Source organism: Lactuca sativa, chromosome 3 (genome assembly GCF_002870075.4).
Source record: "Lactuca sativa cultivar Salinas chromosome 3, Lsat_Salinas_v11, whole genome shotgun sequence".
In the NCBI taxonomy this organism is placed as follows: domain Eukaryota; kingdom Viridiplantae; phylum Streptophyta; class Magnoliopsida; order Asterales; family Asteraceae; genus Lactuca; species Lactuca sativa.
The window spans coordinates 243,194,140-243,266,228 of NC_056625.2; the positions used below are offsets into that span (position 1 = coordinate 243,194,140).

General features: G+C 37.6%; 2 protein-coding genes across 7 annotated transcripts; one reads left to right on the forward strand and one right to left on the reverse strand.

The window, feature by feature from the left end:
• The first annotated feature begins 24,026 nt into the window (after positions 1-24,026).
• Positions 24,027-29,085, forward strand: LOC111893929 (uncharacterized). 6 transcript variants are annotated; one of them, XR_008231047.1, is made up of 11 exons: positions 24,033-24,222; positions 24,304-24,562; positions 24,766-24,828; positions 24,957-24,996; positions 25,118-25,182; positions 25,355-25,471; positions 26,273-26,401; positions 26,734-26,820; positions 26,987-27,048; positions 28,145-28,216; positions 28,867-29,085. XR_008231047.1 is itself a non-coding variant. In XM_042900367.2 (9 exons), the coding sequence occupies exons 1-8, from the start codon at positions 24,140-24,142 to the stop codon at positions 26,773-26,775; spliced, it is 714 nt and encodes a 237-aa protein (XP_042756301.1). In that variant the 5' UTR covers positions 24,027-24,139; the 3' UTR covers positions 26,776-26,820; positions 26,987-27,245. The 6 variants fall into 6 exon arrangements, 3 of the variants coding, with proteins under 3 accessions (XP_042756301.1, XP_023745773.1, XP_042756300.1); XR_008231048.1 differs by lacking the exon at positions 28,145-28,216; XR_002851042.3 differs by lacking the exons at positions 28,145-28,216; positions 28,867-29,085 and having other exon boundaries at positions 24,027-24,222; positions 26,322-26,401; positions 26,987-27,245.
• Positions 29,086-34,161: 5,076 nt separating this feature from the next.
• Positions 34,162-35,158, reverse strand: LOC111893921 (calmodulin-like protein 3). Its single transcript, XM_023889998.2, has one exon. The coding sequence runs from the start codon at positions 35,090-35,092 to the stop codon at positions 34,433-34,435; it is 660 nt and encodes a 219-aa protein (XP_023745766.1). The 5' UTR covers positions 35,093-35,158; the 3' UTR covers positions 34,162-34,432.
• Positions 35,159-72,089: the final 36,931 nt, after the last annotated feature.

Here is a 72,089-nt window from a genome sequence, read left to right on the forward strand (position 1 = left end):
CCATGTCACGCGATTGTTACTTGTTTTGCAAAAGTTGTGAACGGTGCCAAAGGATGGGAAACATTTCGCAAAAGAACCAAATGCCTCAAAATCCAATCCTCGTTTGTGAAATTTTTGACGTATGGGGGATTGATTTCATGGACCCATTTCCCGTCTCATTTGGTAACGTTTATATTTTGCTCGTGGTTGACTATGTTTCTAAATGGGTTGAGGTCAAAGCCAAAAGATCGGACGATGCCAAAACGGTTATCGAGTTTTTAAAGTCTAATGTTTTTGTGAGATTTGGTGTGCATAGGGATTTGATTAGTGATCGAGGGACGCATTTTTGTAACAAGATGATGGAGGCTTTATTGAAGAAGTACAACGTGACCCACCGTGTTTCAACAACCTATCATCCTCAAACGAACGGTCAAGCGAAGGTTTCGAATCGTGAAGTAAAGAGTATACATGAGAAAACAGTGAATCCCTCAAGAAAAGACTGGAGTTCAAGGCTTGATGATGCCTTGTGGGCCTTTCGAACCACGTACAAGACCCTGATAGGAATGTCCCCGTTTAGGTTGGTCTTTGGAAAACCATGTCATCTTCCCGTGGAATTGGAGCACCATGCATTTTGGGCGGTCAAACAATGCAAATTCAACATCGATGAGGTGGGAAGGCATAGGAAGCTTCAACTCCAAGAGTTGGAGGAGTTGAGAAATGACTCCTATGAAAACTCAAGAATTTACAAGGAAAGGACAAAGCTTTTCCATGAGAAGTCCATTACCCGTAAACATTTCGAGCCGGGACATAGGGTTTTGCTTTATCATTCGTTATTGAAATTATTTTCTGGAAAGTTGAGGTCAAGATGGATAGGTCCGTTTGTTGTGCTAAAAGTCTTTGAGCATGGAGGGGTTGAAATTCAAAGTGAAGAAACGTGGCAAATCTTTAAAGTCAATGGGCATCAATTAAAACCTTTCTATGAAGGTTTTAACGCAAATGTCTTAGATGTCATCCAATTGGATGCCCTGGTGTACGAAAATCAAGAGGGAAGCACGTCTCGCCAAAGACGTTAAAGAGGGGCAATTTTGGAAAACTAAAAGTTTTCGTCTTTTCTAGTTTCGAATAAATGTCTTAGATGATCCGTTTTTTCATTTAACATCTCTTCTTCTTCCTTCTGGTGGTAAAAGAATGTTGGATTTGAGGGCCCGGTGTTCGTATTGGTCAAAGAGCAAAAAAAAATTGGGAAAATGGCAAGCCAATACACGTGGTCCGCGTGTACTCAAGGTCCTGTCCGTGTGTTTATTAACACGGACCGCGTACTATCCCTCTAAGTGTCTGCATCCAATGAAAGCAAACAGAATAAGTTCAGTGTAATTCACGCGGTCCGCGTGTACTCCAAGTCGTGTCCGCGTGTTATCTCCTAAGTTGTCCGCGTCCATTATCGAAGAACAGTAGGGCATCATGTAAATTCACGCGGACCGTGTGTACTCGCAGTCGCGTCCGCATGAGATGTTGACCAACATTGACCCATTTTTTACCAGGTTTGACTGTGAATTAAACCCCCCTTATTCACCAGCAGGCCCTTTCTTCCCTTCTTCTTCTCCATTCTTCTCCCTTAACCTCCATTAGAGCACCTCCTTCTCCCCCACTAAAACCCAGTTTTCCGTCAAACCTCCTGTTGGAATTTCACGAGACCACCGCCATTCTTCACCAAATTCAGAGCTCTACAAACCCCACTAAAAAACCAGTCTGATCTGTTGCTATAGCCCGGGGCGCCACCACCACTCCACCGCCACTTTCCGGCCGTTTTCCGGCCAACTCTGTCCACCTCTCGCGATTCTGACACCATCATTGTACTCCTCGTGGACAAGGTTACAAACCCCACCAAAAATATCTCCCAAAGCTCACCGGAAAATTTCGCCGGAATTTTAAGCCATTGCCAGATTCGCCGGGTTTCCGCGACAAATAGCTTCTCACGGGATATTGAACAAAGCTTAAAACTTGGGGTGGAGAGTTGCAAGATTTTCAAATCCTGAGTTTTCGCATGCAAATTTTGAACTTTCAACAAAAACGGGTACTTTCTTTCCTTTATTTTAAATGATCAAGATGCATGTCTCTAAACAGCCATTCATATGCTATTGCATCAAATGAGTTTAGGAATTATCTCTTGCTTTGATTGTTGAACTACTTTAGAAGTCCATAGGGAGTTAGTTGATGATTTGGATTGACATATCGTTTGTTGAAATTGTGGTTCGTGTAGTGGTTATTTTTCGTGCAGGGAGTCCATGTCCACATCTAGGAAGCGTCTGGCTGCTGGCCGAAGCAAGGCCCCGGCTAGAAATCAAAACGATGCTCCCGATATTCCAAGATTTCGGGATGCGAAGGCAGCCGAAAACTACATGAAGAGCTTGCCTAGAAAGGTTGCATCCACCAAGTTCGTGTGTAGGCCCACACTCATATCGTTAGGGGTTCTTGAAGGGGTCACCCAATTGTTCCATAACATTGGGTGGGAAAACCTTCTCAACCTCATGGCGCACACTTACGAGCTCCCCACTAGAGAGTTTCTTTCCGATTGCGGGTACGATAGCGAAAAAAGAAAAGCCGCATTCCAACTTCTAGGGGACCGAAGGTACATCGATTTTCCAACGATAAACGACATCTTGGGCTTGCCTTCTTCAAACTCATCCATAGTTTTCGACGTCATACCTGTTGAGTTCAATCACGAGACCTTTTTGACGGAAATCATCGGGGGTATCTTTTCGTGTGTCGGTCAGGATAAAGCAACCTCTGTCATTCACCCGTGCCTTCGTATTGCCCATCGTATCTTGGTGTGCACGGTCTTTGCCCACAAGGAAGCCGGTCAGGTCACAAAAAATGAGCTCTTCTTCCTTTGGTGTATGATGCGGCGTGCTAACCTCCTAATCATGTACTTTGCTTCATTCTTTTTCCACATATGCGCACAAATGAGGCAAAAAACGTCCGGTGATATTTGCATTGGGGGATTTGTCACACTTTTGGCTCGCGGTCTTGATATCGAGCTCCCAGACGAATACCAACCTGTTGACAGCAAAAATCTTTTGGACGAGCGTGCTCTCATAAACATGCACCACATCCGTCGCAGGAACAGGAGCCGTTTCACATGGTATTGTCCTCAAGGGGTCGGATATCTCATTCTTCCCGACCCCAATTTCACCTTCCACGATCGCACTCAGTGGAGACTCGCGAGGACCATCACTCAGTCACTCAATGAGGATGTGCTCCAGGATCAAGATGATGACGAGATGCATGTGGATGACGAGCCCGGTGATTAGCCCACCCATGGTCCATAGCACGCCCAGCTACAAGCCCCTCTCGGGTACTACCCACTCCCCCCTAATTTTTCCGAGCGGTTCGAGGCTCTTTGTGTCTCAAACCAAATCATATCCCAGCAAATGCACCATATGTGAGGGTGGAACCAATCCCAAAACCATTTTGAGAAGGTCCCACTTCCGCCTCCCTATCCATACCCTCCACCACCCATCATTATCCCCCTCCACCTTACACTTACCCCTACCCCCAATACCCGTATCCTCCTCCCGATCCCCCGGTTTAGGTACTTTCGCCTCGCCCCAAGCATTGAGGACAGTGCTTATTTCTAAGCTTAGGGTGGGGTATTCCTTTTTCTTTTTAATTTATCATGCATTTTAATTAGGTTGCATAGCATTTTAGTATAAATTGCATTCATTTTTTTTATAAAACCCCAAAAAGATTTTATTTTCTTCTTTTTCATCTTTTATTTTTTCATGGCATTTAGCTTAGGGCATTAGCATTCATGCATTTTTGTTTTGTGTTTATTCTCACATATCTTGGATGCCATGGAACAGGTTCACGGTTATTGTATCATTATTGGTCCAGGATCTTGTTGCTATCTCACCCATCGAACCGGGACCATTAGCTGCAATTTGGGATTTCATACTTGGGATCAGATGCTGGTAGCTTAAAGGGGTAAGTGATCATGGCCAAGTAGTTTTCATGAAGAATTATGCATATAATACTAACGTCTGTAGGATATACTATAGCAATGGATGAAGCACCTGTGTTTGTCCCCAAGTAGAATCCATTTTTGGTCTCTTTACATCACCATATCTTTTTGCGGTTTTCTTAGGATTTTAGAGAGTCTTTTAGTCCACATTTGGACATTTTCATCATCTTTGAAAAATCACAAGTTTGAAAAGGAGCTTACATTACATCTTATGCTCCACACATGATCATTTTCATACTTAGACCATTTGGATTATATTACTACCCTTTCGGTTCCACTTTCACACTTTTGGGAACCAAATTTTGAGTCAAAAGGTTTTCTTATTAAAAATTTCGATTGTTAATACATTACCTTCAAGTTTATGTTAAAAAAACAACATAAAAAACAAAAACAAACAAACAAAAAACAAAAAAAACAAACAAAAAAAGAGAGAAAAAAAAGAATAACATGGAAATTTTTAGCTGCAACTATCTTAGATAGGTGGCCAATTCAATTATTGAACAACTTTTCCAACATTTTGGTCGCCCGGCGTTTGATATTCATTTGTATAGGCTTATTTTATTGTATATAGATCGAGTTGTTTTTCGCAAATTGGTGATTTTAGAGAGATCGTCGAACGGATACTATGGGAGGTTTGGGACAACACTAAGTGAGCCGATTCCTACAACGGTGCCTGAGCGATTAAACCTAATTACACATGAGAGAAACCGGCAGACGTGAGATCAGAGTGTGCATTTAAAGAAGAGCTCCACCCGAGCTCATCCAGTTGCTTTCTCCCTACTACAGATGTTCTTCATTGTATGCATATTCCATTGAGGCTGTGACTGACCATCCCTCCTTACTCACCTAGAGGAGTTATCCTGGCTGTGGTTTATGGTCCCATTCTCATTGGATGAAAAATTTGTGAGATAGCAGTGAGATCAATTCTGACCATGTCAACTAACGTTGAACAGGTTCCATGGTTCTATCCATTCTTTTTATTTTTAGGGTAGTTCGTCCCAAGTTCATTTTAGTCTTGTCTTACTTGAGGACAAGTAAGGTTCAAGCTTGGGGTGATTTGATAGCTTCATTTTATTACTTCTTTCTGTAGTTTATTTTTAGTTAAAACCATCTCATTTTAGTTAATCTTCATGCATATTTTCTCTTTTTGTTATTTTTATCCTTTACCGGGTGCTTTCCAGTCCTTTGAGCTTATTTGTAGGATTTATCGAAGACTTTTTGTTATTGGTGGCTTAGAAGGGTGTGGGACTTGTGGAGGCTTGCGGTTTGCTTGTGGATTTGGAGTGGTGTGATTGGGCTTGGTGCTTGCATAAAGAAGAAATCAATTTGGACTTAATTTGTTAGCAAGGATGATGATGAGGCGACGCGGAATCGAGCTACAAGAAAGTTGAAGGAGTATTGGGTCAATCATTAGAAGGCTTTGGAATGGAAAATGGGCTCTAAAGAGTTGTACTTGTGGGCTGAAGTTGAAGAATTGAAGATTGGGCTAGAATGCATGTTAAATGGCCCAAGTCTCACATTTAGCGTGACCCACGCGGTCCGCATGGACCTATAAGCGGTCCATGTGAATTACTTGTTTTGACAATATGCATTCACACAAACTTGAAATAATAATTTAATTTACAAAATCTAGAAAATTAAAATTTATTTCTCTTATCGTGTGGGATGATCCGATGCTATCCCAAATGTTTACCTGAGCCAATATATGCAAACCACAAATCGTAAGTACAAAGTTTAGTGAGTTGCCTAAAATATCATACACAACACAACACAAATAAACAACTATGAGTTATCAACAACCCTAGGGACTATCGGTAATCTTAGTAAGCTAACTGGTGGGTTATCAGCAACCCTGGCGACTATCAGCAGTCCCAGTGGGCTAACAGCACGTCCAGTGGGTTATCAACAACCCTGGAAACTATCGGCAGTCTCTGTTACACATAAACAACATAACACAATAATCACAGCTAGACCCAACTAGTCATCATAGATACATCCTATTCTACCACACAAGCTCATACAAACATGCAAGAGTCACAAAGACAGCTAGCATCCTACATACACAATTTAGTGAGCCGACATTGGTGCCTTCGACTCACGAGCATCAGGAGAAGACTCACCTCTACTGATGATAACTAAAACAACACTTGATCCACTGCGAACATGGTCTAGTCCATTCCTCATCATGATAAGGGCAAAAGACCATTTTGCCTTTTATATACAAGCCCAACTAAACTAAGCCTAAAACCCCTAATGACCCAAGGCCCAAAATCGATCCATTAGGCTTCTGTTGAGAACGCCTGGCGTTCCACCCTATGACGTCCGGCATCTGATTGATGGGTGTTCCCATGCAAACACCTAGTGTTTTCTCACTGATTACCAACTTCTAAACCAATGTCTTAATGGATTAAGATCTCATGTCCAAGATTGCATTTTTATGATTCTAGACTCACTATTATGCTTGAAAGGACAGTCCAAACTTCTGGAGCATTCCAAACTCACAAGGATCAAGTCTTTGGGACCAAAAAGAATATAAACTAGCCCTAAACCAAGATCTAACAAATGAGACATCACGATCGATCTGAACTTTATACCTTAAAATGATGCTCCAAGATGTCAAGAGTCTAGATCCACAAGCTAGAGATCAACCAAAATACTCCAAAGATCTTCCTTCTCTTATCAAGAACACCAAATGATGCCAAAAAGATGAACCAAGGCTTCAAACTCTCATACACACTTACGGTTTTTGAAATGACGATGGAGGCTGGAGTGGTGAAGGGTTTTGAGGCCATGATGTTCTTTAAATATGGTGCAAACCTTAAAAATTAGGGTTTAGTTTCTGTGTGCAAACGTCGGGCGTCCATCATATAACGCTAGGCGTTTGGACCAAAGTGCGAAAATTTAAGACAACAAGGTTAAAAGTGTAAATACCTTGAAACCATGGTGTTACAAATTAATCAATTCTGACTATCCTCAGTTAATTCATAATTAATTATTAACTATTTCTAATTAGTATATTAATCACATAATAAATTAATAAATCATTTATCTCTTTGCTTTGATCAATCCAAGTCATTTCCTGGTTATAAGACTTTCCTTTTATTCATCAAGATTATACCAATTTAGTTAGGACGTTAGACACCTTAATCCAATAAGACAAACATTTGTTTCCTTCAGAAACTCTTTCAAATGTTCTTTAAAGGGCTGTGGTATGCAAGATAAACACCACCAACGATGTCAAGTGTGTTTCAGATATGCTGAAGTGGTGGATGATAGTTCACATGGTTCTTAAGGGAATGATTCCAAAAGTTTTTGATGAGCAGTAGTGAAGACTATATTTTGCAACTTTACGCAAAGGGGGAGATTGTTAGGTTTAATATCTTGTGTAGTTGTGTCAAGTCTATATACGAAAGGTTTTGCAAGTCTATCATGTATAAGTCTTTATTGTTTTGTATGTGATTTGACTATTTGCATTTCATATATTTTTTTATTACTTAGGTTCGTAGTATAGGCTATTAACTTGGGTATCCTGACCTCATTAAGACTCTTCACTCATGCAATTTATATATATATATATATATATATATATATATATATATATATATATATATATACATATATATATATATATATATATATATATATATATATATATATATAGGATGGTTAGTTAGATAGAGAGAGTATCTTTTGGAGTTTAGTTCTTCTATCATTGTTTAGAATTATTCTTTACTCTCTAATGAAATCATTGATCTTATTTACTCTTGTGTGTTCATCTGATTTGATCATATTTTCCATCGCATTGTTTGATTAGAATCTATTTGTTGCTATTATTCTAACAATTACGACATCCCTCATCATAATTTCGGATTGTATTATCGGGACCTACCCTTGAATATTAGTTTGATTTAAAATATTTAAGGACAACCAACTAACTAAAATATTACCTCTTATTTTTTATGTTTGGAAATGGTAATCTTCCTTCTACTTCCTACCTACGCCTTACGCACGCTCTTTCACCTCTTATTCCTACTGAGAAACCCTCTCCATTCTGTTCTTATGAGGATTGAAAGATTTGATATGAACAAAGTCTTACTTGAATGCAAGTACGATGAAGGAACTTCTATATATGTGTGTTGGTCAACAAAGTGAAAATGTACATTGACAGATTGGGCAACATGGGTGGTGAATTTCCTATGGAGTTTGCTATAGGTTTGATTCTAATTTCGTTCCCAAATTCTTACAAACAGTTTGTAAAAAATGTCCACATGAAGAAAGTCAAGGTTACCGTAATTGAACTTTCTAACATGTTGATGGCCGAAGAAGCTGTCATCTCTAAAAAGGAAAACTCTATCTAAAGTTGTTAAAATTGGAAATGGCTATGAGTAAAAGATGATTAATCTTATCAAAGAAAATGAGAAAATCGTGACTAAGGTGTTCAATCAAAGACTCAATAGAAAGTTGAATCAAAAAATTCTCCAAACCATGATTCAATTGAAGCTTATTGTCCTTGCTATCAAGAGAAAGGCTTCTGGAAAAGAAGTTGCCTTGATGAAATCTTGCATCCCACCAAATTTGATTCAGGTATTTACTAAAACATTTCATACTAATAGATTCATTGTTTCTTGATAATGGATGTAATGATCACATATGTTCGGTATTTCAAGAACTAAAGAATAGAATCTCAAGATTGAAGAGATCAAACTATTTATGGAACTAGAGAAAGGTCATATGTTACATTGGTTAGAGAGATCAAGTTGAAGCTTTAGAGTATAGTTATGATTAGTGTTTTTTGTTTCTACACTATTGTTGTTATTCATCATAAATGACAAGAAACATAATTTCATTTAATTTTTTATTTATACAAGGTTATCGTTATGGTTTTGATAATGACAATGGTATAATTTTAGTTTATAAAAATGGTGCATTTATTTTCAAAGCTTTTCCTTGTAATGGTGTGTATGAAATTTTTGTGTGCGTGAATGGACTTGGCAATTGTGTTTATAAAGTTTATTCTTCCAATAGTTTGGATAAGGAATGCCTATGGTGTGACAACCCGAAATTTATAGCTTTCATTCTTCATTGTTATTAAAGATTAGCTTCGTTTTGCTATTTTATAATGAGGTTTTGGGTCTAAAAGAGTGCTTAAAGCTTAGTATAATTGAGATACGTGTCGGAGGATGGATTAGATTGAGTGTAGCATTGGAAAAACGAGCCAAACACACCAAATCAGGTGTGTGCGGCCGCACACATGCCAACCACACACACCTCCAGCCACACTCACCTCCTATATATATACTATCCTTGGTTTTTTGACCATTTCTTACACTTCTTCAAAGCAAGGACCCAAAAATCCTCTCAAGTATCATCCAAAAGGTAACATCTTACACCAAGAACACCAAGAACACCAAGAACACCATGTTTTCTGGCAGCACACCTGGCCGCACACACACATATAGTGTGTATTTTGGCCATACACCTTCTTGTATAGCCTTATAACCCTTCATACAATCATATATGATTGTAACACTTCAATATAAGTGTTTACTAGTCCCTAAGGTGGTCCCAATTCATTAATTAGTTGTTCATAACACTAATTATATTCATATGTGCCAATATATGCTAAATAGGATTCGCGTGTGTACTCAAGTCACCACTTGGCACCTAGCAACTAATCCAACATTGTCATCAGAACCACTCACTACAGGTGAGTTCATACCCCTATTAATCAATCTTTGAAATGTTTTAAATGCTTTTATGGGGGAGAATACAAGTTGAATCATGATAAGTTATTAGATCAATCACATGTGATTAATAACTAGCATATTATTGGAAGTTTAAATACTTCAAACTGTTTTACCAGACAAATGACTTTAAACTGTTTCATCAAGCTATTTTACATGTTTTTAAACTTAAATATAGTTAAAAACCATGACTATTACGTATATAGTTATATAAATAAGGTTTGAAGGACTTAGGAGAAATAACCCACTTTACTTCCTGTTCCTTGTTTGGTTGTGGTCCTAAAGTACCCGGTTGTTTGTCCGAGTGTCGTTGAATCCTTACTTATATATTATGTGTATATGTATAGACATAAGGATATATATCTTAGTTCAGTACATTCAGTCATGCATCAAATTACTAATAAACTATAATAGGTATAGTTTAGGGTTATACTACTTTCTACGTTTAGTTCCACGAAACATACAAGGAGTCAGTTCATTCATGAGTCAATACTTATTACTACTAGAACATATACATGATATTACTATGAGAACATATACCACTATACTAGAAGGAGAACATATACAGCTATACTAGAAGGAGAACATATACAACTATACTAGAAGGAGAACATATACAACGATACTTGAATGAGTAACAATACATTACATATACATGAATACTTTAACATAAATGTGATCCACTGTATCGGAGCATGCCTTCAATGTCATGGCCCGAGTTGTAGCCGGAGCCTCTTGGAGGGAGAGCGTGAGTTTGCGTATAGATCTATACTGGATTGATTATCCTACACCTTGCTGCTAGCTACAGCCGGACCTGCAGGTCTGCGAGTGCCAAACGTCATACCTGTTACGACTTACATTGTCGTGTTTCATAGTCGATAGTATGGTACAATTAATCACATAATACCTTGATATAAATCTGGTTTAAAGTAGATAGTATGGCAGTAGTTCCTATAATACAACACTACAGTACTACATTAATTTACCCTATACATATATTTAGTGATCTTTTCACTTAAACATTAATGTACAAACTATATTTTGATAATGATAGTTACACTTGGGAAAATTACACACTATTACAAGAAACGAACTTACAAAACAGATATGCCTTGGTAGAAGGCTACTTTTAGTAGAAAATATAGGATTTTCTAGGAGTTACAAGCTTTTACAAACCTTACAAACATTTATATACTTCTATTACAAGTGTTTACAAACTCGTACTTCAAAAATCACGTTCAAACATTTTGATACAAACACCGACACTAAATACTTATGAACTCGCCAGCTTTAATGCTGATAAACTCTTTCAAAATAACTTGTATTCTCAGGTCATCAGTAGACAGGTACCGAGACCAGCTTTTGAGAAGATGGAGCGCGTTCAGGACTCATCTCTTTATTTTGATTTACATTTTGGTGTCTATACTGTACATAACACGCTTGTATTAAAATTATATATTTAATGCAATGGATGATGTTGTTTGCTTACTATTACTGTGTTGTGATACTTTACATGACGTCCTCCACCCCAGAACGTTTCCGCCGTTCTCGGTTTTGGGGTGTGACATATGGCATTATTGTCATGGGCATATAAACAATAAACACATTGCCCAACTCCAAAAGGATGGAGTGTTGGAATCGTTTGACCTAAATTCAGACAATCAATGCAAGTCTTGTCTTTTAGGCAAGATGATTAAATCACCTTTCATTGGCACATGTGAAAGAATTGAATGATTGTTAGACCTAATACATATAGATGTATGTGGGTCTTTCAGATCCGCCACAAGAGATGCAAATAGCTACTACATGACGTTTACTGACGATTATAGTAGATATGGGCATATCTATTTAATCAAGCATAAATCGGAAACTTTTGAAAAGTTCAAAGAGGTTAGGAATGAAGTATAGAATTATTTGGTCAAGAAGATAAAGATGCTCCGATGTAATAGAGGTGGAGAATATCTTAGTATTGAGTTTAACGACTATCTTAAGGAATGTGGAATTGTTTCATAAATTGTTGCCTCATAGGACACCACAACTTAACGGTGTAGCTGAGAGATGAAATCGAACCTTGTTGGACATGGTTTGTTCCATGATTTGTCGAGCTTCTCTTCATATACCATTCTTGGAGTATGCCTTAGAGACAACGGCTCATATCCTTAATCTTTTTCCTACCAAGAAGGTTGCCAAAACACCTCATGAGATGCGAATATGAAAACCTCCCTCGCTCGCACATATCAAGGTAAAGGGTTGTGAGGTCATCGTTAGGAACGAAAGTAAAGACAAACCAAAATCTAGAGCCGAAAAGTGTATTTTCATTGGTTACCTAAAAAAGTCATTTGGATATTTGTTCTACAGACCAAGTGAGAACATGGTTTTGTAGCTCAAAGATGAGTCTTTCGAGGGAGAGAGAGAGAGAGAGAGAGAGAGAGAGAGAGAGAGAGAGAGAGAGAGATTATATCCAAGGAGACAGTGGGAGTACAATTGATCTTGAAGAACTTCAATAATCACCTAATTAAGGAACCTTTAATGACACTAGCTCTCAACCTGAGGCTGAACTCGTTGAGCACATTGACAATTCGTTACCTCTTCGTTGATCTAGTAGAGTTAGCACATAACCCGAGTTTTATGGTTTTCATATAATGGAAAATAGCGATATGTTAATCAGTGATGAAACACTGGTAAATTTGGATGATTCGGCTAACTACAAGGAAGCGATGATAGGCCTTGAAGCTGCTAAATGGAAATAGGCAATGTCGAGATCCAATCCATGTATGATAACCAAGTATGGACTTTGGTTGATCAAACACATGGTCGAAAGACGGTAGGGTACAAATGGATCTTCAAGAAGAAGACTGATATGGATGGTAATGTATATACCTTCAAGGCAAGTCTATCTATGGACTAAAACAAACATCTCATAGTTGGAATCGATTCTTCCATGAAAAGGTCAAGGAATTTGGATTTTCTACAAGTGAATATGAGTCATGCATATATGTCAAAGCTGGTGGGAGTGTAGTGACCTTCCTAGTATTATATGTGGATAACACAATCCTTATAAGAAATGACATTCCAAATTTGAAAGGGGTGAAGTATAGGCTTGTAAGGTGTTTCGCTGTGAAGGATCTAGGAGAGGCCACGTACATACTTGGAATAAGGATTTATAGAGACATGCAGGGACGTATTGCTTGCGCTTAGCCAAAGTACATATTTGGATAAAATATTGAAACAGTTCAATATGGAGAATTCCAAGAAATAGGATTTAACCATGCATCATACTGTTAAATTGAGTAAGACTCAATGTCCTACTAGTGATAAGTAAATAGATATGATGAGTCGAGTCCCATATGATTCGGCTATAGGACCGATCATGTATGTTATGACATGTACTCGACCTGATGTGGCTTTTGCTTTGAGCATGGTTAGTAGATATTAGGGAAATCCTGTCATGGCTCATTGGACAACAACAAAGAATATACTTAAGCATTTTCGAATGAAAAAGAATATGCTCTTAGTCTTTGGTGGCAAAGATGAAATTAAAGTGAGTGGTTATAGTGACGCTAGCTTCCAAACGGATAGAGATAACAATTATTTGCAATCCGACTGGGTATTTCTATAGAATGATGGAGCAGTTACTTGGAAGAGTCCCAATAGACAGTGGCTAATTCTACTTATAAATCAGAGTACATCTTAACAAGCGAGGCAACCAAGGAAGCAACATGGTTGACAAACTTTATTGGAGATCTTAGAGTTATTCCTTTGATCCAAGAACCAATATACATTTTCTGTGATAACGAAGGTGCGATTGCTTTGAAAAAACCAAAGGATCATGGTACATCAAAGCACATCAACAAAAAATATCATTACATTCGACATCGAGTAGAAGAAGGAAAAATCATAGTGAACCGAGTATCATCAAAGGATAATCCTGTTGATCCTCTCACGAAGGGATTAAGCGAGATCAAACACTACGAGCATGCTAAAAGCATTGGACTAAGAGATGATGTTAGACTCTAAATTTTAGTGGTTAGTTGATATTTTGAAACAATGTAAATTTAATAAATTGTAATTGAACGTTGATGATTAACGGGAATTTATTTATATTCAAAGTGTGTAATACTATTTGTCAATTAATTTATTCTTGTGTTTCACTTTGCATGTTTTACTTTCTACATATTAATTTATTTGAAATGCTACATTTATTCATACTTTTGGGGAGTTGGTATTGGTTTAAGAGTGTCATGAATCATTTATAGATTGTCCATAGGAATTAGACATGATGGAATTTGTAGGTTACAAAAATTATGTACTTGCGGGAAAAAAAACTCTTAACAATTAGGGGTACATGCAACCTATAAGGATCTATGTCTTTACATATTGAAAGCAACATAAAGGAATTACTAGAACCCTAGATCATAATCAAAGTTCATGAGACTAGGGTTACATACCTTTTAAATTGTTATAGCAAACAATTCTTTGAATCCCTTCCTTTCAGTCTTCAGAAAACATGCACCAAAAGTATGATGCCTCTAATGACTCACAACTAAACCCTAGAACTAAAAGAAAAGAGAGGAGAAAGGAAGATCACAAGAGAAATCAGAATTCTCTCGGTACATAGGTAGGTTGAAAATGCTTAGGGGTATGCCCCTATTTATAGCTGCTTGGAAACCCTAGAAACCGTAAATTTGAACATATAATAATAATAATAATTCAAATTAAGTAATTATCTAGTTTCCTAATTATCATTTAGAGGCTTCCAAAAACCCTAACATGCTCCTCAAAACCGTCCATATAATGGAAGGTTCTGGAATCCTTCTTTGTCCAACTATTGAACAATTGCAGCTCAGCCTTTGCACTCTTAATTAATTCTCATAATTAATTTCCAAATTAATTATGATTAATTCTTAATTAATTATTACAATTTCTAATTAATATATTAGTCACATAATATATTAATAAATTATCGATTACAATTTCCATTTAATTTATTAATCACATAATCAACTACTAAATTATCCTCTCTACAAATGTCATTCTAATCAAATTCTAGTTATGAGGGCTACCTAAAAAGGATTTTGCTTTTAACTAAAAGTATATATCAATTTAGTAGTGAGCTTAGACACCTTAATCTAACAGTCTCCCACTTGAATAAGTCTATAACTACAATTGCAGGTATAACCTCGAACCAAACAACAAAGTATTCTTTCCAAAGCCATTGCCAAACTCTGATTCAAATCAAATGTTGGCCCTACAATAAGTGATCAACTATTTCGTCGTTCTACAAGATATTGTATGAAAAGAGTCATGGATTAAATGATCAACCTCATGTCATATATTTGTTTCTCAATCTCTTATTTATGATCAAATTCAGACTACATAATTTGTTTCTCAGTGTCTGATTTCTAGACCAGGCCTGGCTCTTATAGATCGACTCAAATCATCGACGAGCCCAAAGATATCGTTTTTCCTATTTGGGAAAAAGGGATGAATAAACTATGACTAAATAATCATAACCTTTACTCATCAAATCGCACATGACACTACATCTTATAACATCAAGTTAGTGATGCGTTTATGCAATACCGATGCACAACTGACTTGCAAATTACAACTTATGTATCTTTGTTTGAAGAATAGAATATATTTTCGTCTTAGAATTACTCATGATAGAATCCACGAAGTAATCTCTAATTGTGGGTTTATCTAATACTTAAATTACCATTTCAAAGACGCACGAGTATAACAGCAATCACAATGTTATGTCCGATCACTATGGACAATCTACTAACACTCCATGATAGCCTTACGAATTATTCATTGTAGATTGCTTCATATAATCAACTAAACACTTGAATTAAATTAACATCATTCATGTCATGTTATGGACATACATAATACGCCTCTCTATGGTCCTTCCTTTATGAACAGGCCTACTGAACATTACTCCAATGATGTTCATTTCACAATTACTAATTCTTATTGTTATCTATGATGTAGTGGAATTCATCTTTACATGCATTGAGTTTTTGTGATGTCGAAGTTCTAAAGTCGTAGAGACTGAGCCTTCAACATTACAAAATGTTCCACTAAAACTTGTTACTCGGAACAATTTCATGGTTATGAAGTCTCAAATTCAAGGTACACTCCTTGGACACTTCTCTTGAATTAAAGTTTCTAACTCACATGTAGACTTTATAACCATCTCCCATTATGGAAACATTTCCATATTCTCATATGACCATCAGTTATGACTAAGAATCATCTTAATCCAAAACGTGTCACTATGCTATATCCCAAATGATATCATACTTCTAAATGTCCACAAGCAAACAATCTTCAGTAAAATGTTACAATGTTCTTGACATTTGTTTAACAACTTTAGTCACATAAAATTCTAATCCTTTTCTCACAATGCTGAAGGCATTTGAAAAATCAAAATAAGCGAATATTATTGCCTATATGATCGATCTTATATCTGAAACATATGGAACTCGACTCATTATTACCTTTACAAGGATTTAATATATGTTTAATTTCTTGCTATAATATTTCCATATATAATCTCTTATGTTGAAACATTTTAACATGCTATTCATATATGTTTTTTGACTAAGTTCTATTAAACTATACAATCTAAACTTTTAGATTCAGAATGAAGTATAAGTGCCCTCTCCTGTAAGTCTATCATAGCGGAACAGTTCCTGAATTTTGCAATTTGCAAACTAGAGACATCGTTTCCTATGAAAATATTGTCCTCATGCAATTCTAGCAAAACAATTATGCTCCCAATAGCTTGGGACATGTACTCAGAAATCAACTGGACTTCTAGAAATCAATACTCTTTGACTTTCTTACGGAAGTATAGATTCCTATTTCGTGATGCTTTGGTAAGTATCTAATTAGGCTTCTCAAGCTTATGCACTTTAGCAGGATAGTGTATATGTTCAAACCCTTCAAGACGTGATAAACAAATCTCCTGAAAGTTTAAACAATTCCTTGTCATTCCTCATAATTCATAATATGAAGAGGGATGTCGTAATCATATTATTAATAAGAGAATGCAATTAATATAATTAATATCCATATTGATCTTTATCAAATCTTTAAAATCTATCAGCGAAAGCATTTCTTCATAACCATATTCTTGAATTAGAGTGAAACTTTTGCCAATTAGATTTGAAGGTGCATATGCTCCTCTCCATATGGATCTTACATTTCTAACCTATAGTCATAAGACTAGGTTTAGGACAAACTAACTTCAAACTTAGTTTTCCCTCAAGGACCGAACTTCGCTATTCTTAATTTCTTGCTTTCCGTCAGCTCAAAGGCATACTAGTGCTTCTGTGCCATTAGCAGCTCACTCATATTGATCAGTGTACCTTCACTGACCAACACGCTTTGTTTTGCAGTTAAATGAAAACCAGAGAACTCATAATCATTACTAACTTAACTTGAAGTGCACATAAATAAAGTATGTCAACACAACAAGTTTTCAACCTCAGGTCGCGTGCTAGTTATAACTAAAAGGTTTATGGTCGGTTGACACTCGCAATTCTCAAGATCAACATGATTCCCACATACTTCTTGACATATGAGTTTTTCTATCAAGGAACACTCCTTGATAAGCTAAATCAAATATTCAAGAGTTTGTGCTGATTCTTGACAAGAAACACTCTTCATAGAATTGGACTTAGTTTGTCTTTTGTTTCTCGATCAACAAAAACATCAAAACTCCATCTCCTAAAGTTCTTGAGTGAAGAAAGCACTCCCACTCCACATCTTGTGAGGTGGTATCAACCTTTTTAGTATGGAATGAGTTTTAAAACATGATTTAGAGTTACTAGAGCATTGCTCTAAAACTTGATTGGAACAAATCATAACTCATATATGATCAAACCATTTACAACACTGCTTGATTCCTCTTCTTATTCATAAGTTTTCACTAAGATGTTCTTGGAGGAGTCAATTGTGATATAATTCCATAATTACTAAGATGATCATAAAACATGATACTAAAGTACTATCCTTTGCTTTCATATTGGAGAATTTTTTATCTTTCTGCTTAATAGATTCTTCTATGTCGTTTTGTTACTCTTTGAAACTTTTCAAAAGTATTAGAATTACGCTTAATCTTATAAACACAATCATATTCACTGAAGCATCAGTAAATCATGACGATTAGAGTTATCGTCCCTTGTGGTGGATCTGAAGAATCTATAGCAACATGTACTAGATCCATCGATCCTTCATTTGCCTTACATAAACATGTGAACAATGATTTAGTCATAATTTTCCAATGAACAAGATTCTCATGCATCGTGCAATTCGTATTGTATGACTCCAAGTTTCTGTCCAATTGAAACTTGGTGATGAGATTTCTTTTCATTTGGTCAAATTCTAATAGTATCACAAGCTCGATATCATAAGAATCAAATCCACAATTAATATTGCTATTATTAGAAACATAATCGACATGCTTATCAATGTCATTACAAGGAAATATAAAACAAGACAACTATGTAAACCAAAACTTCACTTTTATTGATATAAAATGAAAATTGAAACATGTCCTTACAATGCATAAAACGAAAAACTATGTTTCTAGATATCTCTGAAGAGTAATAGCAAACTATTAAAACTATCCTAACTCTTTAGTAGTAGCTCCAAATTCTAACAATGGAACCATGCGACTAAAGTCCATTTCCCATGATCAGATTCAACGCACTTTACTTAAGCTTCCTTCTTTCTTTTAGATCCTGCAATACCATCAAAAATGTGATCATCATATTATGTATTAAGAGTCTATGAATAGGAACTTATAAAAATAATGGATTTAGATAATGGATATACTTAAAGTAGGGTCACACGACTTGACTTTACCATCTTTAAGACCCGTTAAGTATTTCGGGCAGCTTCGCTTCCAATGTCCCTTCATTTGTCAGTAGAAACAAATAGAATCATTAGGGTCAAAATAGGGAAGGATCTCAGAACAAGCCTTTCTCTTTACCATACAATCAAATGGTTAGGCTTTGGCCGATCCCTTTCGATTGGGAAGAGAAATCTTTTATTGATGACCAATATTACCATTTTCAATGTCCATGGAACTCTTGGGATTATATTTCTTAAGAATTTCTATGTTAGTTGTACTCTCAAGCATTTCTATTTCAACAGTTACCAACATATAGGTAAGATCAATTAGGGTCACGTTGAGGTCCCTCATATGAAAGTTCTTAATTAACTGACCAAATCATCGGTTTTCTTCTTTGGGAATACGAAACCCATTCTTCCCAACTTGTCAATGTACGATTTCATTTTTAGAACATGCACATACACACATAAAGTATCTATCTTCGTGTTTACATGCTAATAGGACTTGAGTAGTTTCATACCCTTAAACTTGAGGAAACGTGACGATAGGAGAGTCACAGGATGAAAAGGTGGAAGAGTTAAAGGACAATGATGTCCAATTCCACCATTTCCCAAAGAAAGGAAGACATTTTCACCTTGACCTGAATGTGGAAGACCATCTCCAAAAGAACGAGGAAAAATATTTACATGAGAATGAGGAAGATCATTACTATCTTGACCAGACATCTAAAAATGCGGAAAGAGAGAATTCAATTTAGTTGATTTTAATCCTTAATTATTAACCCAAAACTTAAATTAAGACTAGGATCCATATTTTCATTTCGTAATATGAAGAGAGATGACGTAGTCATATCACGAAACTATTTAGGTAGGTAGAAACATCTTACCAATTTCAATCACATGAAACTCCTATAACTCTTGAGATTTCATTGAAACATTAATGACATGTTTAATCTCGGCTTATGCTATTACTAGTTGGACTGGAATGCCGAGGATCACAATTAAGATGTGAATAACCATGCAAACTCATTTAAACACCCTCGATTGATTTATGATCTCCCATTGATGTGCCGGTTAACCACACATGCTCCATCAACAATTATAAACGCGAGTTGTTTCATCATTTCATCTTTGTAGTCCCATATTAGTGTGTCGGTTAACCACATACGCTCCACTAACAACTCATAAAAAAATGATGTGCGTTTTCAAAGATTAGCATAAAATTTTACATTTTTCTAAAGTAACTAGAGTGAGATTTTGAAAGAATGTTCTGGTACTTTAGAAAAATTATACTTTTAATGTAATTATTTATTATCAAATTCCTTCGACTAATAACCCTCGACAACACAAAAAAAGCGGCAGGTGAAAAAGACACCCATTCAAAGGTTATTATATAGGTCGTTTCCTTATACCTTATACTATGACTTCGTGAATGACACGTACTAGAGATTCAATTGATATTCGTTATATATATAGTATTTAAATATTTTATATATGTATAAGGTGTATTTTAAAGCCTTTTTAAAACACAAGGTTTAAATATTAATTATTCGAATTAAACACTTGATTAATTAATCTTTAAACCAATTATAGATTTAATATTGTCTTTTAATCAATCATTTAATTAAATATATTATTAAAATCCATAAAGATAATTCAATTTAGTTATCTTATAATTAAAAATTATACTTTCAAATTTATCTCCTCAAAGTCCAAATTAGGGTTTTAATCATATATTTTGAATAAAAAATCGGATTTAACCATTTCAAAAAAGATAATCACTAAAAATTAAGCCTACATTTGGATTAGGTAGATAAGGATACATAAATCGAAAAAACTAGAAAAGGTGTGTTGCGTCTTTTTTCTTTTTGTTGTTTCGATTCATCTAATGCATAATCAATTGTAAGACCAAAGCTCTGATACCACTGATGAAATTTAGAGATTACGAAAGTTATTTACTTGTGGAAAAAACTCTTAACAATCAAGGTTAAATGCAACCTATAAGGATCTATGTCTTCACATATTGAAAGCAACATACAATGAACTATTAGAACCCTAGATCATAATCAAAATTCATGAGCTTAGGGTTACATACATTTTGAATGTTATAGAAAACTATTCTTTAAATCCTTTCCTTTTAGTATCCATAAAACAAGCACCAAAAGTATGATGCCTATAATGGCTCACAACTAAAGCCTAGAAGTAGAAGACAAGAGAGGAGAGATGAGGATCACAAGTGAAATCAGAATTCTCTAGGTACACAAGCAGGCCAAAAATGCTTATGGGTATGCCCCTATTTATAGCTGTTTAGAAACCCTAAAAACCCAAAATTTGAACATATAATAATAATATTTCAAATCAGGTAATTATCTAGTTTTCTAATTATCATTTGGAGGCTTCCAAAAACCCTATTATGATCCTCAAAATCGTCAATACAATGGAAGTTTCTGGAATCCTTCTTTGTTTAACTATTGAATAATTACAGCCCAGCCCTTGTACTCTCAATTAATTCTAATTAACATAGAATTAATTTGCAAATTATTTCTGATTAATTTTTAATTGATTATTACAATTTCTAATTAATATATTAGTCACATAATATATTAACAAATCATCAATTACAATTTCCAATTAACTTATTAATCACATAATAAACTAATAAATTATTCTCACTCTACAAATGTCATTCTAATCAAATTCTAGTTATGAGGGCAACCCAAAAAGGATTTTGCTTTTAATTACAAGTATATACCAATTTAGTTATGAGCTTAGACACCTTAATCCAACAGGACATTGCATAGGGATTGTTGCAATATTCATGAGTACTTAGAAAATGGGGATACTGAGTATTGGTTAAACTCGCGCTTAGAGATTGCTTCATGGATTTTAATCACGAGTAATTCTAAGACGATAATATATTATATTCTTAAAATAGAGATATATAAGTCATAGTTTGCGAACTTGTTGTGCATTAGTTTACTCCAACACATCCATAACTGGATGTCATAAAGTGTAATTCCATGCATGATATGACAAGTAAAATGAATGATTATATAGTCAAAGTTTATTCACTCCTTTTGCCTATTTAGCTAAAGCGAAATCTTTGGACCCCTCAATGATTTGAGGTTGACATTATAAGTGTTGGGTCCAGCCAAGAATACATTCATGTGTTCAATTGGTGGTCTAATAACGTCATCACAAATCGGGAAATCGAGAAACAGAATATTAGACCATGAGTTTGATTCTAATCCATCTCTCATGTCCATACGATATCAGGAAGAACGAGAGGAATAGCTGATCACTTAGAATTAATTTGAATTAATTAATAGGTCTAAGGTTTAGAGTGCAATTGTTTAATAGTTGAACAAGGAAACTTTCTAGAACCTCCCTAGGAGGGGATGATTCTAGGAGCCCCTTTTAGGGCTTTTAGAAGCTTTCTTGGTTGATAAGAAAAATGAATTTGAATTGCAATATAATATTATTATTTTAATTTCAAATTAGGGTTTCTTACAACTACAAATAGAGACCTCTATAAGACTCATAAATCGGCATAATCATAAGGAATTTCGAAAATCCTCTTCTTCCCTCTCATATTTCAATCTTAGGGTTTGGTGTGATTCATTAGAGGCTTCCACATTATTGGGGCTAGCATTCCAATAAGGGTTCTTCAAAGTACATTGCTATTTACAGTAACAACAACAAGGTATGTGTTTAAACCTGTAATTTTCGATTATATCTAGATTTATTTAGAAGTTTCAAAGTATGTTTCTATTATGAGAAAAGTCATAGAATTTTCTAGGATTGTATGTGCCTATAAGTTAGTTATGTGAATTTCTACAAGTACATTAAAGTAATCTAGAAAATCCATCATTATTATATATATATATATATATATATATATACCATAGTGAGGGGATGAGTCGACTATAACATCATATTCTTACATCTTATTGTGAGCACCTTGTAATTTGGCGGAACCACATTTGATACTATACAGAAGGCAATTACATATATAAAAAGGAGTGTGAATTACAATAGTTGAACAACATCAAGGGCCACCTTTTCTATCCCACTTTCTCATTATTCATAAAGAGAAACGACCATGTCGACGAGATATTCCATCAGGGGTATTTTGAGAAAGAAGTATAAATATATTTTTTAGAAGTAAAAATATACTTTATAGAAAATAGATAAATATTTTGAATTGAAGTATAAATATCTATTTTTATATTTTTGGAAGTAATAATATATTTTTTACATCTTTAGAAGTAAAAGTTATATTTTTTAGAAATATGAATACATATTTAAATGTCTTTAGAAGTATAAGTACTTAGACATATAGGTGGTGGATGTTTAGGGCACATACAAGTTAGAAATATAGGGGTACGCGTTGATACCTGTTCCATTAATAAAATAACAATGAATATATTAAAATTGAGTTTATTTTGAAAATTAAAAATGTTTTATGTCTAAAATAGAAAAGGGTACACAATATAAGGTCTTTATAATTGATCTGTTTTGGTAATCTCTAAATAACAATTAATAGTTAAAAATTTGATTTTCTTGAAAAAGAAAAATGTCTTCGATCTAAAAAAATCAAAATATAAGTTTTTTCTTTTTGAGCGACTAGTTAGTAATTAATTGTTAGAAATCAAATTTCTCAAGTTAGTTAATTCGATTATCATCGGGTTTGAACATGCCCTGGAAAACAATATAATTTCAATGAATAAAAATACTTCAAAAACTAAATAGATTATTTAAGCCAACCTAAAATATTTCCATCACTACCCAACAGGGTCGTTCCAAACATATTTTGGATCCAGAGCGAAAGGAAAAATGGGGCCTTAAAATACACAAATGTCATCAAGTTTTTTATAATCAATATTCTAATAAAAAAATAGTTTTATTCTCCTTTTGATATGTATCATCATATTATGTCTCATAATTAATATATATTTTATTTTTCTTTTGCTATATGTCACTATATTATGTCTCCTAATTAATGCATGCCGATTGTCAACTTATTGATTCTCCATTTTAAATTTAAAATTTTTTACGTAATTACATTAAATTAATAACATTAGAATAAAAATTAAAATAAAATTAACACAAATTAATTATAAAGTGATATAATTTTACATATTTATTTAAATCAATGATTATGATTTTACATACCTAAAAAAAATCTCTTAAGTAATAATTTATTTAAAATAAGTTATTAATAATTTCGAGTTTTACTATTAAAATTTAATTAATTTTATAATCATAATTTTTAGTAACTCAATAATTTAAAAAAAATATTTATACTATCTTCTAAATATAATAATTTAAAAAAATAAATAAATAAAAAATAAAAAATAAAATAATGGAGAGGTTGGACCTTCCCCTACGCCCCCGGCATCAAAATGTAAGTAACCGACAATAAAAATTAAAATCAGATGATCCAAACACGCTATATCATCATAAACCACCTAACTGTATTTTTGTCCAGACATTACAACTTCTGAGAGACAGATTCCGAGCTTGCATGGAGATTGAATCCTCCCCTTCAACGTCATCGTCGGCATTGTATTCCTCCGATCAACATCACGTTCCTCATAAATGGCTCGAGTAAGTACTCATCCGTTCGGTCATTCGCTCATTCGTCTTTCAGCTACGGCTCACATACCCAATTCACCTGAATTCAATTAGGGTTCAGGATTCGCTGAAGAAGAAATTAGTCACCGAAGATGATTACACCTGGAAATTAGCGGAAACAGGAGAGGGTTGTGGAGTAGAATTGTTGAAGTACATCGGCGGAGTTGATATAAGTTTCTCCAAAGATGATCCGTCAGTTGCTTGCGGAACCCTCGTTGTTTTGGATTTCAAAACTCTCGATGTCGTTTATGAGGATTCGTCTATCGTTACCATCGATGTTCCATATGTTCCCGGCTTTCTTGGCTTTAGAGAGGTTTGTTTTTAATTCCACTTCTTTATCGATTTTCAGGTTCCCCAAACTTTTCCTGTAATTCGATCAGAAAATACCTTTTTTAACCAAAATGATGTAATCATTCAATTCGAGAAATATATAATATAGTATTCCATTCATCATGCAATAAGCCTTATAGCTAATATGTAAAGTTGTGTAATAACTTACATTTTTATTATAATCAGGCTCCTATATTTCTAAAACTATTGGAGAAAATGCAAAACGGTTCTCATCCTTTCTACCCTCAGGTAGTTTTTGTCTTCGATTATACTTTTTTTTTTCTGCAACATGGGCTTAATGATAAAGCTTCTTCCCTCATTAGTTCCGTTTGTTATATGTTTTAAATTATTTTTTATTTTTTTTCTTTTATACTCAGTTATTGATGATTGATGGAAATGGCATACTTCATCCTCGAGGCATGTGTTTCTGTTAAGCTTTTCTGTAATCTATTATGGTGAACACTGAACTATGCTTTGGTGAATTTGCTATTAAGTAAGCTGCATTTACTGAACTCTTTTGTGAAATTTTGGTGTGTAGGCTTTGGCTCAGCTTGTCATCTTGGGGTTCTGGCTAATCTTCCTACAATTGGTATAGGGAAGAATGTAAGTATTCAGGAAATAGCAATGTACTTTCATTTATTTGTTTATTATAATTTATAACATCCTACTTCCATTTATTTTATTATAGCATTCTACTTTCAACTCTTTTCAGTTATTTAAAAAAAAAACATGAAAATTGAGCTACAATTTGATCACTTTTTGTGTGTATTTTCAGTTGCATCATGTGGATGGTCTTACTAACTCAAAAGTAAGGGAGCTGTTTGAAGCTGAAGAGAATTACAACATAGACTTCATTTATTTAATTGGGGACTCAGGGAACACTTTAGGAGCTGTGAGAATTTTAAATCTATAATTTAATCCCTTTTAACTCTTTAATGTTTATTCAAAATTAATGTTTATCATCTTCCTTACAATGTGACTCATTTATAAACTATAATCCCAATTAGTAGCCAAGAGTCATCGATTTGATTTACTGTTAGAATAAGACTATCTTGAGAAACACAATTAGGTAATCTTACCTCTTATATTCATATCTCACTACTTATATCAATGAAGAATCTCGATGGACGATTTTACCCCTCTTAACTAACTATATAAAGGGTAGTTATTTCCTACATTTTTCCTAAACATAATCAATTATATTTTCATCATTAAAAAGACAAAATTGAAATTGTTCAATGCAATATCTTTTATTACAAAATTAGGTAATAGATTTCTTCTATTCATCATAAGGTTAAGCACTTAAGCTGTTTTTTTTTTTTTATATACAAAATGCAAAACAAAAAGTCAAAAACAAAAAACTAGAAAACACTAAGTGCTAAATGTAATAAATCGCAACGTCCTTTTATTTATTTGTATATTACACCATTCTTCTTTAACTTTTTTCTATTACTACAACGTACTTTCACTTTTTCTTATTAAGGCGTTATACTTTTAATCTTTTTATTATTATTATTACGACATTATACTTCGAAAAATATTTCCATTTTAATGACACTAGTGTTATAATTGGTTAGATTTTTCAAGGATTTGAAAGTAGGATGTTGTAATAAAAAAATCGATGAAGAAGAAGATGTTAAAATATTGAAGTTTATTTATAATTTATCCTCTTTAATTTTTTTTTGTTATGTAGGCATTACATTCAAGTAAAGGATCATTTAAACCAATATTTGTTTCAATAGGCCACCGTGTATCTTTGGCTTCTGCCGTTGAAGTTGTTAGAAGAACATGCAACTACCGTGTCCCCGAGCCCATTCGCCAGGTAAGCAAGCTAACATATATTATTTTTTTTCCTATTATAGCATTGTACTTTTAAAATAACAATGTACTTTGAAATAACAATGTACTTTCATTGACTTGTTTATTATATAGCATCCTACTTTCATTTCTTCCTATTAAAGAAAAAACAATGAACAAAATTAATATATGAAGGTAATTAAGTTTATTCTATTATATGTAATATGTCATTTTCCTTGTGTCACTCATACCCATATTTAATATTTATAAATCACCAGTAATAAAATTGTAAAATTAAGACTAGATTTTTTTTAAAGAAAAATATGTTACTAATAATTTAACTACTTTTGAGAGTAGGCTGACATAAGATCAAGAGAGTATCTTCGGAAGCATCATTGAATTGTGTTGGGATGTTGTAACTTGTAACTGCACTTTACTTACTTGGTAAGCCATTCATTACTAGATCTCATCAAATATAAATTTTTTCCTTTTTGTTTCTTATTTGTGAATTTTTTTTTATTGTTTTATTTATATTATTGTTTTGTTACGGGAAGATATTGTTGAGTTGTTTATTGATTAGTTGGCAAAAATTTTGTTCGCTTTGTTACAGATGACACAGTGGCATTCAAATACAATGGAGGTTGGTTTAAATTAACTTTTTAACAATAAAAGGTACATATTATATTTTGTTGTAATTCTTTATTCGACTAAATTGTACAAATTCACGTGTTGTAAACAAGTAAATAGAAAATATGGTCGATTTACTATTTAGGGCCTTATCTTTGTAACGATGAGACTTATGTATGTTGTTCAAGCAAAGTTTACATTTAAAATAAAGGGCAAATGACACAAAATACATTATGTTTTTATTTTTTATTCTTTTGATTTTCATATTGTATTATTTTTTGTTTTAAAACGAATATTATGTTTTCTAATTTTTTTAATGTTAACCATTTCAATGGTTGGAAATGATGTTGAAGTGGCATGTAAGTTGCTACATTATAAACTAAATAAATAAATAAATAAATTTTGTTTTTACCCTCCATTGTTTTTTCAAAAGTCACTAGATTATCATTTTTTTTTCGTTTTCAAGCATTTTCATCCCTAATGTGTATACATATGTTTCTCGATACACTTGTTTGATATTTATTGATCAAGATAAAGTTTGGATACTGGTGTGTAAACCCTTTTTTAGGGTATCCACAGTGTATTAAACTAATTAGAGTTTAATGAATTGACACATCATCATTCTAGTTACTATACAATCTATATTAATTTTCTTATTGTAGCACCTGGTTCCTGGTATGTAAATCTTATTTGAGTATTTTCCATTTTTAGCCTTGGACTCGGCGAGTCATGAAGGAACTCGGCGAGTCATTGCCCTGACTCGGCGAGTTCAAGGCAATCTTCTTAGATCAAGAACAGACTCGGCGAGTTGTTCATACAACTCGGCGAGTCTCAGCATAAATGTTCATCGGATGAAGATGAACTCGGCGAGTTGTTCATACAACTCAGCGAGTAGGATGAAGGACTTGAACATCAGTTTGGAAGGAGAACTCGTCGACTTAACGCCTAACTCAACGAGTAGAAACGGGATTCAGGACAATCGTTTGGGTAGGGACTCGGCGAGTTGGAGAGCCAACTCGGCGAGTCGGGTCAACTGAAATTTGACTCTGATTTGGACTTATGACATGATCAGGGGTAAAATGGTCATTTTACCCAAAGGTCAGTTAGCAGTGATTGATTGATTATGTTGTGGGAATTACAGCCGGAGGATTTCAGGAGCAGCAGCAGCAGCAGTAGACAGTCAGTTCCCGATCAGATCAGCAGCTACTTTGAGGTGAGTTACCTTCCAGTAGCGGTGGGTCTACGGCCACAATGCCGACCCACCAGTAGGAGTCGTATGATAGATGATCGTCTTTGTGATATCATCTAGGTTTGCTACTACCTGATATGTTATATGCTACCATGATATGTTATATGTGGTAGAAGTAGAGATCGGTTGTTAGGACCGAAGGGTAGTTCAGACACCCCAGAAATGTTTGACAGTATGTGATGATATGTTTGCATGCTGGCTTGCTATGTTATATGCGACAGAGGTAGTAGGAGGGAACCAGTCGCCGAGTTCGGTTGTTAGGACCGAAGGGTAGTCCAGACACCCCAGATATGTCTGATAATATGTTATGTATGGTATATGTATAAGTAGCAGTAGGGGGTGAAACAGTCCTCGAGGATCGGTTGTCAAGACCGACGGGTAGTCAGCACCCCAGAATAGCTTGACACGGGTAGTCAGCACCCCAGAATGGCTTGTAACGGGTAGGACGGCACCCCAGAATGGCCGCACGGGTAGTCGGCACCCCAGAATGGCCGTACTGGGTAGTTAGACACCCCAGAATAGCCTGACAGTATGTATGATATGTGTGTATGGTATGTGGTACGATGGGGGAACTCACTAAGCTTTGTGCTTACGTTTTTCAGTTGTTGTTTCAGGTATCTCTTCAGCCAAGGGGAAGGAGCAGGCGCGGTAGCGGCTCATCACACACACACACCCTTTGATTCCGCATTTATGAGTTTACCCTGGGATTGATACTCTGACATTTTGGTTGTTTAACTGTTATGGATTTCAAATTCGGTTTTCGATGTGAAATGGTTTAATTAAGCAATGTTTTAATTATTAATGTTTTCTAAAGTAATGTTTTAAAAACGAAATTTTTGGACGTGAAAAGTGGGTCGTTACACTTATAATGCTTGGAACTCAATAGAGTTTAATAAAATATATATATTTAATAGTTAAAAGGTTTTATTTTTCCAATTGAATAGTTCAATGACCATTGAACTTCATATCTATTGATTCTTTAAAAAAAAACTCTATATCTATTGAATGCCAACATGATATCCTACAATGGTAGAGTTTAATCCATTGAATGTCAATTAGGCATGTCAGCTCATTCAACTCTCATCTCAAGCTATTCATTGTGGATGCTTTAAGGATTATTCCGTTGAGAATTTCTACAATACCCATCTGAATTTTGCGATTAATTACATCAAAAAAACAGGCCTGGAATTCTAAAAAATAAAATTCACCCACTGTACAAATAGACGTGTATAAATTCCATTTTTATTAGTATTTTAACGTTTATATGACCAAATAAACTTAAGTTATTCCGTTATATAGCAACTTAAAAAGAAAATTATGGAAATAGTTATTGTACTTTACCTAAAATTCATGCAGAGAGTTTATGTTTGTCGAAGGTGGTCTCATGAATCACCTAATTTTATAAATTATATACAAAAAATTTAGGACCTATGTTAAATTATTTTTGAAGGAATGTGGGACAAAAAAAAAAGTATTTATTAAATAAAATAATGGATTTGTCATTTGATATTTACCATCTAACAAAATAAAGGGTAAATTACATCATTTGTCCATCGTGCACATATCAGAAAACGTGTTTGGCCTTATTTTCAAAAATTAACTCGGACAGTCCCTCGTTTGTTTTAACCTTATACGCTTCATCTCCAAAAGACGATTTTGTTGCGAACTTAGTCCATGCCTAATTTGAAATGACCATAACACCCTTCTATTTTCTATTTTTATTTTTTGATTAATTTAATGTTTTTATTATGAATTTCAATTAAAAAAATAGGAATAAACCCTCTCCCCTTCATTTTTCTCCAACCCATTCCACCCCTTCACTGTTACTGATCGGAAAGAAGCACTCAAACACACATACAAACTGCCGGCCACCACCACCGTCTCCACCCTCCGGCGAACATTCCCCAACCCTTTCTGATGGGTGGTTGTGGTCGTCATTCTAGAGCCTTTTCGTCAGAATCCGGTGCTCGTCTTCTCCGGCGGAAATGACGGGATCTAACGGAGACTCTTGCGATGGTCTTCGACCTCTTTCTCTACCCACTTTCTTAATCTGAATCTGACAGAGGCTCCTTTCGATGCCCACCCTCACTGTCACCTCTAAGCTATCGTCATCACCTCACATGTGCACCACTATCAACGTCGGTTAGGGGGTTTCGACAGATCTTCGTTCAAAACATCCATCTCCATAGTCATAATTGAAGCTCCACAGTTGGATCTACATATGTTCAACTGAAAACCTTCGTCTTTGTCACCACCTGTTTGTCGATGATGGAGCGTTCATCGCCATCTTTTGGGTTTTACATCTGTTTGTGCTAGGGATTTAATAGTTACAGGTCGGATTTGCAAATGCGTGGTCGCCAGTGGAGTTGCAGAAAAGAGGAGAAGGTTTATGAGCGGAACTATGATGGTGATGCTTTGTTGGAAGTCGGCGATCTCCTTCTTCACCTGTGCGCCACCATCGAAAGTCGTCGATGAAGTTTCAGATGGAGGGTTTCAGATCGAGGTGTTGCAGGAGGAATAAGGAGGTGAGAAGAGGGGAGAAGGGAAGTTTTGTAAGGAGAGGGTGGGGATTTTTGGTTTATTTTCTTTTTTTTCTATTTAAAACTAATAAAGAAATAAAAGAAAATCTAAAATAAATAATTAAGGGTAGAACAGTCATTTCATGTCAATAGGGACTAAGCGTGAAAGAAAAATCAAACCTAAGGATGGTCCGAGTTAAGTTTTGAAAATAAGGACTAGACACGCTTTCTGGCCTGTGCACGGGGAACGACTGATGTAATTTACCCCAAAATAAAATTGGGAGTAAATTACATGAATCATCCCTCGTATAGGCGTCCAAAAGCATGTTTAGTTTCTATTTTTAAAAATTAACTCAGATCGTCCTTTTTTTATTTAAAACTTATACACTTCATCACTCGGTACATAAAAAAAATTATTTTACCCTTCATATTTTTTTTTCATTTTTTTATTTACTAATCATTTTTAAACTTGAAGAAAAAAAGGAAAAAATAAATAAAGATGTGCACCCCCCCCCCCCCCCCCCCCTTTCTCTCCCTTCGCCCTTTCCATCTCCCCACTTTCGTTGTTTCCCTCTTTCTCACCAAAAGCCCTAACTTTCTAGTGATATAAAACGTGCAATCCACCACCTTCTTTCTCCGAAGATGGCAGCAAAGACCTCTGACGATAGCTTCGATAATGTCCTTTTCTTCTGCCCCCACTTTCAATCGCATATAGGTCGTCTTCTTCTTCTCCCTCCAATCGATCACCATATATGGGTCCTTCTTCCTATTCTCGCTTCAATCTACAACCACAAACAAGAAAATGAAAGTGCATTCTCTCTTTTTAATTCCTTAATCAAGCAATCACCCAGGTATATTGCTCTCAATCGAACACACCCCTCACCTTCCTGTTTCTTGTTCGTTACAGATCAAGTATAAAGCACCCTCTTTTTATTTGTGTGTTGTTTATCTTAATGAAGCGAAGAATGATTATTGTTAATGGTTAAGATGAAATGGTTCGTTGTTGGCTTAAGGACTGCTAGGAAGAAGAACAAGGGAAAAGGAGTCATATATGGTGTTTTCGAAAGAAAAAAAGTGATGGTCAAAATAGGGAGTAAATTACATGAATCATCCCTCGTGTAGGTGTCCAAAAGCATGTTTAGTCTGTATTTTTAAAAATTAACTCAGACCGTCCCTCGTTTGTTTAAAACTTATACACTTCACCCTTCCGTACATAAAAAAAAAACTATTTTACCCTTCATATTTTTTTTTCATTTATTAATCATTTTTAGACTTGAAGAAAAAAGGAAAAAATAAATAAATATGTCCACCCCCCCCCCCCCCCCCTCTCTCCCTTCGCCCTTTCCATTTCCCCACTTTCGTTGTTTCCCTTTTTCTCACCAAACCCCTAAATTTCTAGTGATATCAAACGTGTCATCCACCACCTTCTTTCTTCGGCGATGGCAGCAAAGACCTCTGACGATAGCTTCGATAATGTCCTCTTCTTCTACCCCCACTTTCAATCGCATATAGGCCGTCTTCTTCTTCTCCCTCCAATCGATCACCATATGTGGGTCCTTCTTCCTATTCTCACTTCAATCTACAACCACAAACAAAAAAATGAAAGCACATTCTCTCTTTTTATTTCCTTAATCAAGCAATCACCCAGGTATATTGCTCTTAATCGAGCACACCCCTCACATTCCCGTTTCTTGTTCGTTACAGATCAAGTATAAAGCACCCTCTTTATTTGTGCATTGTTTATCTCAATGAAGCAAAGAATGGTTATTGTTAATGGTTAAGATGAAATGGTTCGTTGTTGGCTTAAGGACTGCTAGGAAGAAGAACAAGGGAAAAGGAGTCATAGATGGTGTTTTCGAAAGAAAAAAAAGTGATGGTCGATCGTTGGGGGCGGTGGTCCTGTGGTGGTCATCATCTGACAGTGATGATAATTTTCTATCAATGGATTTAGGGGATGGAGGGTTTAAAAAGGAAGGGGCTAGACTTGGCAAAACATGACATGACACGAAAACATGACACAAAATTAGCAGGTTAGGGTCAGAGATTTCGACACGTTCATGTAAACGGGTTGACACGACACGACACGATAATTAAACGGGTAGGATTAGGGTCAAGACTTTCAACTCGAAGATGACTCGAATATGACCCATTTAATTATATATTATTTATTATAAATTTCATATTTTTATAAATATATTATATGTTATAGACTTGTAGTGGGTCAAACTCAATAATTAGAAGTAATATTCAAATTTTCAAAGTTACTTAATGTTAGTCATCCTCATCATCTATCCATTTTGCTCCATAATTTTAACTCTTTTCATTTTTTTTTCTTCTAAACTTACTATAAATTTTGTCATTTTATCTCATAACTTCAGTGTTTCACTTTTTCCTTTTTGTCCCCATAACTTTTACTTTCCAACCTTTAAAATATTTCAACCGGACATGACATAACATATTTACAAGGTCTAAACCTTAACCCGAAACTCGACACGAAAATAAATGGGTTGACACGGTACTACACGATAATTAAACGGGTCGGGTTAGGATCAAGCTCTTTCAACCCGTTTAATGTCTGGACACAACACGAACCCGACACGACACGTTGTCAGGTCTAGGCTAGGATAAGATTGGGGGGGGGGGGTTTAATTTAATTTTGTATATTATAAGTAATTATAAGAAAAATAAAATAAATAAAAAAAGAATAAAAAGGATAGAATAGTCATTTTATCTCTCGTAAGGGATGAATTGTACATATTTAAACTAACGAGGGACGGTCCGAATAAAATTTTGAACATATGAACTGAACATGCTTTTTGACAGAGAGGATTCGTTTAATTTGCTCTAAAATAGGTGATAGATGATACCTTATAAATATCAAGACGATATAAAAAAAAAAAAAAAAAAAAAACCTTTAAAGTACATTTGTTTTTGGTGGCCATGACTATGCTAATAATTTAATAAGCAATTATCCAAACATTTTTTTTTATCATAAATTGGCTTTTGCATTGGTTCCATTTGCTAACAAGTGGTTTTTTGAGATTAAAAAAAAACATAACGTATTTGGTGCCTAACCTTTTGATTTTATAACGTTTGTTATCATAAATTTAAAAAAAAAAAAAAAAAAAAAAAAAAGTTAACCGACTGTTTTACTCAAATTCAATGTCACTACAAACTTTGACATCAATTTAGCTGGTAGAGACCATATACACAACGAATTACAGAATTAAAGACAACAACAAGACAATTTCAAAATTGAGAAGGAACTTGCAATTTGGATAAAACATAGGTACCAAATTTGTAATTTAGTCCAACTTAAATTAAAATAAAATATTTCAATTATAGAACAAGTACAGAAGGAAGATCCTCATCGTTGAGTGACACATATCATAAACAACTTAAAATGTAATTTCTCCAATAAAATTAAAGAATCAATGATGATCGAACTATATACATCCTTCCAGAAATTCATGTTGGGATTGTATCTTGGGTTCGAGGTCAAGAACATAAAACCCCCAAATAAAGATCATTATAAAAAAAAGACTCTTTAAAGTCCTAAAATCATCCCCAGATCATAAAAAACGAAATTAACAAACAAATGAACATAATTGGAATGAATGATTTGATTAATCAGATCATAATCGGTGTGTAATTCAAGCTTTCAATTTTGAGCCATGGCGGAAAACCCACCTGATCTCATCATCTCTTTAAATTCAGTAAAACTAACCATCCCATCACCATCAACATCCACCTTCATGATCATCCGCCTGCAATCATCCGCCTGCCGCCCTTGCTTCAGCCCTAGCGACTCCAACACCGATCTCAATTCTTCCACAGTGATAAACCCATCTCGATTTTGATCGAACACATTGAAGGCTTCCATCACATCCTCCTCGTTTTCCCTGTCGTCCATGATCGATTTGTACAGAGCACCAAACTCGTCGATATCAACACATCCGTCGTTGTTTTCATCGATGTTTTCGATCATTTTAACTAGATCTGAGTCCGGGATGAATATCCCCATGTTCTCTAAGGACTCGTTGAGCTCCTGTTTGGTGATTCGGGAATCTCCGTTTTTGTCGAACATCTGGAAGATGCGGTGGAGCTGGTCGGAATCCATGCGAGAAGAACGCGGTGTTGATGGAGGTGGAAGTAATGGAGTGGTGGTGGTGGTGAGGTCGTGGATCTGTTGTTGTTGTTGTTGTTGGTGTGGATTGTATGAAGAAGGGAGGTAATGTCTGAGTTTTTTTGGAATGAAAGAGAGGAAGATTGTGTAGATGAGATTGTAGAAGAGGAAAATTCTGGAGCAAATTGCAGCCATTTTTAAGCTGGTTTTTGCAGAAGAAGTTGATGAAGGAAAGTGAAGGGAAGAAACATCTTCTTATAATACAAGGCGTCAGTGGACATGGAGTGAGGGTTGGTTTACTAATTTATTTCTTGTTGCATAAAATATTTGAAAATGACATAATTAACATTTATTAGATATTTTTCAAAAAATAAAAAGAAATTACACAGATGACTATAATAATAATAATAATAATAATAATAATAATAATAATGAAAAATAGAATTTAATTCCTTCCAACACCCATTGAATAATTAATGAATTCCAAAACAAACCAAAAGCAATGCAACAAATTTCTATGTAATTTATTAACAATGACAAAAATATAAGTAAAATCATACCAAACAAACCAAAAGCTATAAAACAATTTTTAGACTATCGCAAAAATAATAATAATAATAATAAATAATGAAATCATATTTACTTATTTTATAATTCTTTTAATCAACACTTTGTATAATTGCCTATAACTATAAAATTTATGTACCTTTCTCACTCATATAAATTGTCAAACCACATATACATACATTAGTTCACTCGTAATGAAAGTACATTAAGCACTTTAGGAAGTACGTATAGAAATTCCCAAATAATAATCATTTAGTTAAACATTGCATTGCATGTGTTTGCATAAAAATATAATATTGATCTATCATAAAAAGAATACATTATTGTTTTTTACTTTTGGTCGTTGTAAAAGCTTCAATGTTTCTTTTGCCATGAACATGTTCCCTAGTTTTTCAAGTTACTAACTAACGATCATTACAATATAACTTAATCTAAACATATGGTATAACTTATATAAACAACCAGTTAACTCATATCATTTTAATATTTTATCAAAGGTTACATATTTCATAGCATATATATATATATATATATATATATATATATATATATATATATATATATATATATATATATATATATATATATATATATATATATATATATATATATATATATATATATATATATATATATATATATATAAACAAGTATTTGACATATTGTTGTTCAAAAATCAGTTTTGAATTCGGATTATTTACAAGCAGTCAGTATCTATAAACTTTTTTTTTTTACATATTATGTATATTTTAAACATTTATAACTTATTAAGTAACGTAAAATCAACCAAACTTATATATTTATATTTTTGTTATGAAAAATATGTATTTAATTTAAGAAATAAAGCAAGGAAACATTGTGACCTCATGGAAATCACTATCACGCGCTTGTATGCCTCGACTTTATTTAAACGGTCGCTTGCTTAATGTTGCCGGCCCCTTTTACGCTTTCCGCGTTATTCCAATTTCATAGATCCGTTGAGCCTCTCCAACCACCTAAACACGTCTTTCGTTTATTGTTTTATAATGTAAATTACAATAATAGTCCCTACATTGTAGTGAAAAGTTTATATTTTGTCCTTTAAGTAATTTCTGTTATATATATATATATATATATATATATATATATATATATATATATATATATATATATATATATATATATATATATATATATATATATATATATATATATACTAGACGAATTCATGCGCGTTGTGCGTCGAAGATTAAAAATATATTGTTAAAATATTGAAAAATATATGTTTAAAATGGTTATGTTATTGACATTAACTTTGAGATAATATTTTTACATTAATTTATATATATATATATATATATATATATATATATATATATATATATATATATATATATATATATAGGATATAGATCCGGTAAGAAATTTTTTTTGGTAGGAAGGTAAGAATTTTTTTTTCTACATATTTTTTTGATGAACAAAAGAAATGAATCACTAGATGATTCATTTGTAAGATGATTCACAAGAAAAAATTCCCAAAAAACATCTTTATGATTCATTTTTAAGTAAATTAAGAAAAAAATCACTTTTGTGACAATTTTAGTGAATAACAACAAAATCATTGTATAAATGAATCATCGAGATGTTTTTTTGAGAATTTTTTCTTGTGAATCATCTAATGATTCATTTTGTTTGTTCGCGAAAAAAATATATAGAAAAAAAACTTCTTACCTTCTTACCAAAAATTTCCTTCGTATTTGATCTTGATTATATATATATATATATATATATATATATATATATATATATATATATATATATATATATATATATATATATATAGGGAAGGGTTATATGGAAAATAAACAATTAGGGCAACACATGTTGAAACCAATGAAAGCATGACAACACATCATTTTGGAATAACTACATAAATAACTTCCATAGTAGATTGCTTATGAATAAAGAAATGGACACGTGTCACTTGATCATTGGTTCCAGCATATATTGCCCTAATTGTTCATTTTACATTGAACCTAACCCTATATATATATATATATATATATATATATATATATATATATATATATATATATATATATATAATCTCAATTATTTTGAACAATAATATTCATTGACATCAACCAACATTCCTCATTAATAGAATTAAATATAATTATCTATTTAGTATTAAATTTAACAATTATTATTATTGATTAATTATATTTTTACTTATGCGATCATTTTCTAATTTTAATAATGATGTTCATTTAAAATACAATTTATTTATAGCTAAATGAAATTTATAATTTGATGTTATTATCATTTAAAATTGTTATTCATTAATTTTAAACCACTTATTATTAATAATAAGTTAAAGAAGACTTTTAAGAAATACTTTATATTATTATTAAAATGTTTAACATACACTAAATAATAAAGTGGTAAGATAGACAATTTGAATTTCAAAATAGACTTGCATGGATAATATGACATATCCATGTAATTCGATTCTATTATTTATAATTATTTCTTATTAATTTTAAAACCACTTGTTATTATTAATAAGTGAAAGAAACTTTTAAAAAGCACTTACTATTATAATTAAAATGTTAAACATATACTAAACTATAAAGTGATAAGATAGACAATTTGCATTTTAAAAAGACTTACATGGATAATATGACATATCCCTGATTTTTAAGTAATTATGTTTTGAAGCAACATGAAAATAAAAACATGTATATAATAGTTAATTAAATATTATATATATCACCTTCCATAACATATGATCGATAATATGAATCTAATCTAATTTACATTAAAATTTTAACCACAACATACAATGATATTCTTAAAAGAACACTTAAATCAAGAAAATACAAAAAAGAATTAATATATAACAAACTTACAAATTAAAAACTTCAACATAATAACATGGCTCGAAAAATTGTTCAAAGCCCTAAAACCAATACAAAAAAAAACTTTAAACTTGTTTTCTTTGTGAATTGTGTGTGTGATTTGTATTTGTGTGTCTACTAAAAAAAGATTGCCCTTTAGTGGAGTACCCATTAATTGTATATTAAATATATTATATAAGTTATAAAACCTTTGAATTGTTAATCATTATTAAGAGACTTTTGAGTGGTATTCATTAAAATAGGAGGTTTCAAATGCATGAGGTGTTTGCATATTTTTATGGGGGTTTCAAATGCATGAGGTTAAAGGAAAAATGCTAGCTTTATAAGTATGTATGATATATATATATATATATATATATATATATATATATATATATATATATATATATATATATATGGGGATATGGAATATACATTACAGCCCCACCTAAGCTTAGGTACTAAACCTTTAAAATATGTCGTTTTAACTTAGTAAACATACTCGGTTAGTTTTCACTTAGTAAATATATCATCATCGATAACATTTCTTTCCTCCATTATCGTTTTACCATCCTCGTTTTCTTTCCTCCATTATCGTTTATTACTTCACCATAATGAACATTACTTTTTTCACTGTCACAAAGTTCGAAGATAATCAATATTCTCGCTTCGTTATCAAAACTATTGCGTCGATCTTGAATCTACACATTCAAGTGTTAATCGTGAATCACCTAACCACAATCTTTATATAGTAAAATGACGTATTTTCATGAGGTTTAATACCTAAGCTTATGTGGGGCTGTAATGTATATTCACTTTTCCCTCCCTCTCTCTCTCTCTCTCTCTCTCTCTCTATATATATATATATATATATATATATATATATATATATATATATATATCAAGATTCTAAAAAGCTCGACATAGCTCTAAGTCTTGTGTCTGCCACCAAACTTTACCAAAACGTCACATTAACTCATATATGTCTATAAAATAGAAGAGTAAATTACTGAAATGGTCCCCATGGTTTGGTAAAAATTACACGTTTGGTCCCTAACTTTTTTTTGCACTCAGATTGTCCATGTGGTTTGATTTTTTTGCGTTTTCGTCCCTTACATACATAAAGTTAGGGACTAAACGTGCAATTTTCACCAAACCGTAGGGACAAAAAACGCAACAAAATCAAACCATAGGGACGACCCAAGTGCAAAAAAAAAGTTAGGGGTCAAACGTACAATTTTAACCAAACCATAACGATGATTTTAGTAATTTACTCAAAATTAGAATAATAGTTGAATATATATATATATATATATATATATATATATATATATATATATATGTATATATATATATATATATATATATATATATATATATTAATTATATAAAAGAAATTGTCGCCTTAAGTCACGTTTTACAAACGACGTGGCTTGCCAAGCCTTGCAAAAGCTTGAGACTTGACATTGCCGCCAAGTTATGCATTATGTTATTTAGATCATATATATATATATATATATATATATATATATATATATATATATATATATATATATACACACATGGTCTGGTTCTATGATGACTCATTTTAAAGTGAGGACTCATGAGGACACCTTAAAAAAATTAAAAACAAATCTAAAAAAAATACAAATCATAAAATCGAGCATAGATCTATGTCCGGAAGAAAAAAAATTAGAAAAAAAATCATCATTAAAATTGATCCATGATTCAATTTTAATGATCCATTTTTTCTCCCTGACATAGATCTATGCTCGATTTTATGATATATATATATATATATATATATATATATATATATATATATATATATATATATATATATATATATATATATTTTAAGGTGTTCTCACGAGTCTTCACTTTAAAATGAATAATCACCCGATTCTCTCTCTCTCTCTCGCTCTATATATATATATATATATATATATATATATATATATATATATATATATATATATATATATATATATATACCTTTTGTTACTACTTATTTTTCAACTCATAAAATAATGATATGTGGAATCAAATATATTTTTTTTCCTAATCTTCTATCTAGATTTTGACACTCGCACTAGTCGTCTTGTGGGCTCAAAGCATCAGCCATCACGTTAGTCCGCTGATCAGGCCCCCACCGGAAAGTGATGTTCTTCTTCATCTGTTTCGTCACAGGAACTTGTAACATCTCAAATTCCGAGGCCAAAAATTTCATTTTAAAATTTAACATGTAATAAAGCGTATTACTAAAACATCGTCAAGTTACATTAATTATAAAACATAAGGTCATGTCTCAAAACATTATCATCGGAAACAAAGAAAATCAGAGTACGGTCCCAAAAATTCCAACGCGGAAATCATGTGTGTGATGCGCTGCTACGCCGCCGACACTTTCTTTTTTGACGAAAAGGTACCTGAAACCAAACCAAAACTGTAAGCACAAATCTTAGTGAGTTCCCCCATCATACCACATACCACACAATATCGTCGGTATCTTTCAGCCGGTAAACTGCATCGTTATCTTTCAACCGGTAACCATCATCGATATCTTTCAACCGGTAACCAACATCGGTATCTTTCAACCGGTACCGGTCATCGGTATCTTTCAACCGGTAATTGGGGACTATTTCACCCCTATCACTAGCATAAAATCAACAGATATAGCATACAGTCAAGCATATCCGGGTACTGACCTACCCTTGGGTCCTAAGGACCACTGTTAGGGAAACTAACCCCTACTAAACACATAACACATATTCCAGATAAATCACATAACCAGTCCAAGATAATTATCACAAAGACCATTATTTTATAAATACCTCTTTTGGTGGGCCAACATTGTGGCCTTAGACCCACCCTTACTGGAAGGTAACTCACCTCAATGTCGTGCAGTGTCAGAAATATCTTCGGCGCACAAGTCGACTCCCTACGACTCCTCGATCCCTACACGACAACCTCCAACTCATCAAACATCACATACAACCCTAAACAGGGTTGGTCCAAGTTCAGTCAAAGTCAACGTTGGTCAAAGTCAACATTCAGTTGACCTGACTCGCCGAGTTGGCCTACCAACTCGTCGAGTCCATGCTTATCTAATCCAACCCAAACCCCAACTCCACTCTTCGAGTCTAGCAAGAACTCGACGGGTTCTCCTTCATCCATAACATCGAGACCATCTTCATCCGACTTGTCGAGTTCCTTCTTGAACTCATCGGATTTATCTTCATCATAAGAACTTGTCCAGTCTATGACTCGTCGAGTTGTATGAACAACTCGTCGAGTCTATCTTCAAAGATTGGGAGATTGCCTTGGACTCGTCGAGTCTGTTCATACACTCGCCGAGTCCAGTCTTGACCAACTTCATACAGTCGATTTAAATGAGGTCTAACACATCCAAACCATAGATCTGCCCCCCTAATGACCATTTTTTATGTAAAGTTCCAAACTTGATGCACATGCATGGGGTTTTTAGCTCAAAAATCCATATAAAGTGTCTTACAATGTGCATGGGGCTCTCATGGCCCTAAAGTTGGCACCTTTATGACATGAGACCCCTCTTAAAGCCCAGATCTGAAGGTAAAGTTCACATAACATCCCTTAAATCCGAAAGTGGCCTGAAAAGCCCTAAATGCATCCAAGATCCATATCCAAAAGGTGAACAACCAAATGATAGACCAAAGCATGAGCATTTTACCTTGATTAAGCTGGAAATGGAATGAGATTTCTGGATCTACAAGCCCCAATTCGAATATTCAAGCTCCTCTTCTTTCTTCCAAGCTTCACAAATCAACAAAAGCACCAAAATGGCCTTAATACACACATATACGGCTAGGGTTTCGCTATGCAGCTCTTGGGGAGTGTTAGGGACAAGGAAGACCGAGTTAATGTGTTTATATAAGGTGCAAACCCTCATATTAGGGTTTTTGTCCATACAACGCGGACTCACCGAATCCGACCTCTGACTCGCCGAGTCAACCACTTGACCCCCGGGTCCAATTTGATTCCACTCGACGAGTTGGGCCACCAACTCGCCGAGTCCTAGGCCAAAATGCAAAATGCTTAATTTAAATTACGTACCAGGAACCAAGTGCTACAAATCTCCCCCACTTATTTTAGATTTCGTCCTCGAAGTCTGCTGCTCGATCCTGAAACAGCTCAGGGTAATGCTCCATTATCTCGTCCACCGGCTCCCAAGTCCACTCCGAGCCTTTCAGGTGCAGCCACTAAACCTTTACCAGCTCCACTCTCTTGTTCCTCAGATCCTTTGACTTCCTCTCTAGGATCGCCACTGGCCGCTCGATGTAGTTCAGGCTGCCATCAACCTGTCCTCTAAAGGCACTACTGCCGAATCGTCCACCAAACATTTCTGCAACTGGGAAACATGAAAGGTGTTATGAATCTGACTGAGTTCAGCTGGCAGATCCAGCCTATATGCTACCTTCCTCGCCCGGGCTACAACCCTGAAAGGTCCAATATACCTAGGGCCCAACTTGCCCCGCTTCCTGAATCGTATGACACCCTTCCAAGGTGACACCTTCAGGAGGACCATATCCCCGACCTGGAATTCCAAGTCGGATCGACGCTTATCGACATAAATTTTCTGCCGACTCTGAGGAGTCTGAAGCCTGCTCCGGACCTGCTGAATCCTCTCCGTCATCTTGAGCACCACTTCGGTGCTCCCCATGACCCTCTGGCCAACCTCACCCCAACATATCGGGGTCTTGCACCTTCTCCCATATAACATCTCAAAAGGAGGACGGTCAATACTCGCGTGGTAGCTGTTGTTGTATGAGAACTCAGCCAAAGGAAGATAGGTATCCCAACTGCCACGAAAGTCTAGCACGCATGCCCGCAACATATCCTCCAGGTTTTGGATGGTCTGCTCACTCTGACCATCTGTCTGCGGGTGAAAAGCAGTGCTAAAATGCAGACAAGTACCCAGCTCGTCATGGAACTTCTTCCAGAACCTGGAAGTAAACCGTACATCTCTGTCTGAAATCACGGAGACCGGCACTCCGTGTCGCGCCACCACCTCTCGGATGTAAATATCGGCCAATTTCTCAACCGAGATACTCTCCTGGATCGGTATGAAGTGGGCGCTCTTGGTCAACCGATCCACGATGACCCATATAGAATCCACTCCCCTTGCGGTCCTGGGAATCTTGGTGATAAAATCCATCGTGATGTCTTCCCATTTCCATAACGGGATCTCCAACGGCTGCATCTTGCCATGTGGCCTCTGATGCTCGGCCTTGACCTTCCTGCAGGTCAAGCACCGCTCCACGTACCAAGCTATATCCCGCTTCATGCAGGGCCACCAATAGTCTAGACGAAGATCCCTATACATCTTCATCGCCCCGAATGAATGGAGAATCGAGATTTGTGCGCCTCCTCCATCAGAACCTGGCGCACACCCCCGTGATATTGCACCCACACCCTATGGTGTAGTGTCTGCAATCCTCTACTGTCATAGTCGAAGGAGGAAACCTGTCCTACAACCCGCTCGCTTTTCCAATGTTCCTCCTTCATGGCCTCCTGCTGGGCCTCCCGAATCTGCTCCAATAGCGGAGTCACCATTGTCATCCCTAGACAGATATCTCAGATCGGTGCTGCCTTGCGGCTAAGCGCGTCAGCCACCACATTGGCCTTCCTCGGATGGTAAAAGATCTCACAATCATTATCCTTTACCACGTCAAGCCACCGACGCTACCTCAAGTTCAGATTCGGCTGATCCATAAGATACCTCAGGCTCTTGTGGTCCGTGTAGATGGTACAACGAACCCCATAGAGGTAATGTCGCCAAATCTTGAGGGCGAACACAACGGCCCCCAACTCCAAATCATACGTCGGGTAGTTCGCCTCGTGAGGCTTCAACTGCCTCGAAGCGTAAGCAATAACGTGCCCTCTATGCATCAACACTACGCCCAAACCCGAGATGGACGCGTCGCAGTACACAACAAAATCCTCCATGCCCTCAGGCAGGCCTAAGATTGGCGCCTCGCACAACCTCTGTCTCAATGTCTCGAATGCGGCCTACTGCTCAGGCCCCCAACGAAAAACCACGACTTTCCTCGTCATCATGGTCAGGGGTACGACTATCTTGGAGAAGTCCTTAATGAATCTCCGATAGTAGCCTGCCAATCCTAGGAAGCTCCGAATCTCGGATGGAGACCTCGGGACCTCCCATCCCATCACGGCCTCTACCTTGTCTAGATCCACTGATATCCCATCCTGGTTGACAAGGTGCCATAGAAACTGCACCTCTCACAACCAAAACTCACACTTGGAGAACTTAGCATATAAGTTCTCCCTCCTCAAAGTACTCAGAACCTCACGCAAGTGCTCCTCATGCTGCTCTCGCGTCTTGGAATAAACCAAGATATCGTCAAAGAAAACAATCACAGACCGATCCAACATCGGCCGGCACACGCGATTCACGAGATCCATGAATGCGGCAGGAGCATTGGTGAGCCCGAAAGGCATCACCACAAACTCATAATGACCATAACGTGTCCGAAAAGCAGTCTTCTGCACATCCTCCTCTCTGACCCTCATCTGATGATACCCTGAACGCAAATCAATCTTGGAGAACCAAGATGCTCCCTGTAGCTGGTCAAAGAGGTCGTCGATCCTCGGGAGTGGGCAACGGTTCTTCATCATTACCTTGTTCAGCTCCCGATAATCTATACACATCCGATGCGACCCGTCCTTCTTCTTCACAAACAGAATCAGGGTTCCCCGGGGTGAACTGCTTGGTCTAATGAATCCGTTGTCTAACAGCTCCTGCAGCTGTGTAGACAACTCCTTCATCTCAGGAGGAGCCAACCGATACGGTGCCTTGGCTATCGGAGCCGCACCAGGGACTAGGTCGATCCTGAACTCTACCTGTCGCTCCGGAGGTATCCCAGGAAGCTCCTCTGGGAACACATCTCCGTAGTCCCGCACCATCGGAACCTCGCTCATCGTCGCCTTACCCGCCACCCGTGTATCCATGACATACGCGACATATCTCGCGCATCCCTGCTAAAGGTAGCGCCTAGCTCTTGCTGCTGAGCATACTGTGGGTCCACGCTGTGGCCTCTCGCCGTGGATCATTAACTCTCCCCCACTTGGGGTCTTGATCCGCACCAACTGCTATGCGCAATCTATAACCCCCCATTAGGGCTCAACCGGTCCATGCCTATAATCACTTTGTTCCCATGCAACGGAATGGGAACCAAGTCTACCAAATAGTGCTCCTCAAATAACCTCAGAACGCAGTCTTTGAACACTGCAGACGCTCGCACCAATCGATCATCGGCAATCTCTACCTCTAAAGGGCAATCCAATGCTCGAAGACTCAGTGAACTTCTTGCTAAGCACAAGAGAAACAAATGATCCGGTGGCACCCGAGTCAAACAACACCTACATTGGGATACTGTTCACACGGAACAATCCTAAACGCATATACACAGAGCACATATCAATATCATAACATCATATAAATAAATAAGAGGGAAAGAATCATACCCGTCACCACATCGGGTGCAATGCGTGCCTCCTCAGCTGTCAGCTGAAATGCCCGGCTCCAAACCACTGAAGCCTCCGACTTGAACTTTCGGCCATCCATAGCCCGTGCTGTCGCTGACGCTGGCGCCACTGCCAGCGCTGATACTGTTGCTGCTGTCAACCTGGGACAATTGGCCTTTTTATGGCCCCTTTGATTGCAATGGAAGCAAATCAGGTGTTATGTCTGAATCGCAGAAGTAGGGGCAGTACAATCTCTACCAAAGTGCCCAACCTTACCGCACTTATAGCAGCCTGAACTCAGCCCAGTGCGGCAAGCTCCCTCATGTGACCGACCGCATTTCCCACAGCGGTCCCGCCCTGACTGGCCTTTCGGCCTACCATCGGGTCCCTTGGGCTTCTTCCCCGAATCCCCCATCGTATGCCCCTCAGTGGCCTTCCTCTTCCGTATGTGTTCCAAATCGATGTCCCTTTCCCTAGCCCTGGCAATCATGGAATCCAGGGTAGGGCAAGCAGAAAACCTAACATGCTCTCGAATATCAGCCTGTAGCATGTCATGGTATCGGGTCCTCGTCATATCCTCATCCCCTGCATACTGGGTCACCAACAAGGCCCTCTCCCGGAACTTAGCAGTGATCTCCGCCACAGTCTCCGTAGTTTGTCTCATATCCAAGAACTCTATGGCCAGCTGTTGAAGCTCCACAGCTAGTGCAAACTCAGCCCTGAATCGGGTCACAAAATCTGATCATGTCATAGCCTCTATGGTTGGGGCTCCCAACGTATCGCTAATCAACTCCCACTAATCTATGGCTCTATCCCTCAAACAACCTGCAACAAAATGGACCTTCGACCCTTCCGGGCAAAAGCTTATCAGTTGCACAGACTTGATGTTTGCGATCCATCTCCTAGCAGCAATAGGGTCCTTCACCCCATGAAAATCCGGCACACCACTCCCATGGAAGTCCTTAAAGGACAGTGTGCGTGTACCCACCTGGCTAGATGCCAGATCACTCCTGAATGTCCGGAGGCGATCCTCTATCAGCTCGATAATCCCCTCCTTGATCGACCCGAAAATGACCGGGGTCGTCTCAAGAATACCTCTCGTAATCTCAGACGCGATGAACTCGCGTAACCCATCATCGACATGCTCGGATTCCGCTCCCGAACCCGATCATGGTCCCCCTGCTCCATGACATGTGAACACCATTCTGAAAATAAAAACACAATTTTCAGGATCACATATACTCTCAAAAGGTCTCACCCATTCTCCAAGTTTCCAGGTTCCATCTCGTCCCTCCTTGAATCGAGTACGGATCCTCTGCTTTCAGTAGTACGGACCCATACTACCTTCCACATCTATCCGTACTTTCCTCAAGGATTTCCTTGACTTCACCAAGTCCCTTTCACCAATACTCTTCTCACTAATCACATCCTAGGCTTCCTTAGGGCACTTTCCAACCTACTTACCGCCATCAGTTGCATTAGGAGTCCTTACCGCGTCCCCCTAACTAGCTTGCAGATACTGCTACACATCTGTTCACTAGTTAGTCGAAGTTGGCCAGAACCCCCATAGCACAAAGCAAGCAGCATTCGTGCGTTGAGTAACCAAACCAGGCATAACCTAAACATGGCATCCTACTGCTGACTAAACAGTCCTAACATACAGCTCATACAACCGGCAAATAAGGCATCCTTCCTAGATCCTTAGCCTTAACTAGCATGCAATTCTCAGAATCATATATCAGGCACAAAAAGCATCCTCCTAGATCCTTAGTCCTATTCTAGCATGCAGTACTCTGAATCAAAACCATATAACAAAATATAACAAGTATGGGTATCTTGGGGAAAACTTACTTGAGCCCGGTTGGTCGCACGCATCACACACTTCGTCTTTCTTAAAACTTCCCATTTTAGATTTTAGAAAACCATTTTCCTTGTAAACAATCTTCTAGTTCCTTGGTTTGAGTCCAGACACCCCCGAGGGTGTGTCCGAATCCCTCAAACCAGGGCTCTGATACCAACTTGTAACATCCTAAATTTCGAGGCCATAAATTTCATTTTAAAATTTAACATGTAATAAAGCGTATTACTAAAACATCGTCAAGTTACATTAATTATAAAACATAAGGTCATGTCTCAAAACATTATCATCGGAAACAAAGAAAATCAGAGTGCGAGCTCGGAAAATCCAGCGCAGAAATCATGTGTGTGATGCGCTGCTACGCCGCCGACTCTTTCCATTTTGACGAAGAGGTACCTGAAACCAAACCAAAACTGTAAGCACAAAGCTTAGTGAGTTCCCCCATCATACCACATACCACACAATATCGTCGATATCTTTCAACCGGTAACCAACATCGGTATCTTTCAACCGGTACCGGTCATCGGTATCTTTCAACCGGTAATTGGGGACTATTTCACCCCTATCACTAGCATACAATCAACAGATATAACATATAGTCAAGCATATCCGGGTACTGACCTACCCTTGTGTCTTAAGGACCACTGTTAGGGAAACTAACCCCTACTAAACACATAACATATATTCCAGATAAATCATATAACCAGTCCAAGATAATTATCACAAAGACCATTATCTTATAAATACCCCTTTTGGTGGGCCGGCATTGTGGCCTTAGACCCACCCCTACTGGAAGGTAACTCACCTCAATGTCGTGTAGTGTCAGAAATATCTTCGGCACACAAGTCGACTCCCTACGACTCCTTGATCCCTACACGATAACCTCCAAGTCAACACACATCGCATACAACCCTAAACAGGGTCGGTCCAAGTTCAGTCAAAGTCAACGCCGGTCAAAGTCAACATTCAGTTGACCTGACTCGCCGAGTTGGCCTACCAACTCGTCGAGTCCATGCTTCTCTAATCCGACCCAAACCCCGACTCCACTCTTCGAGTCTAGCAAGAACTCGACAGGTTCTCCTTCATCCATAACATCGGGACCATATTCATCCGATTCACCGAGTTCCTTCTTGAACTCGTCGAGTTCATCTTCATCATAATGCCCATAACGAGTCATGAAGGTCGTCTTCCAGATATCCTCATCTCTAAATCTTATTTTATTATAACTCGATCTCAAGTCAACCTTAGAGAACCAAGATGTACCCTGAAGTTGGTGAAACAAATCATTGATCCTCGAAAGTGGATAACGTTTCTTCACTATTAACTAGTTTAGACCCCTATAATTGATACATATACGATGAGATGTTGTCACACCCCAAAACCTAGAACGGTGGAATACGTTCTAGGGTGGAGGACGTCGTGTACAGTATCATAACAATGCATAATAGTAAAGACAAGCAACAACATCCATTGCATTAATATAGTAATTGTAATACAAGCATGTTCTTTACAGTTTGTAAGACACCAAAAGTATAATCAAAATAAAAAGATGAGTCTTGTATGTGCTCCATCTTCTCAAAAGCTGCATCTATACCTGTCTACTGATGACCTGAGAATACAAGTTATTTTGAAAACGAGTATCAGCATAAAGCTGGTGAGTTTATAAGTATTTAGTGGCATTGCTTGTATAAAAGTGTTTACAATCATGTAATATAATAGCTGTTATCAATGTTTGAAAATAGTATGATCCCTATAAATCCCATATTTTCCAGCAAAAGTAGTCTTCTACTAAGACTTGGTTATTTGTATGTTTGATCCTTTGAAAATTTAAAAGTTTTCCCAGTGAAACTATCAGTATGAAAATATAGTTTTAGACTTCATTCATGTAAAGTAATTGGGAAAAATAATGGTTTACCCCAGCAGCGTCACTGCCGGCTAAATGTAATAAAAATGCACACTCCAGGTAGTATTAAATGTACAATACACGTCAGGGAGTTTGTTGTGCCTTTAATTCTTAATGAGTTAATTAAAGGTCTGAATGTGAACTCGTATGTAACCATGCTGATTGACAATCGAATAACTGATGACCCTCCATGTCACACGTAGTATGGTGACATTTTGTCACCCCTGGGCCTAGTCGGCTCGGACTGTAGCTAGCAGTCGGGATGTGGGAGTGTCTGTCCCATATAGATCTATACACAATATGCCCGCTCTCCCTCCAGTAGACTCTGGTTACATGGTGATAGCATAGTGAAGTTTCGTATCGAGAAGTAGTATGTCACATTCTGTTTTAGTATATTCTCTTGTATTATAGTATGATGTACTTCTTGGTATAACTTATTGAGTGTTCTCTTGTATAGTATATAGTATTCTCTTGCATAGTATTTAGCATGTATTGACTCATAACTGTACTAACTATAGTAAGGGTCATGATAATAGTAGTAATGAGCGGTAATCCTTAACTATACCTATTATAGTTAAATAGAAGTGTTAGATGCATGCCTTTGCTACACAAAGGTATTGAACTGAAGTGAAGACTTTTATATCCAACACAAATATATATAATATATAACTACGAATTCAATGACAGTCGGACAGATAACAATATACCCTAAGCCCACAATCAAACAAGAACAAGAAGTAAGGTGAGCTATCAGTCCTAAGTCCTTCAAGTCTTACTTATATAAATATATTGATGTAGATATAGTTTGGGAACAAAAGAATTTTAAAAGAGTTTGGAAATAGTTTTATAACGATTTAACATGAAAAATGAGTTTGATAAACATTTAAAGCAGTTTTGTTGGCAAAGCAGTTAAAAGTATAGAAAATCCTTTTTGGTTGCAAGTTATAAATCACATGTGATTGATACTATAACTTGTTGGATTCAACTTGTATTCCCCCCCCCCCCCCCCATAAAAGCATTTAAAAACATTTAAAAGGTCAATTAAGGGGTATGAACTCACTCGCAGTGAGTGGAGTGGACGGAAGTGGCGGGTAGGATGCTAGGTGTCAAATGAGGACTTGAACACACACGCGGATCCTATGTAACATGTAGTGATACATAATTGTATCTAATTAGTTATTTAATTACTAATTAAGTAAGTAAGACAATCTAATGCATGAAAACATTTTGTTTCAAGTGCTAGGAGTGCTACGGGTTGCATTTAAGGAGTGTATGGCCTCACTTTGGAGTTTACTCCTCAAATGGTGGCCCTTAGGGGTGTTTATGGTTCTTGGACCATTTCCCCCATGAGTTTACGGCCATAAACTCATGGGAATGGCGTATTTGAGTGTTTTAAGGTCTCATGCTTCTCAAAGAAGTGCTCTAGGGTTGAATCAAAGGCTTAGGAAGTGGTTAGGGCTTGAAATGGCACACTTTTGGAGTTTACGGTCCTTGGACCACCTTTGAGAGTTTACTATCGTAAACCAATGAGTTTACGGTCGTAAACTCATGGTTACTCCAACCGAGCCCCTGATTGGAGGCATCACAGTATACAACAAAATCTTCTATCCCTTCGGGGAGGGATAGTATCAGTGCAGTACATAAGGCCCGTTTTAGGGTTTGGAATGCCTTCTCTTGTTTCTCTCCCCAGTCAAAGGCCATGCCTTTCTGGGTCAATGGTTTAAGGGGTTTCGCGATACGAGAGAAGTTTTGTATGAACCTGCGGTAGTAGCCAGCGAGGCCTAGAAATTGACGAATTTATGTAGGCGTCTTCGGTGCTGACCAGTTCTCAATAGCTTTAATCTTGGATGGGTCCATGTGGATTCCTTCTTCGCTAACCACGTGTCCTAAGAATTCAACTCTTCGGATCCAAAATTCGCACTTAGAGAACTTCACGTAAAACTTCTCCGATCGTAGGGTTTCTAGGACTTGTCGTAGATGATCGCTATGCTCCTCCTTACTTCGAGAGTAGATGAGTACGTCATCAATAAAGACGATGACGAATAGATCCATGTAAGGACAACACACCCTATTCATTAAGTCCATGAATACCGCAGGCGCATTGGTCAGTCCGAACGGCATCACTACGAAGTCGTAGTGTCCGTAACGAGTTCGGAAGGCTATTTTCGGGACATCCTTCTCAAGAAATCGTTACTGGTGATACCAGGACCTCATATCAATCTTGGAAAAGTAACTCGCCCCTTGCAGTTGGTCAAATAAATCGTCTATACGAGGAAGAGGGTAGCGATTTTTGACCGTCAGCTTGTTGAGTTCTCTGTAATCGATGCACATACGGAACGATCCGTCTTTCTTCTTTACGAACAAGACCGGTGCTCCCCAGGGTGAGAAGCTTGGTCTTATAAAGCCCTTGTTGAGCAACTTGTTAAGTTGACCGGACAGTTCTTGCATCTCAGCAGGCGCTAGACGATAGGGCGATTTGGCTAAACCTGGTAGCTCCTGGAATTAAGTCGATCCTGAACTCGACCTGCCGTTGGGGAGGTAAACCTTGTAGCTCTTCTGGAAAGACTTCGGGGAAGTCGCATACTACGGGGAAGTCTTTTAGGTCTTTTGTCTTCTGGCTCGTGTCGACAACGTGTGCAAGGAATGCACGATATTCCTTAGGCAAGTACTTTTGGGTTTGAATACTGGAGATGATACGAAGACTCGTATTGGGTTTGTCTCCGTAGATTAACAAATTTTCGTTATTCGGTAGATTTAGACGGATTGCTTTGTCGAAGCACAGGATATCGGCACGATGGAGACTCAACCAGTCCATGCCCACAATGACATTAAAACTCTTGATTGCCACTGGTATGAGGTCGATTGGGAACGAATGATTATCTAGCATGAGGGTACAACCTATGTAGATCTCTTTAGAACTCTTTGTCTTTCCGTTAGCCATTTCTACGACGAATGTTTCTTCTAATGCTTGCGGGGATTGTTTAAGTAAGTGTTTAAATTTTTGGTTTACGAAGCTTCTTTCTGCTCCACTATCGAATAGGATACAAGCATAAGAGTTATTGAGAAGGAACGTACCCGTGACTACTGTGGGATCTGCTACTGCTTCATTGTGGCCAATAGCAAGTAGTCTTCCTGTTCCTCCCGTATTCCCATCTTTCAGACAGTTTCTTTTGAAGTGCGCTGTCTCGCCGCAGCCATAGTAGGCCTGACTCACTCCGGTACTGGGAATTTGATTGATGGGTTTGGGTTGAGATCTGCAAAACCGGGTGGTATGGCCCTTCCGATCGCAGTTAATGCAGTGCATTTCATGGAAGGGGCCGTGATGATCGAATGAGCACTTGGTGCACTTGGGTAGGTTTCCTGCATATGTTTTGGCTGGTACAGGGGTAGCAGGAGTAGTGGCAGCATGGATCGCCACAGTCGGTTGGTTTTTGGAAGAGGATTGAGTTGACTTGCCCTTCTTTTGGTCCTACCGCTTCCTCTTGTTATCGGATGTCTTGGTCGGTGCAGTGGCAACTGTTGTGGTTGTTGATGGAGTGTTAGGAACTTCATGATCAATCAACCTTTCGGCCAATTCCTTGGCACTGTCAAAGGTCGTAGGGTGTGATGCTAGAACGTTCCCTCGATACGGGGACACTAAACCCCAGATGTATCGTTCAATTTTCTTGCTCTTATTAGGGACCATGTTAGGACATAGAGTTACCAGGTCGTAGAACCTGGCTGTATAAGCCACTATGTCGGTCCCCTTCATCTTGAGGTTCCAGAGTTCCTCCTCGAGTTTCTGAATTTCACCCCTAGGACAGTACTCCCTTGTCAGAAGGTCTTTGAGTGTGTCCCAGCCCATGGCGTTGGCTGTTACCAAGGAGAATGATTTGACATGGCCATTCCACCATGTCAAGGCCCTTTCGGTGAAGGTGTAAGTAGCGAACTTTATCTTGCTTCCTCGGGGCACGAGCACATCTCGAAGATGGCTTCAGTTCTTTCGATCCATTGAGACAATGCAATGATCCCTCCAGTCCCGTTGAAGAATGTTGGTTTGCAGTTCATGAAATCCTTATAGGTACACCCCTATGTACGTGGGTGGATTTCACCATGTCTAGAGTTGACGCCCATTCCACCTCCACTTGCATCACTGGAATTTATTTGGGCCACAGCTGCGGTTACGGCTGCTTGAAACATCACTGCATTGAACTGTGGAGGAGGAGGAGGTGGTGGAGGTGGAATTTGATTCACAGGCGTGCTTCTGATCGGACGCTTGCGGGGATGCATCTTTTACTGCAAATTTACAAAGATGATGACAATAGTGAGAAACAATTGTAAGCATGATGGGGGGGGGGGGGGTTTCATGGACTAAATCGCCATAGTCCAACTATGAGTTAGAAACATACTAATAGATTCGTGAAACACAAGAGTGCAAACTTTCCCATAGACTAGATAGCTACCAATATTACTGGTATTACTGATGTAACATGAGTTCAGAAAAGTTGACCTAATAGTAGGTCTTACATCAAACCATAAGGAAAATGTTGACAGCTTAGAAGTCTAGTTATAGTACTTTCAAGATTAGGAATGTTTATACACCAGTGCTCTATCGAGCATAGAAAAGAAAAGGTTATTCCTTAGACAAAAGAGAAAGATGAATTGACATCTTCTACTGGCGACGGGTATCCATTAGGCGAACCCTAAGATCAGCCAGTTGGCGTACAAGTTCCTGAAGATGTCGTTCATGAGCCCTCTGACGCGCTCGGAGTTCCCTGACTTCGGCTCGGGATGCAGCTAGTTGTTGCTGCAGAGCCTCATTGGTCCTCCTAGTCCTATCCATGGCTTCTTCCAGTTGGCAGATACAGACAGTGTTAAGGTTAGAGTTGGCGTTAATTTCCACAACTCTGCTAATGGCTGCATGACCTTGTTCGACGTTCCTAGCAATCCTACGGACTATGATGGGAAAGATTCTGTCAGCTGAACCTCCCTCGCTTATGTTGTAGAAGCTTCGGTCCCCATTGAAAGGTAAAGGCTGACCTTGTTCATTTCTCCATCGATTCAAGGCTGTTGCCCACATGGGGGTGGGACCCTGAAATGTTGGACGGGGGTTGGGGTTTGGAGCTACTGGGGGCAGGTTGTTGACTTCTGGTTCGGAGTCAGAGTTATCCAAAAAGCCCTCTGCCCGGTGATCATCCAAAGGGATAGGGTGATCATCTTCTGGCTCCTCATCAAGCCATCCTCCAATGCCTTGGTTTGGATAGTACGGATCACCGGGAAGGTGGAAACCAGCCATGCTATCTACGCGAGAATGGGGAAAGAATAGTTAATAGACGTTCCAATCTAAGATACTTATAAGATGATCGTTATGATTTAAACCAATACTTGCATGGTTCATACCAATTACATGTGATCGAGGCAGAATAGACCTTCGAATAAGTGACCCTAACTCTAAATCCACAACCAAACAAGGAACAGGAAGTAAAGCAAAGATCATAGATTCTAAGTCTATAGCGCCTTAGTCACACATAACCATAGAGTATCCACTTAGCAACTACTGCTCTACTAGTAACGAACTTTTTAGTTCTCACATATGTAACTTATAGAAATGCAGAATACTCCTATAGTATTCTTGTTCTAATGTTCTTGTAGTAGTGTTGGTAAGTTTTTAGACTTGTTGCAACACCGCAACCACTCTTAGGCACATGTTAGTCACTCCTAGGAAAATGTAGTTGATCAAGCTACATCCACCCAGATTTGACTATATGTCTCTAAGCCTAATTGTGCTGTTCAACAATCTTAATACCTTTGTTCTGTTCTAGTATGATACTGACCTCTTTGTATTAATGGATGTATATATATACTTAGTTAAATATTTTACTATTTAAAAGTATATATTCTTGGTCAGAGTGTTTTAAGCCCGATGTGTTTATATTTCGTATATCTTTTATGGGTTGATATACTTGATTCACTATAAACAATGCTCTGATACCAATCTGTCACAACCCAAAACCTAGAACGGTGGAATACGTTCTGGGGTGGAGGATGTCATGTACAGTATCATAACAATGCATAATAGTAAAGACAAGCAGCAACATCCATTGCGTTAATATAGTAATTGTAATACAAGCATGTTCTGTACAGTTTGTAAGACACCAAAAGTATAATCAAAATAAAAAGATGAGTCTTGTATGTGCTCCATCTTCTCAAAAGCTGCATCTATACCTGTCTACTGATGACCTGAGAATACAAGTTATTTTGAAAACGAGTATCAGCATAAAGCTGGTGAGTTTATAAGTATTTAGTGGCATTGCTTGTATAAAAGTGTTTACAATCATGTAATATAATAGCTGTTATCAATGTTTGAAAATAGTATGATCCCTATAAATCCCATATTTTCCAGCAAAAGTAGTCTTCTACTAAGACTTGGTTATTTGTATGTTTGATCCTTTGAAAATTTAAAAGTTTTCCCAGTGAAACTATCAGTATGAAAATATAGTTTTAGACTTCATTCATGTAAAGTAATTGGGAAAAATAATGGTTTACCCCAGCAGCGTCACTGCCGGCTAAATGTAATAAAAATGCACACTCCAGGTAGTATTAAATGTACAATACACGTCAGGGAGTTTGTTGTGCCTTTAATTCTTAATGAGTTAATTAAAGGTCTGAATGTGAACTCGTATGTAACCATGCTGATTGACATCGAATAACTGATGACCCTCCATGTCACACGTAGTATGGTGACATTTTGTCACCCCTGGGCCTAGTCGGCTCGGACTGTAGCTAGCAGTCGGGATGTGGGAGTGTCTGTCCCATATAGATCTATACACAATATGCCCGCTCTCCCTCCAGTAGACTCTGGTTACATGGTGATAGCATAGTGAAGTTTCGTATCGAGAAGTAGTATGTCACATTCTGTTTTAGTATATTCTCTTGTATTATAGTATGATGTACTTCTTGGTATAACTTATTGAGTGTTCTCTTGTATAGTATATAGTATTCTCTTGCATAGTATTTAGCATGTATTGACTCATAACTGTACTAACTAGTAAGGGTCATGATAATAGTAGTAATGAGCGGTAATCCTTAACTATACCTATTATAGTTAAATAGAAGTGTTAGATGCATGCCTTTGCTACACAAAGGTATTGAACTGAAGTGAAGACTTTTATATCCAACACAAATATATATAATATATAACTACGAATTCAATGACAGTCGGACAGATAACAATATACCCTAAGCCCACAATCAAACAAGAACAAGAAGTAAGGTGAGCTATCAGTCCTAAGTCCTTCAAGTCTTACTTATATAAATATATTGATGTAGATATAGTTTGGGAACAAAAGAATTTTAAAAGAGTTTGGAAATAGTTTTATAACGATTTAACATGAAAAATGAGTTTGATAAACATTTAAAGCAGTTTTGTTGGCAAAGCAGTTAAAAGTATAGAAAATCCTTTTTGGTTGCAAGTTATAAATCACATGTGATTGATACTATAACTTGTTGGATTCAACTTGTATTCCCCCCCCCCATAAAAGCATTTAAAAACATTTAAAAGGTCAATTAAGGGGTATGAACTCACTCGCAGTGAGTGGAGTGGACGGAAGTGGCGGGTAGGATGCTAGGTGTCAAATGAGGACTTGAACACACACGCGGATCCTATGTAACATGTAGTGATACATAATTGTATCTAATTAGTTATTTAATTACTAATTAAGTAAGTAAGACAATCTAATGCATGAAAACATTTTGTTTCAAGTGCTAGGAGTGCTACGGGTTGCATTTAAGGAGTGTATGGCCTCACTTTGGAGTTTACTCCTCAAATGGTGGCCCTTAGGGGTGTTTATGGTTCTTGGACCATTTCCCCCATGAGTTTACGGCCATAAACTCATGGGAATGGCGTATTTGAGTGTTTTAAGGTCTCATGCTTCTCAAAGAAGTGCTCTAGGGTTGAATCAAAGGCTTAGGAAGTGGTTAGGGCTTGAAATGGCACACTTTTGGAGTTTACGGTCCTTGGACCACCTTTGAGAGTTTACTATCGTAAACCAATGAGTTTACGGTCGTAAACTCATGGTTACTCCAACCGAGCCCCTGATTGGAGGCATCACAGTATACAACAAAATCTTCTATCCCTTCGGGGAGGGATAGTATCAGTGCAGTACATAAGGCCCGTTTTAGGGTTTGGAATGCCTTCTCTTGTTTCTCTCCCCAGTCAAAGGCCATGCCTTTCTGGGTCAATGGTTTAAGGGGTTTCGCGATACGAGAGAAGTTTTGTATGAACCTGCGGTAGTAGCCAGCGAGGCCTAGAAATTGACGAATTTATGTAGGCGTCTTCGGTGCTGACCAGTTCTCAATAGCTTTAATCTTGGATGGGTCCATGTGGATTCCTTCTTCGCTAACCACGTGTCCTAAGAATTCAACTCTTCGGATCCAAAATTCGCACTTAGAGAACTTCACGTAAAACTTCTCCGATCGTAGGGTTTCTAGGACTTGTCGTAGATGATCGCTATGCTCCTCCTTACTTCGAGAGTAGATGAGTACGTCATCAATAAAGACGATGACGAATAGATCCATGTAAGGACAACACACCCTATTCATTAAGTCCATGAATACCGCAGGCGCATTGGTCAGTCCGAACGGCATCACTACGAAGTCGTAGTGTCCGTAACGAGTTCGGAAGGCTATTTTCGGGACATCCTTCTCAAGAAATCGTTACTGGTGATACCAGGACCTCATATCAATCTTGGAAAAGTAACTCGCCCCTTGCAGTTGGTCAAATAAATCGTCTATACGAGGAAGAGGGTAGCGATTTTTGACCGTCAGCTTGTTGAGTTCTCTGTAATCGATGCACATACGGAACGATCCGTCTTTCTTCTTTACGAACAAGACCGGTGCTCCCCAGGGTGAGAAGCTTGGTCTTATAAAGCCCTTGTTGAGCAACTTGTTAAGTTGACCGGACAGTTCTTGCATCTCAGCAGGCGCTAGACGATAGGGCGATTTGGCTAAACCTGGTAGCTCCTGGAATTAAGTCGATCCTGAACTCGACCTGCCGTTGGGGAGGTAAACCTTGTAGCTCTTCTGGAAAGACTTCGGGGAAGTCGCATACTACGGGGAAGTCTTTTAGGTCTTTTGTCTTCTGGCTCGTGTCGACAACGTGTGCAAGGAATGCACGATATTCCTTAGGCAAGTACTTTTGGGTTTGAATACTGGAGATGATACGAAGACTCGTATTGGGTTTGTCTCCGTAGATTAACAAATTTTCGTTATTCGGTAGATTTAGACGGATTGCTTTGTCGAAGCACAGGATATCGGCACGATGGAGACTCAACCAGTCCATGCCCACAATGACATTAAAACTCTTGATTGCCACTGGTATGAGGTCGATTGGGAACGAATGATTATCTAGCATGAGGGTACAACCTATGTAGATCTCTTTAGAACTCTTTGTCTTTCCGTTAGCCATTTCTACGACGAATGTTTCTTCTAATGCTTGCGGGGATTGTTTAAGTAAGTGTTTAAATTTTTGGTTTACGAAGCTTCTTTCTGCTCCACTATCGAATAGGATACAAGCATAAGAGTTATTGAGAAGGAACGTACCCGTGACTACTGTGGGATCTGCTACTGCTTCATTGTGGCCAATAGCAAGTAGTCTTCCTGTTCCTCCCGTATTCCCATCTTTCAGACAGTTTCTTTTGAAGTGCGCTGTCTCGCCGCAGCCATAGTAGGCCTGACTCACTCCGGTACTGGGAATTTGATTGATGGGTTTGGGTTGAGATCTGCAAAACCGGGTGGTATGGCCCTTCCGATCGCAGTTAATGCAGTGCATTTCATGGAAGGGGCCGTGATGATCGAATGAGCACTTGGTGCACTTGGGTAGGTTTCCTGCATATGTTTTGGCTGGTACAGGGGTAGCAGGAGTAGTGGCAGCATGGATCGCCACAGTCGGTTGGTTTTTGGAAGAGGATTGAGTTGACTTGCCCTTCTTTTGGTCCTACCGCTTCCTCTTGTTATCGGATGTCTTGGTCGGTGCAGTGGCAACTGTTGTGGTTGTTGATGGAGTGTTAGGAACTTCATGATCAATCAACCTTTCGGCCAATTCCTTGGCACTGTCAAAGGTCGTAGGGTGTGATGCTAGAACGTTCCCTCGATACGGGGACACTAAACCCCAGATGTATCGTTCAATTTTCTTGCTCTTATTAGGGACCATGTTAGGACATAGAGTTACCAGGTCGTAGAACCTGGCTGTATAAGCCACTATGTCGGTCCCCTTCATCTTGAGGTTCCAGAGTTCCTCCTCGAGTTTCTGAATTTCACCCCTAGGACAGTACTCCCTTGTCAGAAGGTCTTTGAGTGTGTCCCAGCCCATGGCGTTGGCTGTTACCAAGGAGAATGATTTGACATGGCCATTCCACCATGTCAAGGCCCTTTCGGTGAAGGTGTAAGTAGCGAACTTTATCTTGCTTCCTCGGGGCACGAGCACATCTCGAAGATGGCTTCAGTTCTTTCGATCCATTGAGACAATGCAATGATCCCTCCAGTCCCGTTGAAGAATGTTGGTTTGCAGTTCATGAAATCCTTATAGGTACACCCCTATGTACGTGGGTGGATTTCACCATGTCTAGAGTTGACGCCCATTCCACCTCCACTTGCATCACTGGAATTTATTTGGGCCACAGCTGCGGTTACGGCTGCTTGAAACATCACTGCATTGAACTGTGGAGGAGGAGGAGGTGGTGGAGGTGGAATTTGATTCACAGGCGTGCTTCTGATCGGACGCTTGCGGGGATGCATCTTTTACTGCAAATTTACAAAGATGATGACAATAGTGAGAAACAATTGTAAGCATGATGGGGGGGGGGGTTTCATGGACTAAATCGCCATAGTCCAACTATGAGTTAGAAACATACTAATAGATTCGTGAAACACAAGAGTGCAAACTTTCCCATAGACTAGATAGCTACCAATATTACTGGTATTACTGATGTAACATGAGTTCAGAAAAGTTGACCTAATAGTAGGTCTTACATCAAACCATAAGGAAAATGTTGACAGCTTAGAAGTCTAGTTATAGTACTTTCAAGATTAGGAATGTTTATACACCAGTGCTCTATCGAGCATAGAAAAGAAAAGGTTATTCCTTAGACAAAAGAGAAAGATGAATTGACATCTTCTACTGGCGACGGGTATCCATTGGGCGAACCCTAAGATCAGCCAGTTGGCGTACAAGTTCCTGAAGATGTCGTTCATGAGCCCTCTGACGCGCTCGGAGTTCCCTGACTTCGGCTCGGGATGCAGCTAGTTGTTGCTGCAGAGCCTCATTGGTCCTCCTAGTCCTATCCATGGCTTCTTCCAGTTGGCAGATACAGACAGTGTTAAGGTTAGAGTTGGCGTTAATTTCCACAACTCTGCCAATGGCTGCATGACCTTGTTCGACGTTCCTAGCAATCCTACGGACTATGATGGGAAAGATTCTGTCAGCTGAACCTCCCTCGCTTATGTTGTAGAAGCTTCGGTCCCCATTGAAAGGTAAAGGCTGACCTTGTTCATTTCTCCATCGATTCAAGGCTGTTGCCCACATGGGGGTGGGACCCTGAAATGTTGGACGGGGGTTGGGGTTTGGAGCTACTGGGGGCAGGTTGTTGACTTCTGGTTCGGAGTCAGAGTTATCCAAAAAGCCCTCTGCCCGGTGATCATCCAAAGGGATAGGGTGATCATCTTCTGGCTCCTCATCAAGCCATCCTCCAATGCCTTGGTTTGGATAGTACGGATCACCGGGAAGGTGGAAACCAGCCATGCTATCTACGCGAGAATGGGGAAAGAATAGTTAATAGACGTTCCAATCTAAGATACTTATAAGATGATCGTTATGATTTAAACCAATACTTGCATGGTTCATACCAATTACATGTGATCGAGGCAGAATAGACCTTCGAATAAGTGACCCTAACTCTAAATCCACAACCAAACAAGGAACAGGAAGTAAAGCAAAGATCATAGATTCTAAGTCTATAGCGCCTTAGTCACACATAACCATAGAGTATCCACTTAGCAACTACTGCTCTACTAGTAACGAACTTTTTAGTTCTCACATATGTAACTTATAGAAATGCAGAATACTCCTATAGTATTCTTGTTCTAATGTTCTTGTAGTAGTGTTGGTAAGTTTTTAGACTTGTTGCAACACCGCAACCACTCTTAGGCACATGTTAGTCACTCCTAGGAAAATGTAGTTGATCAAGCTACATCCACCCAGATTTGACTATATGTCTCTAAGCCTAATTGTGCTGTTCAACAATCTTAATACCTTTGTTCTGTTCTAGTATGATACTGACCTCTTTGTATTAATGGATGTATATATATACTTAGTTAAATATTTTACTATTTAAAAGTATATATTCTTGGTCAGAGTGTTTTAAGCCCGATGTGTTTATATTTCGTATATCTTTTATGGGTTGATATACTTGATTCACTATAAACAATGCTCTGATACCAATCTGTCACAACCCAAAACCTAGAACGGTGGAATACGTTCTGGGGTGGAGGATGTCATGTACAGTATCATAACAATGCATAATAGTAAAGACAAGCAGCAACATCCATTGCGTTAATATAGTAATTGTAATACAAGCATGTTCTTTACAGTTTGTAAGACACCAAAAGTATAATCAAAATAAAAAGATGAGTCTTGTATGTGCTCCATCTTCTCAAAAGCTGCATCTATACCTGTCTACTGATGACCTGAGAATACAAGTTATTTTGAAAACAAGTATCAGCATAAAGCTGGTGAGTTTATAAGTATTTAGTGGCATTGCTTGTATAAAAGTGTTTACAATCATGTAATATAATAGCTGTTATCAATGTTTGAAAATAGTATGATCCCTATAAATCCCATATTTTCCAGCAAAAGTAGTCTTCTACTAAGACTTGGTTATTTGTATGTTTGATCCTTTGAAAATTTAAAAGTTTTCCCAGTGAAACTATCAGTATGAAAATATAGTTTTAGACTTCATTCATGTAAAGTAATTGGGAAAAATAATGGTTTACCCCAGCAGCGTCACTGCCGGCTAAATGTAATAAAAATGCACACTCCAGGTAGTATTAAATGTACAATACACGTCAGGGAGTTTGTTGTGCCTTTAATTCTTAATGAGTTAATTAAAGGTCTGAATGTGAACTCGTATGTAACCATGCTGATTGACATCGAATAACTGATGACCCTCCATGTCACACGTAGTATGGTGACATTTTGTCACCCCTGGGCCTAGTCGGCTCGGACTGTAGCTAGCAGTCGGGATGTGGGAGTGTCTGTCCCATATAGATCTATACACAATATGCCCGCTCTCCCTCCAGTAGACTCTGGTTACATGGTGATAGCATAGTGAAGTTTCGTATCGAGAAGTAGTATGTCACATTCTGTTTTAGTATATTCTCTTGTATTATAGTATGATGTACTTCTTGGTATAACTTATTGAGTGTTCTCTTGTATAGTATATAGTATTCTCTTGCATAGTATTTAGCATGTATTGACTCATAACTGTACTAACTATAGTAAGGGTCATGATAATAGTAGTAATGAGCGGTAATCCTTAGCTATACCTATTATAGTTAAATAGAAGTGTTAGATGCATGCCTTTGCTACACAAAGGTATTGAACTGAAGTGAAGACTTTTATATCCAACACAAATATATATAATATATAACTACGAATTCAATGACAGTCGGACAGATAACAATATACCCTAAGCCCACAATCAAACAAGAACAAGAAGTAAGGTGAGCTATCAGTCCTAAGTCCTTCAAGTCTTACTTATATAAATATATTGATGTAGATATAGTTTGGGAACAAAAGAATTTTAAAAGAGTTTGGAAATAGTTTTATAACGATTTAACATGAAAAATGAGTTTGATAAACATTTAAAGCAGTTTTGTTGGCAAAGCAGTTAAAAGTATAGAAAATCCTTTTTGGTTGCAAGTTATAAATCACATGTGATTGATACTATAACTTGTTGGATTCAACTTGTATTCCCCCCCCCCCCCATAAAAGCATTTAAAAACATTTAAAAGGTCAATTAAGGGGTATGAACTCACTCGCAGTGAGTGGAGTGGACGGAAGTGGCGGGTAGGATGCTAGGTGTCAAATGAGGACTTGAACACACACGCGGATCCTATGTAACATGTAGTGATACATAATTGTATCTAATTAGTTATTTAATTACTAATTAAGTAAGTAAGACAATCTAATGCATGAAAACATTTTGTTTCAAGTGCTAGGAGTGCTACGGGTTGCATTTAAGGAGTGTATGGCCTCACTTTGGAGTTTACTCCTCAAATGGTGGCCCTTAGGGGTGTTTATGGTTCTTGGACCATTTCCCCCATGAGTTTACGGCCATAAACTCATGGGAATGGCGTATTTGAGTGTTTTAAGGTCTCATGCTTCTCAAAGAAGTGCTCTAGGGTTGAATCAAAGGCTTAGGAAGTGGTTAGGGCTTGAAATGGCACACTTTTGGAGTTTACGGTCCTTGGACCACCTTTGAGAGTTTACTACCGTAAACCAATGAGTTTACGGTCGTAAACTCATGGTTACTCCAACCGAGCCCCTGATTGGAGGCATCACAGTATACAACAAAATCTTCTATCCCTTCGGGGAGGGATAGTATCAGTGCAGTACATAAGGCCCGTTTTAGGGTTTGGAATGCCTTCTCTTGTTTCTCTCCCCAGTCAAAGGCCATGCCTTTCTGGGTCAATGGTTTAAGGGGTTTCGCGATACGAGAGAAGTTCCGTATGAACCTGCGGTAGTAGCCAGCAAGGCCTAGAAATTGACGAATTTATGTAGGCGTCTTCGGTGCTGACCAGTTCTCAATAGCTTTAATCTTGGATGGGTCCACGTGGATTCCTTCTTCGCTAACCACGTGTCCTAAGAATTCAACTCTTCGGATCCAAAATTCGCACTTAGAGAACTTCACGTAAAACTTCTCCGATCGTAGGGTTTCTAGGACTTGTCGTAGATGATCGCTATGCTCCTCCTTACTTCGAGAGTAGATGAGTACGTCATCAATAAAGACGATGACGAATAGATTCAAGTAAGGACAGCACACCCTATTCATTAAGTCCATGAATACCGCAGGCGCATTGGTCAGTCCGAACGGCATCACTACGAAGTCGTAGTGTCCGTAACGAGTTCGGAAGGCTATTTTCGGGACATCCTTCTCAAGAAATCGTTACTGGTGATACCAGGACCTCATATCAATCTTGGAAAAGTAACTCGCCCCTTGCAGTTGGTCAAATAAATCGTCTATACGAGGAAGAGGGTAGCGATTTTTGACCGTCAGCTTGTTGAGTTCTCTGTAATCGATGCACATACGGAACGATCCGTCTTTCTTCTTTACGAACAAGACCGGTGCTCCCCAGGGTGAGAAGCTTGGTCTTATAAAGCCCTTGTTGAGCAACTTGTTAAGTTGACCGGACAGTTCTTGCATCTCAGCAGGCGCTAGACGATAGGGCGATTTGGCTAAACCTGGTAGCTCCTGGAATTAAGTCGATCCTGAACTCGACCTGCCGTTGGGGAGGTAAACCTTGTAGCTCTTCTGGAAAGACTTCGGGGAAGTCGCATACTACGGGGAAGTCTTTTAGGTCTTTTGTCTTCTGGCTCGTGTCGACAACGTGTGCAAGGAATGCACGATATTCCTTAGGCAAGTACTTTTGGGTTTGAATACTGGAGATGATACGAAGACTCGTATTGGGTTTGTCTCCGTAGATTAACAAATTTTCGTTATTCGGTAGATTTAGACGGATTGCTTTGTCGAAGCACAGGATATCGGCACGATGGAGACTCAACCAGTCCATGCCCACAATGACATTAAAACTCTTGATTGCCACTGGTATGAGGTCGATTGGGAACGAATGATTATCTAGCATGAGGGTACAACCTATGTAGATCTCTTTAGAACTCTTTGTCTTTCCGTTAGCCATTTCTACGACGAATGTTTCTTCTAATGCTTGCGGGGATTGTTTAAGTAAGTGTTTAAATTTTTGGTTTACGAAGCTTCTTTCTGCTCCACTATCGAATAGGATACAAGCATAAGAGTTATTGAGAAGGAACGTACCCGTGACTACTGTGGGATCTGCTACTGCTTCATTGTGGCCAATAGCAAGTAGTCTTCCTGTTCCTCCCGTATTCCCATCTTTCAGACAGTTTCTTTTGAAGTGCGCTGTCTCGCCGCAGCCATAGTAGGCCTGACTCACTCCGGTACTGGGAATTTGATTGATGGGTTTGGGTTGAGATCTGCAAAACCGGGTGGTATGGCCCTTCCGATCGCAGTTAATGCAGTGCATTTCATGGAAGGGGCCGTGATGATCGAATGAGCACTTGGTGCACTTGGGTAGGTTTCCTGCATATGTTTTGGCTGGTACAGGGGTAGCAGGAGTAGTGGCAGCATGGATCGCCACAGTCGGTTGGTTTTTGGAAGAGGATTGAGTTGACTTGCCCTTCTTTTGGTCCTACCGCTTCCTCTTGTTATCGGATGTCTTGGTCGGTGCAGTGGCAACTGTTGTGGTTGTTGTGGAGTGTTAGGAACTTCATGATCAATCAACCTTTCGGCCAATTCCTTGGCACTGTCAAAGGTCGTAGGGTGTGATGCTAGAACGTTCCCTCGATACGGGGACACTAAACCCCAGATGTATCGTTCAATTTTCTTGCTCTTATTAGGGACCATGTTAGGACATAGAGTTACCAGGTCGTAGAACCTGGCTGTATAAGCCACTATGTCGGTCCCCTTCATCTTGAGGTTCCAGAGTTCCTCCTCGAGTTTCTGAATTTCACCCCTAGGACAGTACTCCCTTGTCAGAAGGTCTTTGAGTGTGTCCCAGCCCATGGCGTTGGCTGTTACCAAGGAGAATGATTTGACATGGCCATTCCACCATGTCAAGGCCCTTTCGGTGAAGGTGTAAGTAGCGAACTTTATCTTGCTTCCTCGGGGCACGAGCACATCTCGAAGATGGCTTCAGTTCTTTCGATCCATTGAGACAATGCAATGATCCCTCCAGTCCCGTTGAAGAATGTTGGTTTGCAGTTCATGAAATCCTTATAGGTACACCCCTATGTACGTGGGTGGATTTCACCATGTCTAGAGTTGACGCCCATTCCACCTCCACTTGCATCACTGGAATTTATTTGGGCCACAGCTGCGGTTACGGCTGCTTGAAACATCACTGCATTGAACTGTGGAGGAGGAGGAGGTGGTGGAGGTGGAATTTGATTCACAGGCGTGCTTCTGATCGGACGCTTGCAGGGATGCATCTTTTACTGCAAATTTACAAAGATGATGACAATAGTGAGAAACAATTGTAAGCATGATGGGGGGGGGGGGTTTCATGGACTAAATCGCCATAGTCCAACTATGAGTTAGAAACATACTAATAGATTCGTGAAACACAAGAGTGCAAACTTTCCCATAGACTAGATAGCTACCAATATTACTGGTATTACTGATGTAACATGAGTTCAGAAAAGTTGACCTAATAGTAGGTCTTACATCAAACCATAAGGAAAATGTTGACAGCTTAGAAGTCTAGTTATAGTACTTTCAAGATTAGGAATGTTTATACACCAGTGATCTATCGAGCATAGAAAAGAAAAGGTTATTCCTTAGACAAAAGAGAAAGATGAATTGACATCTTCTACTGGCGACGGGTATCCATTGGGCGAACCCTAAGATCAGCCAGTTGGCGTACAAGTTCCTGAAGATGTCGTTCATGAGCCCTCTGACGCGCTCGGAGTTCCCTGACTTCGGCTCGGGATGCAGCTAGTTGTTGCTGCAGAGCCTCATTGGTCCTCCTAGTCCTATCCATGGCTTCTTCCAGTTGGCAGATACAGACAGTGTTAAGGTTAGAGTTGGCGTTAATTTCCACAACTCTGCCAATGGCTGCATGACCTTGTTCGACGTTCCTAGCAATCCTACGGACTATGATGGGAAAGATTCTGTCAGCTGAACCTCCCTCGCTTATGTTGTAGAAGCTTCGGTCCCCATTGAAAGGTAAAGGCTGACCTTGTTCATTTCTCCATCGATTCAAGGCTGTTGCCCACATGGGGGTGGGACCCTGAAATGTTGGACGGGGGTTGGGGTTTGGAGCTACTGGGGGCAGGTTGTTGACTTCTGGTTCGGAGTCAGAGTTATCCAAAAAGCCCTCTGCCCGGTGATCATCCAAAGGGATAGGGTGATCATCTTCTGGCTCCTCATCAAGCCATCCTCCAATGCCTTGGTTTGGATAGTACGGATCACCGGGAAGGTGGAAACCAGCCATGCTATCTACGCGAGAATGGGGAAAGAATAGTTAATAGACGTTCCAATCTAAGATACTTATAAGATGATCGTTATGATTTAAACCAATACTTGCATGGTTCATACCAATTACATGTGATCGAGGCAGAATAGACCTTCGAATAAGTGACCCTAACTCTAAATCCACAACCAAACAAGGAACAGGAAGTAAAGCAAAGATCATAGATTCTAAGTCTATAGCGCCTTAGTCACACATAACCATAGAGTATCCACTTAGCAACTACTGCTCTACTAGTAACGAACTTTTTAGTTCTCACATATGTAACTTATAGAAATGCAGAATACTCCTATAGTATTCTTGTTCTAATGTTCTTGTAGTAGTGTTGGTAAGTTTTTAGACTTGTTGCAACACCGCAACCACTCTTAGGCACATGTTAGTCACTCCTAGGAAAATGTAGTTGATCAAGCTACATCCACCCAGATTTGACTATATGTCTCTAAGCCTAATTGTGCTGTTCAACAATCTTAATACCTTTGTTCTGTTCTAGTATGATACTGACCTCTTTGTATTAATGGATGTATATATATACTTAGTTAAATATTTTACTATTTAAAAGTATATATTCTTGGTCAGAGTGTTTTAAGCCCGATGTGTTTATATTTCGTATATCTTTTATGGGTTGATATACTTGATTCACTATAAACAATGCTCTGATACCAATCTGTCACAACCCAAAACCTAGAACGGTGGAATACGTTCTGGGGTGGAGGATGTCATGTACAGTATCATAACAATGCATAATAGTAAAGACAAGCAGCAACATCCATTGCGTTAATATAGTAATTGTAATACAAGCATGTTCTGTACAGTTTGTAAGACACCAAAAGTATAATCAAAATAAAAAGATGAGTCTTGTATGTGCTCCATCTTCTCAAAAGCTGCATCTATACCTGTCTACTGATGACCTGAGAATACAAGTTATTTTGAAAACGAGTATCAGCATAAAGCTGGTGAGTTTATAAGTATTTAGTGGCATTGCTTGTATAAAAGTGTTTACAATCATGTAATATAATAGCTGTTATCAATGTTTGAAAATAGTATGATCCCTATAAATCCCATATTTTCCAGCAAAAGTAGTCTTCTACTAAGACTTGGTTATTTGTATGTTTGATCCTTTGAAAATTTAAAAGTTTTCCCAGTGAAACTATCAGTATGAAAATATAGTTTTAGACTTCATTCATGTAAAGTAATTGGGAAAAATAATGTTTTACCCCAGCAGCGTCACTGCCGGCTAAATGTAATAAAAATGCACACTCCAGGTAGTATTAAATGTACAATACACCTTGGGGAGTCTGTTGTGCCTTTAATTCTTAATGAGTTAATTAAAGGTCTGAATGTGAACTCGTATGTAACCATGCTGATTGACGATCGAATAACTGATGACCCTCCAAGTCACACGTAGTATGGTGACATTTTGTCACCCCTGGGCCTAGTCGGCTCGGATTGTAGCTAGCAGTCGGGATGTGCGAGTGTCTATCCCATATAGATCTATACACAATATGCCCGCTCTCCCTCCAGTAGACTCTGGTTACACAGTGATAGCACAGTGAAGTTTCGTATCGAGAAGTAGTATGTCACATTTTGTTTTAGTATATTCTCTTGTATTATAGTATGATGTACTTCTTGGTATAATTTATTGAGTGTTCTCTTGTATAGTATATAGTATTCTCTTGCATAGTATTTAGCATGTATTGACTCATAACTGTACTAACTATAGTAAGCGTCATGATAATAGTAGTAATGAGCGGTAATCCTTAACTATACCTATTATAGTTCAGTAGAAGTGTTAGATGCATGCCTTTGCTACACAAAGGTATTGAACTGAAGTGAAGACTTTTATATCCAACACAAATATATATAATATATAACTACGAATTCAACGACAGTCGGACAGATAACAATATACCCTAAGCCCACAATCAAACAAGAATAAGAAGTAAAGTGAGCTATCAGTCCTAAGTCCTTCAAGTCTTACTTATATAAATATATTGATGTAGATATAGTTTGGGAACAAAAGAAGTTTAAAAGAGTTTGGAAATAGTTTTATAACGATTTAACATGAAAAATGAGTTTGATAAACATTTAAAGCAGTTTTGTTGGCAAAGCAGTTAAAAGTATAGAAAATCCTTTTTAGTTGCAAGTTATAAATCACATGTGACTAATACTATAACTTGTTGGATTCAACTTGTATTCCCCCCCCCCCCCATAAAAGCATTTAAAAACATTTAAAAGGTCAATTAAGGGGTATGAACTCACTCGTAGTGAGTGGAGTGGACGGAAGTGGCGGGTAGGATGTTAGGTGTCAAATGAGGACTTGAACAGACACGTGGATCCTATGTAACATGTAGTGATACATAATTGTATCTAATTAGTTATTTAATTACTAATTAAGTAAGTAAGACAATCTAATGCATGAAAAAACTTTTTTTTCAAGTGCTAGGAGTGCTACGGGTTGCATTTAAGGAGTGTATGGCCTCACTTTGGAGTTTACTCCTCAAATGGTGGCCCTTAGGGGTGTTTACGGTTTTTGGACCATTTCCCCCATGAGTTTACGGCCATAAACTCATGGTAATGGTGTATTAGAGTGTTTTAAGGTCTCATGCTTCTCAAAGAAGTGCTCTAGGGTTGAATCAATGCCTTAGGAAGTGGTTAGGGCTTGAAATGGCACACTTTTGGAGTTTACGGTCCTTGGACCACCTTTGAGAGTTTACTACCGTAAACCCATGAGTTTACGGTCGTAACTCACGGTTACTCCAACCATTTCGTGTTTTGTGGTTCTTAGATCATGCATGCAAGTTTCTAGCCTCTTGTCCAAGCATTAGAAGGTGTTAGGGGAATCAAAACACCCTTTGGGGGTGTTTACGGTTTTGGGAGGTCCCCAAACTGTAAAATCATGTTCTTGGGGGGGTTTTGGTGTTTAGTCCATAGATTATCAAGTATAGTAAGAAAACAACTAGCTAGGAGGTGTATACTTACTTATATGAAGCTTGTAAGAGTGTTTAGGACCCAAAAACACTAGTGTGTTCTTGGTGTTTTGAAGACTGCTTGAAGATCTATGTAAAATTCGAAAATACATGGATGAAATGATGTATAAACACTAGATTAAGTGTTGGATGAACGAATTTAGGAAGGAAAACTTACATTTTTGGCGGATTTGGAAGAATGAACTTATGATACTTGAGAGAAAAACTTGGTGTTCTTGAGTGGGAAGTGGAAAAATGAGGACAAGAAGTGTAAAATCATGCTATATGCATGAGTCTTGGTAAAATGGTGTTTATGGCCCAAACACCTCTTATTTGACCGTAAACACCTAGCTAAGGTGTTGGATTGTTTTGCTCGTTACACTTCAGTAATAACGACACTTCCTTTTATTTTATCGTTTGACGAAAAATAAAATAAAACACCAAACGGACTTAAACCCGGCCAAAAATGCATTGAAATGTTTTTGACTAATATTTGAAGTGCTTGAATGTGGAAATTATACAAATGAAAATTTCGGGTTGTCACAGATGCATACTTCTTCTTCACAAACAAAATAGGGGCTCCCCACAGGGAACTGCTCAGTCTGATAAATCCCTTTGTCTAACAGCTCCTATAGTTGTGTGGACAACTCCTGCATCTCTGGAGATACCAAGTGATACGGTGATTTGGATATTGGAGTCGCACCTAGAACCAGATTAATCTGAAACTCCACATGCCTCTCAGGAGGCACTCCCGACAATTCCTAAGGAAACACATCAGGAAAATCCCGGACAATAGGTACGCCATCCAAGTACCTCTTCCCCTTAACTCGAGTGTCTGCAACATAAGCCACGAATCCCGAACACCCGTGTTGAAATTATTTCTGAGCCCTCACAACTTAACCCATAGTTGGGTCGCATCGTGCACCCTCGCCTAGAATAACCAGTTCCCCCCTACTTCGGGTTCAAACTTGTACCAACTGCTGCTCACAATCGATCACAACCCCATTCTTGCTTAACCAATCGATCCCCATAATGATCCTCATCCTTCTTAGAGGAATATGAACGAGATCGATTGTAACACCCGTAAAATTCAAGCAAATTTAAAACTTTTTAAACAATTCAAAACCCATTAGTTATTACAAAATGTTTTCAAAATAGTTTAAACATTAGAGTATTA

Bases quoted from the DNA above. Each gene is read 5' to 3' on its own strand.
- LOC111893929 (XM_023890005.3), top strand. From the start codon at position 24,140: ATGGAGATTGAATCCTCCCCTTCAACGTCATCGTCGGCATTGTATTCC. The intron at 24,563-24,765 runs GTTTGTTTTTAA...TATTATAATCAG, and splicing joins GCTTTCTTGGCTTTAGAGAG to GCTCCTATATTTCTAAAACT. The intron at 25,183-25,354 runs GTAAGTATTCAG...GTGTATTTTCAG, and splicing joins CAATTGGTATAGGGAAGAAT to TTGCATCATGTGGATGGTCT.
- LOC111893921 (XM_023889998.2), bottom strand. From the start codon at position 35,092: ATGGCTGCAATTTGCTCCAGAATTTTCCTCTTCTACAATCTCATCTAC.